Source organism: Vanessa cardui, chromosome 12 (genome assembly GCF_905220365.1).
Source record: "Vanessa cardui chromosome 12, ilVanCard2.1, whole genome shotgun sequence".
NCBI lineage: Eukaryota > Metazoa > Arthropoda > Insecta > Lepidoptera > Nymphalidae > Vanessa > Vanessa cardui.
Genome location: NC_061134.1, coordinates 9,481,745 through 9,553,833, shown reverse-complemented (window position 1 = coordinate 9,553,833; position 72,089 = coordinate 9,481,745). Strand labels below are relative to the sequence as shown.

The 72,089-nt window shown below is 32.1% G+C and overlaps 2 protein-coding genes across 2 annotated transcripts; both read left to right on the top strand.

The window, feature by feature from the left end:
* The first annotated feature begins 43,215 nt into the window (after window positions 1-43,215).
* On the top strand, window positions 43,216-63,590 carry LOC124534502 (serine-enriched protein). Its single transcript, XM_047110415.1, has 9 exons — window positions 43,216-43,303; window positions 44,197-44,390; window positions 47,400-47,535; window positions 47,991-48,029; window positions 48,690-48,807; window positions 60,037-60,194; window positions 60,620-60,751; window positions 61,351-61,533; window positions 63,352-63,590. Exons 1-9 carry the CDS (start codon window positions 43,265-43,267, stop codon window positions 63,514-63,516), a joined length of 1,164 nt encoding a protein of 387 aa, XP_046966371.1. The 5' UTR covers window positions 43,216-43,264; the 3' UTR covers window positions 63,517-63,590.
* Window positions 63,591-63,969: 379 nt separating this feature from the next.
* Window positions 63,970-64,368, top strand: LOC124534180 (leucine-rich repeat extensin-like protein 5). Its single transcript, XM_047109889.1, has one exon. It carries the CDS (start codon window positions 63,970-63,972, stop codon window positions 64,366-64,368), a length of 399 nt encoding a protein of 132 aa, XP_046965845.1.
* Window positions 64,369-72,089: the final 7,721 nt, after the last annotated feature.

The window sequence follows — 72,089 nt, the reverse complement described above, 5'->3', positions numbered from 1 at the left end:
TTCGTTGACTAACTGTTTTGGCAGCTCTTAAAGTAGAAATTCGGATTCTATTTGTTTCTAAACGTATTTCTTGTTGGTATGTTGTTTCCGTAGCTCTTTTGGATGACGCTACGCATATATTGTTGATATTCCGATCTTTTGTTTCTTCAATGGCATGGTGGTTTCTATTTATATAAATAAGTTGTTTTTTTTTTTGGTTATGTGTCTTACGTTTACATTTTATACTAAAGATTCATTGTTATTGGAGGTATGAGTATACTTACCAATTATGATTATTGTTTACTTTCTTATAATCAAAACAGCTAATCACTTCTTCCCATATATGTAATTTATAATAATTATCTCATTTTAAAATGACAATTATTATTGTTGTGATTATTTTATAATTATTGGCATATGACGGAAATTAAGTTAGTTGTTATGCTTTTTGAATAGATTTTCATTTTTTATTTCATATTTTTTAAGTATCGGTTGATCGGAATATAAATGTATCGTGATACACGTAAGGGCCATCTGTTGGTTATTTTTAATGATACGGATGAAATAATTACTTTCTCCATAAAACAATAGATTAACATACCTATTTTCATAATGATCGATCAAATAGTTTCTGAGTTTATCGATGACACACATGCAAACACATCCTTTTGGCTATCTATATATACTTTTGTATGTATAGATAGCCAATGATTTGCGCAAGTACATGTTTTTCCTGTATGCCAATTTTTATAATGATACAGACACACAAAAATTTCAAAAATGGTAAAAATTAAGTCAGTCAAAGAACACATGACGAATAACGACAAAAATAAGTGTACCGACAGATTCTAGAGATTTATATAATAGTATAGATTTAGTACTCACGTGCGATAGTTTTATTATTAGCGTATTTTATGTATAACTTTGGTGTTTCTATACCGATTTCTATGATTTTTTATGGAATAGTTAATACTGTTAACTTTTGTAATTTGGGATGATTGTTATAAACGTAGGAATAGACAAATATAATCAGAATGCTTCGAACTAATAAGCTATTGGGAGTGACACGTGTTATTGTGAGTCAACCATAAAAGATAGACATAGGCTGTCATGGGATATTTTTTGTATAATTTTAAGGAGAACATTTCCGTAATACATGATTTCTTTGTAGCTTTAACCATTAAGGCTAAACACGTGACGGAAGCTCAAGATATGGGGTAACTATCCCGTTTTTCAGACATTTCCCTTCAGTGCTCTGCTCCTATTGACTTTAGCGTGATGAAAAGTATACTATAACCAGCTCAGGAGTATGAAAAATAATTGTACCAAGTTTCGTTAAAATCCGTCGAGTAGTTTTTGTTTCTATAACGGTTATATGGACAGACAGACAGACAGACAAAAATTTTACTGATTGCATTTTTGCCATCAGTGTCGACCCCTGATCACCCCCTGATAGTTATTTTGTAAAAATATTTCATGTACAGAATTGACTTCCCTACAGATTTATTATAAGTATAGATTATTGTTTCGGACAATAAAATTTTTATAACGTTTATACAAGTCTAATTTGGTCATGTATATTTTTAGAAGTAGAAAAGCGTGTTAAGCTGAACTCTCACTTATGTTCTCACTTTTAATATCTGCACATGAACTGCATATGACAACACATACCCTAAAATGTTAAGTCTAAAATATTATTTAGTGACAGTATGTTTTATTTTTCTTAAAAGCGTCTTGCATATCTATGAGAGTAGTAAGAAATAAATTTTGGCTTGTTAAGAAAAGAGTTAAAGGCTAAGTAAGTTAGTATAGAACTTCGTCCTTTTTACAGTTAGCAACCTGGAAATTAATATTAAAGGTACTATTTTTGTAAGGTCGTAGGTATTTAAAACCGTGTTTCTTTTTCCATTAAGATTAGTAAAAGGGTATAAAAGCTTTTAAAGGGAGTGAAGTATTTTTGTATTTGGAAAATGTTTGGTTTCTTCTGTTTTTTTTTTTTACTTATTGAAAACTCATTCCGATCAATGGGTAGAAATGGCATGGAAAATTTAATTAGACTCCAAGCCAAAATTGAATAAAAATATATTAATGTTTTGGCATTGTTTAAATTCTGGGAACAAAAAAATCAATACTTTATCATTTAGAGAAAGATTTATATCTTCTTTTATGATTAAAATAAATAAATGTAATGTGAATTGTAATGACAAAACATAGTTCGGTAAGATGCACTTACTACCCATTAGTTTTGGGTAGAACACAAAAACATTTCAGGTCAAATACCAATAACAATGAATCGCGTGTATTTTTGGCCAGGCACAATTGAACTTGGTTAAGATATATTTCCGTTTATAAGAAAATTATTGAATTCGTGAAAGTTATTCTAGAAATGAGAACTGATGCTCATTATATCAAGATCGAACCTGTGACTATATCCAGAGGGAGATCAATTGAGCAATAATATTGTCAATTTGAACATGGCTTATAAAAATTTGGTTGTTTCATTGCATCGAGCTAATACCTATTATGTTTACGTGATAATACTCAATGATATTAACATCACACAACCAATTTTCCTGGAATACAAATTGAATCAATAAAGCTCTAGAAATAACAATGAGAATGAAATTACATTAAAGTATTAAACGTATGTCAAAACTAAAATTCATAATATAATTTATATTTTATAAGCCGACTTCTAAAATAACAATGCATAATAAGTACAAGTGTTAAATAATAACCGAAGAAAATATTATGGTTTGACATGAAAATAAAACTTTGTCCGCGCTCGTAAAGTCCGTAAAATAGAAAATTTGCATTAGACTTATCGATGATAAATATCTTTGAAATATGGCCAATAAAGTTTTGATCATAAGTCAAATGGTACACGTCGTTTTTCAATCGCGTCAGGGCGATCGATGGAATCACCGAAACAGTTAATTTATCATGTAACAACTGCGCCACGTTTAGCTTAAACCAATAAACTATCAGCAAAAATATTATGTTTAGCCGAGATAAACGTGCAAAAAATACATATATCTTAACACATAAGCAATGTTGATGGTTCAGTTTAATCCGATAAGCTTCAGTTGAGCTCAGTTTCACCGGATTTTGTTTTTATTTATATTCTGTATTATGTCGCTAAAAGAAAACATCGTTGGTTACCTCGTGTTGTATTTGTCCATTATTATCCAGGTAAAAAGCTTCTTAGCAAGAAAGATAAATAAGAAAGGAATTGAAGGGCACTTAAAGTCTATAAGATTAGTGATTTTAAATAACCAAATAACTTGATCAGAAACGTTTCGAACATCTGATAGTGAGTTGGCAATGCCAAGATTACAAATGAAGGATATTAAATGAAAGATTAGAAAAAGACAGTCTGGTCAATGGGCAGACAGGTCCCTGTTAATCGCTGACATTATAGTTATTAGTACTTTCAGAAATATTAACCAAACCTGACATAAATGCACCACTACCATTAAGAGCTGAGGTGTTAAGTCTTTTGTGTCTATAGTAGCTCATCTTTCGAACCAGAATAGCTACAAGAATAGAAAAGGTACAGTTTACACAAATGTACCATAAAGTAGTGTGTATAAATTGTTATATTTTGCTGACACATATTTTAGAGCATAACGATAAGCTGTCATTCGCACTAAATATTTACTGCTCTCCCTTTTCCTATAACAAAATACACATGTCAAAATAAATTGAATACATAATGTTATATTTTTAAAAAGAAAAATCAGAAGCAATAGGCCGTGATAGTAAAAAATAAATCTGATGCTAGAATATCTTCGACAAAAAACGAATGCCTTCGTAACATTGATTTATAAGTTTTGTTCATCGAAAATATAACTTTTCACATTCGGTAAGGAAATTGTATTTTGTAGGAATCTCGGAAGGCAATTGACTGCTTTATATTTTTTGGGTTTTTGGTCAAACGGTGATTCGTGTTGTCATTCATTTTGTTTCAAAACTGCATCGTTGTGATAGTTAGTTAACAAGGCTCGAGATATTAAGGTCTTGGGCTTATATGCACATTATCATCATTATCATCATCAGCCTATTGTCCATTGCGGAACATAGGCCTCCCCTAAAGCGCGCCAATTTGCTTAGTCCTTTGCTTCCCTCATCCAGCTTCTACCGACGATCCTGCGAATGTCATCGAACCAGCGGGGCGAAGGTCGCCCTACATTACGCTTACCGAGATGCGGTCTCCACTCTAGGACTCCTCCCCTCCAGCGTATGCACATTGCATATACCTATATATTTTATTTGGTTTTTCTGTAATGAAATTCTCAGTCTCAGTCTGAAGTAAGGAAGTTGGCAACGTTAACACTCCCATGGCTCGAATAAGATATAAAGTTCTTGTACCTGAACTAACTCCAGTCGCGTCGGATTGCCATCCTGCCGGGTTATATGAGTATGTTCACCTGTTTAGTGGTGCACTTGCATTTACTTCTAAACTTTGGAATTGTAAATTTAAGTTGAGAATTACTGCAGTATCTAGTATTTGACAGAAGACATTCATCTCAAGAATTTTTTCACGTATAACATAACACATTTAAACATAATAAAAACTGCACTTTTACTTGTATTTTAAAACACTCAAAATGTTTTTATTATGAAGAAAATAACCCCTCGGACTCGGACTTATTTAATAAAGGTAACAAATAAATATATGAAATTTTAGTAGGTTCCGATTAAATATTATATCTTTTTTTTTAGGTGCAAAAACTCTCTTACGAGTTTATCCCACGTGAAGAAGGGGTATGTGAGCCTCACCGGTGGTGCTGACAACGTCTAGTGCGCTAGCTCAACAAGATACGTAAATAATACGAAAACCAGCGATGGCTTGCTAATGCTACCGTAACAATTAATATGTATACCTAAGTCATTATTCAAAATGACTTATATAGTTAGTTATACATATAAAATGTTTAGTGAAATATAGCTGGAGGGTAAAAATGAAAAGGCCTTTTTATGTAGCCTGAATTTTGGTCACGTCGCGTTTGGGAATCATCAATTTCCTGGGTCACAAGTATTCCACTGTGTCATATATCTTTGAAATGTATATACATTTTATACCTATCTATTTTTTTGCCCAATATCACATACATTACTTTGATCCCAATGTAAGTAGCTAAAGCACTTGTGTTATTTAAAATCAAAAGTAACAACGGTACCACAAACCAACCAAGACAACATAGAAAAGTAATCGATACGGCCGGGAATCGAACCCGGAACTTCGGAGTGGTGTACCCAAGAAAACCGGTGCACACTACCGGACCACGGAGGAGGTCTAAATCGCCTGATTATATGCAGATGATTCTGGCTATACAGCTACATAATACTTTAAACAAGCAAGCAATTTTAGGGTGTTCCGAATACAAACATACGGAGAAAACTTAAAAAAAAAATCTTGGACTATATTATTTAGTAATTATTATTAAAGCGATTTAATAATTTTGATTTTGGATTATTTTTAGATTGACTTTGATTTAATTATAATATAAATAATACGACTGGTAAAGTGACCAATAGTTGTTTTTTTATATTTATGACAATGAACATATTTATTGCTATTTTTCTGTTATTCTAAAGTTAAAGTGTCACTTTATGTAACAAATGATAACAAACGTACCGTCCCTCTCCAGCGTTGCCTTACCAACTGGGTTATGCCTACATGATCAATGTCACAAAATATACTGAGCGGGCGTATATACGACAATATGATAATGTTTGCCCTGAGTTATTCGGCGAAAACAAATGTACAAATTCCTACAAACTACGACTAAATTAAAGGAAATAGGGAAAAGCAATACTAAAATAAAAAAGATCACAGTTAGACTTGCTACGGGAAGTCGTTATTAATGATATAATTAAAACTAGCGATTGTATTAAAGATATCAATTTCGGGATATTTACCATTTTGTTAGGTGGAGCTCGAAATTTCGACATTATCTACGAATGTCTTGTTTACGAGACTGAAGTTTGCGAAAATAAAAAACATGGTAAATATCCCGAAATTAATAACTTTAAGAATTAAAATAACCATGTTAATTTAAAATCTTTGCGATTGTAGTTAAATGTTAATACTTAAACATAATAATTAATTATTGATGTATATTTTATAACGTAAACTTAATTTGTGCCACAATATTGTTTGAAACGTAAACTGTATTAAACATTCATAGTAAACAAACATCGAGAGAGGGTAATTGTATTTTCATAATAATATAAGGAAATGAGTTGGAATTATATATTCAATAAAATTGTTTCTAGTTATTTGAATACGATTTTTTGCGATACTTTCATTTTCGAACAGTAATAGACATTTTCTTATTAAAACAATGATTACAAATAAAACATACGTGTATTTTTCAATAGTATCTAAAGTACTTTTATGTCGAATATCAGGCAAAAGTTACCATATAGGTAGACAGCCTGTCAAATGGGCCACCAAATGATAAGTGGTCACCACAGCCCATTAACATCGGAACTTTTAAAAATACTAACCATTCCTCACTACTAGGCCAAACTACCAAAGTTGTGAACTATGATGCTATGTCCCTTTTGCCTATACGAAAATCACGAAAAATATTCCTATAACTTAACCCATAAGTAAACTATTGATAAAATAGTTTTAAGTACTGGCAATAGTAATTTAATATTTTTCAAGCATGCGTTTGTAATGTGAGAATAAAAGGATCAAATGAAATCCTTCATAAGAATTACATTAAGTTCAGTGGATATGAGAAGCGCATGGTCATCCATACTAATGTTAGGTGGACCGAATACACTTGTCCCCTTCATATTATTATGCGCATCTAATATTTTTTTAAATGTATTCCTTGAGTTACGAATAATGGATAAACTTGTAATGTTTTTCTCAAACAAAAAAGTTTTTACTACGTAATTTGTTTAGGTGTGTTTCTGCCATTCGTCTCCCTAGTTTTGAGATACCTGTATTTATTAATCTTAAATTTTTAATCTGCCCATTATTGTTCGTAAAAAATATCTGTTTCAAAATAAAAAATAAAAAAAAGAATTGACATATTTTAAATATTAATCAAGTGTCACTAAAACGAAATTTATCAAATCTTGAACATAAAGTAAAATACAAAATAACTAAGCCAAAAATAGTTTCATGTAATAATATTTGTTACGCAGTCTATAAAGTATACTCTGTACTATAATTAATCTATATAAAAACCCTTCATATACAGATACCGTCTTAATACATTAAAATATGGCATACAATTTCTTACGCTAATGCGCAATTAATCTGTTTCTGACAGAAACAACAAATCATAGAGCGCTTCCCTTACGATGTCGCTTTTATTAATTACTGCTACACCAAACGGGGCTTCGAATACATAATTTTCCCTCGCAGTTCATAGTATATAATATACTAGTGGTCGTCCTCGGCAATGCCCGTGATTTAAAATAGGCTGTGATTGTCCTTGGGGTTGAAACCCACTTTATATCAAATTTTGTCGAATCTGTTTCAGTAATGACGAGAAAGAGTCAGAAAAAGAAGTATGGAAGGAGAAGATATGCTGCGTGGACCCCGAGTACAGTTATGATAAGGACAGAGGACGATGATGATGACGTATATACTTGTTTTGTCTAGGACTAGGGAGGGTCCTACTCATCAGATATTCTAACGCCAAACACCAATATTCATATACTGTTTCGGTTTAAGGGTAACTTCAGACACAAGGGTTATAAAATCTTAATTCCCAATGTTGAAGGCGCTGGCAATATAACAATGATTAATATTTTTACAGTCCATTATCAGGTGGACAAATTCCTCATCCGCCTATGATTGAAAAAAAATTAAAAAAGGAACATTATTTTTTTCAATAAAATTTTCAAATATAAATATTTTATTTCAATATCAGTATTCTGAATTTAAAAATCATTATCACATGTTAATAAATTGACATGATTTCGAAAGTAACCAGCGTTAAACACGAATATTAAAACGTCGATTATTTATCACATCTCAATAAATCGTAGCTCCGCTACTGTATGATAAATGACGTTTGATCCCTTTTCTGCCACAATCATTTGCTATGATAAATTGTAACAACGAAATATATATCGCATTAAGACACAACTCACTAGCAACCTCGATTTGCGTTCTGAATAAATTTTGACTCAACATGTATGTATGTAGTATGTATCTATGTAAAAAATAGTCAGCGGTATAATTTTTTTAGCAGTTTCTGCGGTACGAGGCGTTTAAGACCTCGTATGAAATCTCTCATAACATCGATAAGGGGCTTATAAGACCCCGTAATGTAGATATATGATGTAAGAAACTAAAACTCGATGTGTGTGGTCAAATATTATTTCTTCAGTGCGGTAAGTGGTCAAAAAGACCCCGTATTAAAGTAGGTACACCTTAGTATTCTTGTTTCAATTGGCAACATATAAATATATTTATTACGTTATTCGCCGGTTCTTCTCAGTAAAACGAAGCTTAGCTTAAAACATTACTTACATGTATATATGTGATACACATTTTACCCCCTCGCGGGGTCAATTAAAATAAGTCACTGTTCTTCCCTGGCACTTAAATTATTTTTGCACCAAATTTAAGTGGTGGAGAGGCTGTGGGATAATATGGATATGATGCATCAAAGGTCTATCCTGTGCAGTAGTTAGTCAGCTCGTAGCTCGTAGCTCGTGGCTTGGAGTAGTTCCCCTCCCCTGGGCTACTAAACCATTCCGTGAATTACCCCTACATGATATAACCTTGTCGTTCTAAACATCCATATTAAAAATGTTGTATAATGTAATTGTATAACTTTCATATTATCCCTCGTTACGCTGACATGACCCTTTACTTCGTTAATGACGACCTGTCTTGGGATTTTGTGGCGTATGGGGACACCGTGTGATACGGCTAAGTTAAATGGAAAAGTTATAAGCAGGCCCTTTAACCCTCTAGGCTGATACTTCACTACATATTGCTTTTGAAAGCCGCTCACTCGCTAAAACTTTTCCAGTAAAAGAATATGTGTACTACCAACTTTCAAAAGACATTCATCTCAAGAATTTTTTCACGTATAACATAACACATTTAAACATAATAAAAACTGCACTTTTACTTGTATTTTAAAACACTCAAAATGTTTTTATTATGAAGAAAATAACCCCTCGGACTCGGACTTATTTAATAAAGGTAACAAATAAATATATGAAATTTTAGTAGGTTCCGATTAAATATTATATCTTTTTTTTTAGGTGCAAAAACTCTCTTACGAGTTTATCCCACGTGAAGAAGGGGTATGTGAGCCTCACCGGTGGTGCTGACAACGTCTAGTGCGCTAGCTCAACAAGATACGTAAATAATACGAAAACCAGCGATGGCTTGCTAATGCTACCGTAACAATTAATATGTATACCTAAGTCATTATTCAAAATGACTTATATAGTTAGTTATACATATAAAATGTTTAGTGAAATATAGCTGGAGGGTAAAAATGAAAAGGCCTTTTTATGTAGCCTGAATTTTGGTCACGTCGCGTTTGGGAATCATCAATTTCCTGGGTCACAAGTATTCCACTGTGTCATATATCTTTGAAATGTATATACATTTTATACCTATCTATTTTTTTGCCCAATATCACATACATTACTTTGATCCCAATGTAAGTAGCTAAAGCACTTGTGTTATTTAAAATCAAAAGTAACAACGGTACCACAAACCAACCAAGACAACATAGAAAAGTAATCGATACGGCCGGGAATCGAACCCGGAACTTCGGAGTGGTGTACCCAAGAAAACCGGTGCACACTACCGGACCACGGAGGAGGTCTAAATCGCCTGATTATATGCAGATGATTCTGGCTATACAGCTACATAATACTTTAAACAAGCAAGCAATTTTAGGGTGTTCCGAATACAAACATACGGAGAAAACTTAAAAAAAAAATCTTGGACTATATTATTTAGTAATTATTATTAAAGCGATTTAATAATTTTGATTTTGGATTATTTTTAGATTGACTTTGATTTAATTATAATATAAATAATACGACTGGTAAAGTGACCAATAGTTGTTTTTTTATATTTATGACAATGAACATATTTATTGCTATTTTTCTGTTATTCTAAAGTTAAAGTGTCACTTTATGTAACAAATGATAACAAACGTACCGTCCCTCTCCAGCGTTGCCTTACCAACTGGGTTATGCCTACATGATCAATGTCACAAAATATACTGAGCGGGCGTATATACGATACCAACTTTCAAAAGCCAATAATAAATTATCTGTGTTATATATTGTGAATGAATGTGTATTTAAGCTAAAAATTGTGCAAGAATAAATTATGCACATTTATATTTGATTCAGAATTTTATCATTTATACCTTAGGTCAGTAAAAAGTTGAAAACAAAGAAAAATTGTGTAAGTGGGTACACCATCGTCATCTTTTTTCGTCTCCTCAACTCTTTCCAACCGCCTTGGATTGTGAGAGTGAGACGAATATATAGTGACCCTGTATATGCACACTACTTTTTGCACATCATCATCATCATCATCAGCCCGTTTTCGTCCATTGCTGGATATAGGCCTCTCCAAGCGCACGCCACTGTGGTCTTTCTCCGGCTACTCGCATCCAGCTCATGTCTGCCGCCTTGCGTATATCGTCACTCCACCGTGCCTGAGGACGTCCTACACTACTTTTGCACTATTTTATTAACATTTGGTGTAGCTGATTAGTCTCTCTTAATATCGGTTTCGGTTGCTGCTTTAATTCAGGACGAGATAATTTTAAATAATTAATTAGGAAAACTGTTGCACCTGATAATGAATGATATGAATACTGCCAATGAACCACAGAAAATGAGTACCTGAGTGATAGTGACAACAATACTGTCTCACTTACCTTCCATACTAGTAGAAAGCCAAAGTTATTATTTGTATGACTAATAAGTGGTATAAATTAAATGACCAATACAGTTTGGCTGTAAAGTCGCAACCATCAGCAAACCCCGTAATTTATAACAGGATAAGTTTTTAATTGATTCACTAAGCTTAAGCGTTATTAATTTGTAGTAATTATTAAGGATACTTTTTAAAAATTCTGATATAATTTAATATTGTGTTACAAATTAAACGACTTTAAATAAAATCCATTCTTAATTTTCCTATTTAAGTCCTCTAAAATATAGCCGCGATTTGTGTAAATATTATGAAGATTATTTTAAATGTTTATTGTTTCAGTATATTTAGTAATTAATATTTTATTAAGGTATTACTTTTATCAGTATATAACAAATATGCTATGGTTTCAACAAGCACAAATAAATTTAAAAAAAACATAATATATAGACTTTTTATTGGCATATGAAAAAAAAAAGATTTTAATTTTATATTATTATTACGTTACTTGACCTTTCCTTAGTTCAATATATTTTAGTTACAAGTCACTTTATTACGGAATAAAAAATAATTAACTTAAGACCTTATTCAAATATTGTTAAATAGTTGAATTTATAAATGCACGTTTCAACAATGTTTTTTTTTTTCGTATAGAATATATAATAATACAATCATCACTACCAGATATGACTAACCTCACCTCAAAATTGACATAAATAATAAGCCAGGATTGCCAGATGTATGATCTGATTTGATAAAAAATACAAATTCAAATATAGAATGCTGTCTTGGAATGTCAGAATGTGATATGATGATTTGATTAAAAAAATGGTATACGCATAAAAGTAGCGCATCACCGGGAATCAGTTACGTTCAGTCAATATTAAAGGAATAGCGAACGATATGAGTTCTTACAATAATATATAATATATGTGCACATTGTATTGTAATTTGACTATTTAACTAAAATTTAGTAACTTAATTAAGCCGAGATGGTGCAGTTGTTAGAAGGCATGTATCTTAACTTATGATAGTTGTGGGTTCAAACCCAGACAAACAATGTATTTTCATGTGCTTAATTGGTGTTTACAATTCATCTGGTGCTGGATGATGAATAAAAACATTGTAAGAAAACCTGCATGTGTCCTGTACCAATGAAATTCAGTCATATGTGTATCCACCAACACAGATGAGAGCAGCGGGGTGGAAACTTCAAACAATTTCCTCATAAGGACTTTGCCGTACAATAGGAAATTTTCGACTTTTTTCTTACAGAATACCTCAGCAGAATCTTATATGGTTGTATTTTTAGGATACGCTAGTTCATGCATTCTAGTATATAGGTACAATATACATTGTATATATTATAATATTCGTGTTATATATACTATATTGCTTCTCGCCTACTACATTGAGAATAAATTATAATATTGACACCAAAACAAGTTAATCAGATTCGTAATACGTCATATTGAACGAAGCGTAATTTATTGCGCAAAATTAATAAGCGGTATTTTGAGAGCACGTGAAATTGAGAACCATTTATTTTTCATACAATATACACATGTATAATCGAAATGGTTCAGTGGTTAGAAAGCGTGCATCTTAACCGAAGATTGCGTGTTCAATTTCAGTAAAGTATCTCTGAAATGAAGGTTCAGTACAGCCACGGTGCCCTTGCCCCAACAATCAAAAGAAAGAAGCGATACGAGCCCCTTGATTGATCCAGTATATTATTGTGTAAAAGGTAATTTGTAAAAAACATATTTGTTAAAGTATTCTCGTATTGTTTTTTGATAGATATACTGTAGGGTTTTATTGGCTGACACCGACTCCAAATATAATAATAATTATAACTACATGATATAATCGTTAATCGACTTTTAAGTAGTCTAATATTTTTCATTTCATTTAACTTAGGAAGACTCTAAAAAATATGTTGAATACGCAATTATTTTTATTACTTTTTCGTGCACATTCATTTGTTTTAAAATAGTGTTTTGTTTGAAGTCGGTTTTTCTTTTTGTTAAAATTTTTATTTATTTTTTGATTTTAAGTGAAGCTGATGTTGACTAACTAATTTTTTTTAATATGGATAGATTAAGCGTTCCGTTTATATGAGTCAGAAACTACTTCGAGGACAATTTCAAAGGAAACTTGCGTATAAAGCAAAAATAGACTTTCGAAAATGCGGATTTAATACGTTACGCGGCGTAAACTACAAGGATCCCTCGAAAGAGCTGTAATCGAACTCAGCAAAAAAACTTTGAAAAAAACCAACTATATTTCGTACATCATATGACATCACATCACATACACAAAATTTGATTAAAGATAGTAAGAAATTCTGCCCCATATCACACCCTAACTGCGAGCCGTATAGGAGTTCCGTCACTACATTGTATAAAACAAAGTCGCTTTCTCGGTCCCTATATCTTTAAATCTACGCAACGGAGTTTGATGCGGTTTTTTTTAAAAGATAGTGTGATTCAAGGGGAAGGTTTGTGTATATAATACATGAACAATATAGTAAAGAAACACTGATAATTTTAGAAGTTTGCGATGTGATGTCGTAAATAAACAAATTCTGTAGTATATTTAGTATCAGTATTGCACCCGTGCGAAGCCGGGGTGGGTAGCTAGTTGATTATAATATTCGACTATGATAATTACATAAACATAACCACATTACGGAAGGTGACTCAAATATCCAAATAACCTATAAATAAAAGATTCAACTGAGTATCGCTAACGTGCTCCTTAGAATTGTTCCGTTCCCTTCCGTTCCGTTACTTTGTCATGGATCCTGTGCTCAGAACCTTACCAAACTTTCACCAAATTACCGTTGAAGTATATATTTTATAATAAAAAAAGAATCATCACAATTGGTTAACGTGATTTTCAGTTATTCACCTATTTGTCGCGCATATACATAATGCAAATTTAAGACTTATGTCGTTTTCATATGGATACCATCATCGGAAAAAAATAAAAAAAAAATGGGACCCCACGGGAAGCACTACCTTTCAAACAAAAAAAAATTATCAAAATCGTGGACCGATTACCCAGTGGACCCAGTGGACCCAGTGAAAAGTTATGAGGTAACAAACATAAAAAAAAAAAAAATACAGACGAATTGATAACCTCCTCCTTTTGGAAGTCGGTTGAAAAAAGATTTAGTCATAAAACTAAATTAGAAGGAACGTCTCAAATCGAATTAAATTGGATAAAGGGTCCGTATCTATTCTTTTTCTCTTATTGTGACATTAGTCACGTATCAAGATCGGCCGAGCATGCAGCGTGACAGTGAAGTATGTATATTGTAACCTTAACTTTAGTACCAACGTTTTACGCTTCGCATATTTTCGTTGGAGTTACAGTGTGATTTTAATAACAAACTGTGCCTTATAATTAGGAACGCTCTGCTTCGTTCCCAAGTTCTGTGACTAATATTTAATAAGAAACGCAGATTTTTAATCCTGATAGGTGTTTTAACTTTGTATTAAGTTTATAAGTCAATATTTCATGTATAGAAAAATCAATCAAAATATACTGTATTCAAGTAGGCTTTCAAATCGTATTTTTGAAAATTATATTAACCTAAACTACCACCGGTTCGAAACGTAGATTCTATCAAGAAAAACGGGCAAGAAACTTATCAGTTAAAAGAAAGTTAAGTTAGCTAAATACAATTATACATATATAATATATCTTGCCTGAAAGTCAACAAAAGTATTAGCTCCACGTTTTTATTTGATTAATCGACGGTATTTTCATGAATATATTCAGTTAATCTCATCAATATTGTAATATTTACTAATATTAATGTTTGTCTTTGTGTTCCATCAAGTCTTCTATACTTCACTTCATTTGTTACACTAGTAATCAATCATATGTTCTGTCAAACTTATTTTATCGCTTATCAGCTTACTAGTAATATTAATCTTTCATCTTTACATAAAATAAAATTGGAGTGTCTGTTTGTAAGATTAAAATAACAACTTTTGGTACATATATCAATATAACATTTTTTATCATTTTTGTCAGTCTGTCTGTCTGTTTGTTCTGGCTAATTTTTGGAACGGCTGGACCAATTTTGACAGGTCTTTCACTGGCAGATAACTGACATAATAAGGAGTAACTTAGTCTACAAGAATATATTTACGTACGTATTATATAAAACCGTTTTTAAAAAGAGATGAAGATGAAGAAAACAAAATGGAAAATTTAAACAAAGTTTGTCTGGAGGTAGGCATAACACCAAGACATGTAGAATCACTTGACAAATAAACTAAAAACATAAAGATAAGATATTTATATGTATGTTTAAAGTATTTGATATTTGTAGTTCAAAGCTTTCGACAATTTGAATATTTTCTACTTAATAAATACGAGGTAGTTGAATATTTGTCCTTCATTATAAATGTTTCATGTAGATCCCTAATCCAGCCGTCCAAAGCCGGCAGGTAGTTTACCGTAACTCAATAATGGTTTTATATATCATATCAATAATTATTAATTCAATCATAAAACAAAACCCACCAAAACTCTTTTAAAATATTTCTTAGAAGATCCATTGTTCTATTTATTATAATCCTGGTTTTGTCTTAATTAAAAAAGAAATGTTAATTTTATGAAACACGAAAAACATTGGAACATTATATTATTATGGGATTAATAATACCTTCTCTCATTAAACAGAAATTATTTTTGTTTACGTTCACTGGAACCGAGACGCTGAAAATATAAAAAAATAATTTCGTTCCTTTCATTGGTATTTTTTAATTGAAATATCGAGGATAAATCTTATGTAAATCATAACTAATTTTAATATAATATTTTTCGTCGAGAACAAATTTGAGAGTGGTATTCTTAATTCAATATTACATAGATATTTTTTTATTTTAATTATTCGATTTCTTCTTTTATTTTAAAAATAGAACACCAGTGTTTATTTTTATGTATGAATATCATGTATCATGACAAAAACTAGATGTAGCATCGGCAAATTCATTAAAACCGATAACTGCCTAATTATCCAACCAATAAATAGCTCCCTATCGCGCCATTCGACGCTATTCATCGCAACAGATTCTCCTGAAATCAACGTGTCAAATTAAGGAATATATTAGGTCCTCTGATATAACAAGTTATTACAATTGCGTAAAAATCATACGCACATAAGAAATAAATATTGATCCGTTCTAAAAGCGCACTTAAGGTTTTACGAATTTTGCCGATGCTACATCTAAGTTGTGTCGTTATATAACTATTTCAGTGAAATTAGCCTTCAATCTTCAAAACCAACGAATGTTTCCACGAAACGTTGGTGTGTGTGTGGGTGACTGCGGGGATTATTCATTAAATCCGTGGATGGTTCTTCGAGTTTGTGGAAAACATTTAAAGGTTAGTTGTTGCGAATAAAATAAAGCAATATGATGAAATGTTATCTCTAAGTTCAAATTAACTATTTAATTTTTAAAGCTCATAAAATAATAAAAAGCTGAGATGGCCCAGTGGTTAGAACGCGTGCATCTTATATATAAATTCATCTCGTGCTCGGCGGTGAAGGAAAACATCGTGAGGAAACCTGCATGTGTCTTATTTCATCAAAATTCTGCCACATGTGGAAGCGTGGTGAAATATGTTTCAAACCCTTATCTTAATGGAAGAGGAGGCCTAATCCCAGCAGTGTGAAATTTACAGGCTGTTACTTTACTTTTTTTTATAAAATAATAAATGAGTAACGTATATTACTTTAATTCTAGATTTAGACTTAAAGTAATTGTTCTTCACTAATGTACTCAGTTATAAATCGGTGGAAAAGAGTAACTACTGAGTTACTGAGTGAACCGGTAGCTTTTCAATTTAAATCAACATTCTAATGTATGTAACATGACGATTCAAATGTGCTTTTATGAGCCTATTTGAATAAATACTCAATATAAGATTATATTAATGGAGGTGGGGTTTATATGTGTAGATTTAAATGTGTAGATTTAAATAAAGAATTTATGTTGGTTTTCAAAAAATAACTATAGTTTATACATACTTTAAGAAAATTAATGTACTTGTTATAATAAGCAATAAGTATTTAATTGTATTATTTTTTTATAATTGCACTACATGCAAAAGAAAGAATAACATTAGACAAAAATTTGTATAATAAGTTACATAAGGACATCTGTTTTTATGGATAATTTAATAAAACTACTAACACAACATTAAATAACCAATCGATACATATATTATTTATCTGCTTATTGTATATAATTATATCCTTTTACCGACCATACATGAATGTAGCTTTCTTCTGCCCTGCCCATTCAAAATCCACCGCCTTTTGTTTTTCTCGTGCCAGGCAGTACCAGCTCGCCACACCACGCCACGAGAGGAAGTGATGGGAGTCCCACAATACGGTGTCGATAACCGAATCAATTATAATTATAGTTATAAATGTTATTCCAATTAAAACGTATATAAAAATCATAGCCGTATAATAATATAAGTATATTTTAAAAAATCATGACAATACTCAATCTTGTTTATTTATAAGCTCTATTGTATATAATCACAATAATATATCATCATATCACAGCCTACAGAATAGGTTGAAAGCGTGCAAACTTGCTCTTATCGATATAAAGATCTCCAGGCAACCTGTGTAGCAGAAACAAAACGACAGAAAACAACTTTAGTTTAATTTTATTCATACATTACATATATATATGTTTGTAATATGGTTTATAATTCAAGTAACAACTGTTTATTGTTTTCTAATCTGTATAAATAAGAAATTTCCTTAACACATTCAATGCGGAGCTAGGTCTAATACACCTCGTATGTGTTTCCTCTGTTGTAGGAAATTGTTAATAAAATATATTTATATAACACCTATTGAAAACAGTGAGCTGAACGCGTGCATCTTAACCTATGATTGTGGGTTCAAACCCAGGCAAGCACCGCTGTATATATGCTTAATTTGTGTTTATAATTCATCCCGTGCTCGGCGGTGAAGGAAAACATCGTGAGGATACCCGCATGTGTCTAATTTCATCGAAATTCTGCCACATGTGCAATCCACCAACCCCCATTGGAACAGCGGGATGATAATGGGAGAGGAGGCCTTATCCCAGTGGAAAATTTACAGGCTGTTACTTTACTTTACTTTTATTGAAAACAGAATGCTGTGATGTACCTACCTACCTACATTTATAAAAAATAATACGGGTTCATTTTGACCACGTAAGTACCGCACTAAATAAATATAATTCGATCACATCACATCGAGTTATAGTTTCTTAAACGTTACGGGGTTTTATATAAAAAAAGAGTAACTTCTGAGTTTCTTGCCGGTTCTTCTCGGTAGAATCTACTTTCCGAACCGGTGGTAGCTTCACTTCATTGTTAATTGACGATTCAAAAGTGCTTGTAAAAGCCCACTTGAATAAAGTTTATTTTGATTTTGAATAAGCCACATATTGCAGGAATGGAAATAATAAAAAATAAATGATTCCACTACCAACATGTTATACGCGTAAAAGCAAAAAAAAAATACTGTTAAAAAAATCAAAAATTAAGTAACAAAGGGACTAAGCATAAAAACAAATAAAAAATTGTTACCAAATGCAAACACCGTCTGTTTTCGTACCCAAATCTGATTACGGAACGCAATTTTATTTTATCAAAACAAATTTACAGAATTCAGAATTTCACACCTTTTAACTTTACTGTGCCTGTGGGATTGGGTCACGTTTTATATTTACATTATTCATTTATTATTTAACATGTTATATACGTACATATATACGAGTATATACACTTTAACTTAAAATAGAATAATGTATTTTACCACCTAACAGCTATACGTAGTATATTGTGTCCAATTGGAAGGATGAGTGAGCCAGTGTATCTACAGACACAAGTGACGTAACTCACAAGTTCCTAAGTTTAGATTTTTTTTCTATCTTTTTTTTCTTTGGTATAGGTTGGCGCACGAGCATATGGGCCACCTGATGGTAAGTGATCACCACCATCCATAGACAATGAAGCTGTAAGAAATATTAACTATTCCTTACATCGTCACCATCGTCCTCGTTGTGCCACCAACACTGAGTACTGTTATTTGGCGGTAGAATAACTGATGAGTGTGTGGTACCTACCGAGACGGGCTTGCACAAAGCCCTACCACCAAGTTTAAAGATTATGGATGATATTTATGGATAATTGTTTATCTCTTTTAAATAAACATGAAAATTATTAAGTAAGTGATCACTGCTAGGCATAAGCGTCCTTTTATCTTAAAGTAACATTTTTAAAGTTAATGTCAAGCCTTACTTTAACTTATTTTTGTAGAATATTCTATGAGTGGGTGATACCTTCGCTGACGGGCGTATTATAACGCATATACGCCTGTATTTATATATTCTTTTAACGTATGAGCACGCGATAAAGGTCAAAGCTATTTATTATAATAATATACAAATTTCCAACAACAACTATTATCGAATAACATTACCTATTTACCTATTCAACGTTAAACTATACGCATAACTTAAAAACAAAGTTAATCATACAAATTTAATTGTATTTGTTCTTGCTGTTTTATTCTCATGGGAGACTAGATCTTTAAATTATTTGGGTAATATCGAGTATATTTCAAATTAGATACAAAATAATCTTATTTTAGATAGGTAATTTTAGTCTGACACGTTTTAATAATCTGCCGCTAAACAACAGTACGCAGTATTGTTGTGTTCCGGTTTGAAGGGTGAGCGAGCCAGTGTAGCTACAGGAACAAGGGACATAGCATCCAAGTTCCCAATGTTGGCAGCGCATTGACGATACAAGGAATAGTTAATATTTCTTTCAGCGTCATTGTCTATGGGTGATGATGACCACTTACCATGGCTCATATACTCGTCCGCCAACCTATTCCATAAAATGAAAAAAATAAAATAAAATATATCTACTAAGTAAATATTTATTATACTTAGTACTAGATGTGCATTCAACTTCGTGCGCGTCCATATTACATCGCTTATCGGTCTGTCGTCGTCAAAATCGGTTCAGACGTTCCAGAGACTAGATTAAACAGACAGACAGATAGACAAAAATTAAAAAAAATATAGATTTTGGTATACATACTGTGTATACGTACACATGTATTTAGTAAGCGAACGAGTAGGAGACTCACCTGATGGAAAGTGACTACCACCGCCCTTGGACATCTGCAACTCCAGGGGGCTTGCATGCGTTGCCGGCCTTTAAGGAAGGAGTACGCTTTTTTCTTGAAGGTTCCCATGTCGTATAGGTTATTTTTATATTACAAGCAGACACTCTAATTTTATTATATGTATATATGTTTAGAGCATTTACTATTACTTAGTAGCTGACGTCACTCGGAGTAGTTCATACACTTGCGGGTAAATTTATATAGTATGTTTCTTGCGACCACAAATACTTGTCTCATTGTTACCAAGTTCTGTAGTTGAAATGGTACTTTGTCACGTTTATAAAAAACTAACCATCGTTACTAATATTATACAGTTTGAGTTTATTAGTTTGAACTTGTTAATTAGAAATAGACTGATTGAAAAAGTATCGCGAAAGAAGTTATTTGCTTTGTATAAGGGCTTTATGGAATACCGTTCATGTAATATGTTCCAATCAGCAACAAATTTCCTTTAAAGCCTTTAAATGTCCCATTGTTGGGCTAAGGCCTCCTCTTCTTTTGTGGAGAGGATTTGGAACATATTCCACGACGCTTTTCCAATTCGGGTTGGTGGAATACACATGTGGCAGAATTTCTACAAAATTAGACACGTGTGACATGCACGTTTTCTCACGATGTTTTCCTTCACCGCCGAGCACGAGATGAATTATAAACACAAATTAAGCACACGAATATCCAACCGCAAGCATCGGTTAAGATGCACGCATTCTAACCACTGGGCCATATCGGTTCTCATTCTGAGCAGCATCACTTAGTATCGTTGTGCTCGGTTTTAAAGGTAAATGAACTCTTATAACTAGAGGTACGAGGCACATAACATCGTAACTCACCAGAGATATGATCAATATTTCTTATAATATTGATATCAATGGGTAGTAGTGATTACTTATCTCAATGCCCATAGCGGTCTGCCTACCAATAATATCAAAAAGTAATTATGCTAATATAACACATGCTTCAAATCAATAGTACAGTCGTACCTATACTATCTGTGTAGATGTTAATTCATTATCATTAATATCATCATTACATAGTATAAAACAAAGTCACTTACCGCTGTCTGTCCCTATGTATGCTTAAATCTTTAAAATTACGCAACGGATTTTGATGCGGTTTTTTTTTTAAATAGAGTGATTCAAGAGGAAGGTTTTTGTATGTAATAAATGGACATAATAGTAAAAGTGAATAAAGAGTATTTATTATTTATAGTAAAAGAACACTGATTGGTGTCGTGAATAAACAAATTCTGTAGTATATTTAATATCAGTATTGCACCCGTGCAAAGCCGGGGCTGGTGGCTAGTATAAGTATATATAGATCTTTGCCGTCAAGGTCACAAAGTAACCTTAATATGGTGTGCACAAGATGTTTGTTCAGCTTACGTGTTTTAAATTCTTCTCTTGTATTTCTTTCGAGATAAGCTGAAATTTTCGCCTCTAGAAATACTTTTATTCAATTCCGGCGAAGTTTGAACGCGCTAGTCCGAATTTCTAAAGATATTTTGACGTGTTATTTTTACAGCTTTGTAACGCTTTGCAACATACACAATGTAACAAGATGCTACTTAGTTATGAGAATATTTATTAAAGTTCTTGGTTTGTCCGGGGATTGAGATGATTTTATATACCTTTCATAATATTCTGTTAAGATATACACTGCATCAAAATAAAAAGGCATTTGTCTGATTATTTTTAAACTTTAAATGTGCAACTTAAACGCAAAAATATTTAAGACATAATTTTAAAGCTTCTAAAATAATCAGTGTTTCTCTATGATATTGTACATGTATTATACATATGAACTTTCCTCTTGAATTGATCTATCTATTGAAAAAACTGCATCAAAATCTTTTGTGAAATTTTAAAGATCTAAGCATACATATGGAGAGTCAGCGGTAAGCGGCTTTGTTTTTTAATATGTAATGTTTAACTACTAGTAAATCCGGGGTGATGGGGTCTATGATATAAAAATATATTACTGTCTTTAGTCTAGTCCGTTTTAATTTGATTTTGTTTAAGTATTATTGGCACCACCGTGAACATTTCGAGCACGGTTCTATAACTAAACTACTACTGTAGAGGGCGTGGCTAGCAGATTGCATTGAGATTGCTGCGAATGGAAGGTTTTTGTATATAATACACGGACAATATAATAAAGAAGCACTGATAATTTAGGTGTTTCTAATGAGATCTTCTAAATGAACTAATTGTGGGGAATAATTCAGTATTAGTATTGCAGCCGTACTGTTATCACGAGAAATAAATCGAGTCTTTTTAAAAAAAGAATATTTTATTAGCACAAATAGATTTGAACTTAATAATTATTGGATAGCAAACTCAGCAAGTGTTTATGGTTTCGTGACCAAAATCGAATTGCCTTTTTGTTAATAGAATATAATTGTTTAGAAATTTAAAGATGCATAATACTATCATTGCTAGGATGTAACAGTACGAAGCCGGGTGGGTCGTTAGATCGGATTATAAGTACGATCAGTGCTTAAACAAGTTTCATATACCAAATAGGTATCCATCGAATTATACCGCTGCACTGACCACTTGAAAACGTTCTCACTGGTAGCTCTCGTCGTTTTCGTTTGCCTGATAAATTTTTATGGTTACCGCTCTACTCATTAAAGTCGTTGCGTTAACTTATAGCCTGTTACTTTACTTACCATCACTTTTATTTCGAAAAAGCATTGAATTTTTTTAGGCTGACCTGAAACACCGCAGATTCGTAGATCAAGGTTTTTAAGCGACTTCAAAAAAACGTATATATATTTTTTTTATGTTTGTTCGCCGATTACTTCGCCATTTATGAACCGATTTTGATGATAAAAATATTTTATAAACACAAGACAGGGCAGATGATAAGTTATTAGGTTTTTCTATAGATAAACTGGCAGCTAAAGAAATTTGGAAGTTTGGGTTTGAACCCGAAATCATCGATTAAGATGCACGCGTACTAACCACTGGGCCATCTCAGCTTATATTATACGAAAGGTGTTAAAAAGACTGTTTTTCTTTTATAAGATACTCAGTTATTCAAATCTTCAATAGGATTGGATTATTACTGTAGTAGTAATATTAATAATGTTATAATCAAAATAACGTTATTAAGATAGACACGCTCTACAAATAAGCTTATATAGTGTGAACATTTAAGCATTCCGTCTTAAGCTACTAATCTACAAATGGTATTAATCGGTACACAAATGTACGCAAATACACGAATATAGAAATAATATCTAATTGTTTTTATGAGATCACAAAATATATTTACTTGTTTTTATTTTTAACTCATTAGTACTATCTTAAAACAATGTATTAAGACATGATTCTATCATAAAAAAAACCTTCTATATACTTTCTGAGAATCATTCTCTTAAAATGCAGATGAGTGGTTCTTTCTAATTAGTCAAATATGGAATTTAAAAAATCAAATTTTGACTATACATTATGTATTTTCCTATTGACAAAGCACCACATTTTGACGTACCTACTTCTCATATGTGAAATATGAGTACTTATAAAATACTGTTAGTATTATGTAAGTATAATTAATACCTTAAAACACTCAGAAATTAAGAAGCAGCTACCTGTCGATTATCTCATTAATCATTCTTTTCATAGTATAAAACTAAGTCGCTTACCGTTGTCTGTCCCTATATATGCTTAGATCTTTAAAATTACGCAACAGATTTTGATGTGTTTTTAACAGATTGAGAGGAAGTTTATAGTATATACCTAATACATGCATAATATAGTAAAGAAACAAAAGAATCTGTAGTATATTTAGTATTAGCATTGCGAAGTTGGGGAGGGTGGCCAGTGCGATATAAATGATTCATTAATTCAATGTAACTAACAGTTAAAACTATAATAAACTTTAAAATGAAACATTTGAATCCTAGCAAAATAAATAACATCGTAATGACAGATATATATTTTATTCTATTTAATGATGACCTTTTTCATAAAAAAATATCATCAACATTACGAACGTGTATTAAATTTAAAAAAAAAACCTACACATTCGCTAGCATGGACGTTTATAAAATATTCAAATAACCAAAGTAACACGAGTAGTTCTGTCCTGGATATCTGCCTCACCGAGATACGTTTAAGTGCAAATATAAAACATGTTTTAGCCTCGCAATAAAGTTTTACGATGATCCGAAACACGCATTTTTATATTTTCGAGGTAACATAAAAATCTTATTTGACCCTCTCATTCGTTACGTAAGTAACGTTTAGGAATATATTTAACATAAACTTATAGTTTTACGAAACAATATATATTATTTCGTTGTAAATACTTGACCCTTTTAGACGTACGACAGTGACGCGTTTAATAGAAAAGTTAGTGCCGATGGGTCAGTGATTAGAACGAATAAATGATAAACAAAAGTTTCAGGTTCAAATCCCACTTATTTTTTGTATTTTTATAATGAAGGTTATCTATCGCGCGCTTCAATCTTAATAGTAGTTTGACTAGTATGAATGTTTTTCGCATAACTAAACACCAACCCGCATTGGAGCAGTGTGGTGAAATAAGCTCCAAGCCTTCTACTTATAGGGAGGGGAAGCATCAGTAGGATATTTGCAAAATGTTGTACATGTAAAAATATAACATATACTTGTAATAGCTTGCTAATAATACTTAGGTATTACAATTCGGTATTAGGTATACAATTTATTCTAATGCAGGCTAGCCTAGTCTTCATACCAAACATTTTAAAGATCTTTTATAGTAATAACTGACAGCATAACTTAGCTGGCCCTGAAATAAAGTACACGTTAATACATTAACGCGTGCCCTCATGAATAATATTTTCAGTCCAAAGTCTGTCTTGAGAAAACCGTTTCATTTTGAGGAGTTTTCGTAATTACACATGTCTCTCAGTTTTATTCATTATTTTACGATACGACTTAAACGCCAAAGATTATAATTGGTATTGTATATGCGTTCAATTTTATATCTATACTGCATATCTTCTATTTACACTTGAAAAACTGAAAAATTTACACTTAAAACTGACATACGCTGTTTCAATGCAGGTTTGCTATAAATATTACGTGAATATCGTACTTATTACTGATGTTTTAAGATCGTTTTCCGCGGTGAGATTCGAGTTTGTCTAATAGAATAGCTTTATTTTACTCATTTAATAAGGCAAGTTCTATGTGGCATATATGCTTAAAATCGATGGTTTGTATACTGGTTATACATAAAAAACCTTTCTGTCAGGGAAAATATAATTCCCACGGGAGAAGTCAAAAAAACTATATCATACTTGACAAATATGGCAAACGTTCCATTATTCAAATGTAAAACAGAGACGGTTATATTTTTAATACTTTCTTCTCATAATGTATAGCATATAAAACATTCGTCACGTCTTTGCTATCTCTGTCTGTCACGTGGTTGATAGGATAATGGGGAAGCGCTCCGGAATTTTAAGTGACCCTTCACTTTATTACGGAAGATGAAAAAATACGTATGTTATATAATTTATGCTGTCAATTAATTTTGGTATGGGAAAAGGTATAATTATTGTTTCCGTAATAGGTTTTCAGGGGTTCGAAAAATGTGGAGGCTATTTCGAAATGATTTTAAACTATGTACTATACTTATCAGGGAACATCGGTAGCTTATTCTGAAGGTCGTTGGAATGTACGCAACGATCGTACGACATGTTTCTCTAACATTTCCATAATCGTAATCCTTTAAAATCAACATTATATTCATATATTTAACGTAAGTCTGATATCCGTGACTATAAATCAATTTTAAATACCTAAATCTTAATATGACATCCTGTATCGTAAAAAAATAGTCAGTGCAAATCCTTCTATACCGGTAAATAGATCATTTTTTTATGGTATAGGTTGGCGGACCATCACCCATACACAAAGAAGCGGTAAGAAATATTAACAATTACTTACATCGTCAATGTGCCACCAACCTTGGAAACTAAGATGTTATGTCCCTTGTGCCTGTAGTTACACTGGCTGAGTACGGGTGGTACCTGCTCAGACGGGCTTGCACAAAGCTCTGCCACCAAGTAAATTATGATAATAATTATAAAAAAAAAAATAGAAGGCTGTCAACTTAAAACATTTTTTATGAACTTTCTTTTACTTGGTTGTGGGAAGACTTACTATGAGTGAGATTAAGAGTGAGTAAGCCAGTGCAATTACGGGCATAACAGATATTATTTAGTTTCCAACGTCTGTGATAATATACCTACTCTATAAGATTGTTTTTCTGTAGAGTAGGTAGGGGGCGATATAATAAATGGGCCACCTGATGGACATCAGCGCTGTAACAAATATTAAACATTACTTAAGTCACCAATGCGCCTCCTACCTTAGGAACTAAGTAATATATCTTATGCTCGTAATTAAACTGGTACATACATATTCTTACATTAGTAAAAAAATTATAGTGGTCATAAATGAATATATTTTTTTCTTTAAATCTATTAATATATTCTGGTAATCTGATAGATAATAAGTCTCAATATTTCACATTTACTCACACGCCTAAGTACATCATGGACAAATGCACGCACACATAGGTAAAATTATGTCATTTTTTATGTATCCTTAAATGTTAGTTCATATTCATACATCATATAAAACAACGTCACCGCTCTTTACGCTTAGATCATTAAGCTACACAACAGATTTGAATGCGTTTTTCATCAAAAAACAGAGTACTCCGTGACGAAGATTTATTTGTATAATATATGTAGGTATATTACAGGAAAGAAAAGCCGATAATTTCTAATTTCCTAGCTGGAATAAACCAGTAATTTTTCTTCTTATTTTTGTTCTTAAATCTAATATATGTATGCCCTTATTAAATACTCTTGTAAAGCTGTTTATTAATCATTGAACGTTGTTCTAGATGCCACGAGTAAGAGTGTAGGAATTAAGTAAAAAGCAATTGGTATTTCCACGATGAAATCAAGGGAACGCTCAACGACGCCCTCATCGCATATCGGGGATTTAAACAAAGTGCCATAATCGTGCAATTTTGCAGTTTAATGGCACTCAATACGTGCGCTGCGACGGAACTAGCTGAGATAATGGCTGTATGAAGTGATATTGCTCACGCTGTTGCTGAATAAATAAGTTTGATACTTTAATATATTAGAAAGTACCTAATTAAACTATGATTTACACTGATCATGAATTGATTGACAAAAGGGCTTATGTTGTTTTATTGCATTTACGCAGTGCTACGTTTTGTTTATGAGGTTTGAAGTATCAGTGAGGCGTAAGTCATGAACTACCGTGGATTTTGAAACTTAAAGCTACGTAACGCATAGCATTACTTTTCCAATAGTAAATAGTTGGTACTTTTTGAAAAGACAGAAATATAATGAAATTACGATAAGTAAATGAGAGGTATCTGTGGATATCTCTCAAATTCATCTTGATATCATATAATTGTAATTGTTTTGTCCCAAATTTACGACTAATTCAAATTCATCATCAATTTGTCAAAGTCCTATACTATAATAAAACTCCTATCAAATATGCATGACCATTTTCTTGATGGTAGGGTTTTGATCATCATCAATCATCTTAACCGATGATTGCGATGATTAAGATCACGCAAGCACCACTGCCACACGTTAATCCACCAACACGCATTTGAGCAGCGTGGTGGAATATGCCTCTAATCTGCTCCTTAGAGAAAGAGAGGCCTCAACCCAGCAGTGGGAAATTAGCAGGCTGTTACTATAAAAAGTATATTTATATACAGAATTGCTACACACACCAACTTGTCAATATGTAAAGAAGCGATATACAATCTTATTTTAATTTTAGTTGTACTTTTTAACTGACATAAATTTCTACAAAAGGAAGCTAAAATGGGAATAAAAACTATACAAACTTATCTGTGCCGGTTAAGTGAGTATAAATATTAAATATGATCCTATTATTTAAAAAATAAACCCACAGCCTCCATTACTTTCGCGATTCAACCAGTTAAAAGCGTATTCATAAATTCAGAAAGCGTTGAATTCAGTCGACTTCAGTTCCACACCTGAAGAAAGGCTGAATATTCTTACTCCATCTATGTCTTGGCACTAAATGTATTTTGTAATAAATGTGAACGTGGTATGCGTTTGTTGTGTTACATGTAAAGTATTAAATACGACATTTTTATATAATTCTATTTATAATTAATTTCTTCTGTGAGATGTCAACGTTTTCCATTGTTCGTTAAAACTGCAATCCGATACTACCTGAGATAACCAGGTATAGATTTATTAGCGAAGTGCTTTCCGATGCAAGGAAGTGTAACATTGCTAGCTTCCTAACTTCAGATTTAAAACTTAACGCTTTATTGGTTCGATTCGGAATTTGAACTCAATCCCTCAAAACATTAATTTATAAATTAGATTATATTTTAGACTTATAATTAATTTTCTTATGTTAAGTGAAATCTTAAATACAATGTACAAAAACAATAAGTACAATATGTAAAATGCACTGGTAACTGTGAGCCCGTGGATGCTGTAAATGAAATAAAAAAATACATATAAATTAGACACTACATAAACAACGTACTATGTAATTCGTTCTATTTTATAGTCCCTTTAATACAAATATATTGAATCTTGAATCAAAAAATCACTTTAATCGTCGCTTTCAAGTAGTGTTGTAACGTGACTACGTAAAATGTAGTGAGACCTCTTTCATAAATTACAACCAGTGTAAAAATCACAAATCTTTGCATGTAACAACAATCAACTATACTACTAATATACCATGCAACTAACATGTTACATTCTTTGAGTAATACTAAATCGGTCAAACTTTAAACCAAAACACAGTAATACTTCAAAATACAGAACTACACAATACTATAAATTAAACAATTAACAACAAATAAATGAAAAAAAAAAAACAAAAGAAAAGTAGTCGAAACTAATTCAGTTCGGAATTTTAAAGTTTTGACCTATTTCTCTACAGCACTACAGCATGTTTTTGGTTAGAACAATAGGTGTCGTTGCGGGTCTAAATGCAGGCCATTAAGAGGGAAATAATTTCTGAGTCCTGGCCCGAGTTGCAAGCATTGTTGTTAGAACTGATTAATTATATTCATGTATGTAAGCTATTTGCATTTGCTATGTAAGTGAGATTCTCTCGCTGGATTAGGTTTCACATATGAATATTCAGTTGTGAAAAATTGTATTACAGTACAGATCTCACTCAAATATTTCGAATTTAGAAAACTACAATTAATTTTCTGAGCTTTATTACTATAATAAATACGTATTATTTGCTATTGATGTTTTTGTTTTTTTTTTTATTTGATATTATGAAAAAGAAGGTTTTATTATAGCATTTAAAAGTTCGAAATTCGTTTTAATTTTCATGTCACAAATCTATTATACATTATTTTTTAGAAAAACTTTGATTAAATAAGTAACGGTAAATTATAATTGATATATCCCACATAAACGAATACAAAATGATATCCAATATCACGAAATACCTCCGTCACCAATAACCTAAAGTTATAATTAAATAAAACATTTTCATATAGTTAAGCGGTGGTAATATTAATGTTTAAATATGCACAGAATTATTAATAAACCAATTTATATTATTATGTGTTCGTTCATTTGTTTTCTTTTTAATTTAAACAACATTTTAGTGGTAAGAAATAATTGATCACAAAAGGTTAACCTTTGTGGTGTGTGTTAAACACATATGTACCTAGTAATTAATACGTACAGTCTTACGATATACCTATATCCTTTTTTATAACGAGCTAGTTGCCACCTGCTAATGGTGCGGGGGAACTAACTAATGTTTCAGTCAGTCGTGTGGAAAAACTAATAATTAGTATATGATTTCAAACAATATGCATTATTTTTAATAATCATCTAACTACCACCCGATGCTTTGCTCGCCTTTTAGGGGCTGGTCATGACGTAAAGTATAAAAAAGTAACCTATCTTAAAGTAGACTTTAGGAGTTCAAGCTTCGTCATCATCAACAGCCTTTTTTCGTCCACTGCTGGACATAGACCTCTCCAATAGCACGCCACTGTGATCGATCTTCGGCTACTCGCATCCAGCTCCTGCCAGCCGCCTTGCGTGAATCGTCACTCCACCGTGCCGAAGGACATCCTACAATACGTTTACCGAGACGCGGTCTCTACTTTAGAACACGTTTTACCCAACGGGTCAATTTTGCCACAAATATGCCCAGCCCACTGCCACTTCAGCTTACTAATCTGGTGGGCTATGTCGACGACTTTGGTTCTCTGACGGATCGCTTCATATCTGATGCGATCTAGAAGAGAAACGCCGAGCATTTTCCATTACACACTGAGCGACTGTAAGCTGATGGACCAGCCTTGCCATGAGTGTCCACCTTTCGGCTCCGTATGTCGTGACGGGTAGGACACACTGGTTCAAGTTTTCAAAGGAGTTCATGCTTCGTACCAAATTTCATCCAATAAAGTTAATTGGTTTTACCGAGTAGAAGTAACATACATACATAATTACTTGTGCATTTATATTATCAGTAGAGATTATAGTAAGATAGGAATTCAATAACACAAGAACACTGTCAGTGTTCGGCCACATCACAAAGGCTTTCGAAATCGTCAATCTAGATTACGAGTGTTGGTAATTAATCTTATTTTGGCCGATAATCCGTCTCTCAGGAGCACAGGCGTCGTTACGTATTCACCGCCAACCCGGATTTATCTTCGAGCATATAGAGTACGGCTATAATTATACAACGTGGAAATATATTAAGAAAACAATGTTACTTTCATTAGAAAATACATAAAGTACATATTATTGCCTAAAATTGATATTAAGAAGAAGAAGCAAAATATTGATCATGCAGTTATTTTTTTTTTATGATATAGGTTGGTGGACGAGCATTTGGGCCTCTTGATGGTAAGTGGTCACCATCACCCATAGACAATGAAGCTGTAAGAAATATTATCTATTCCTTACATCGTCAATGTGCCACCAACCTTGGGAACTAAGATGTTATGTCCCTTGTGCCTGTAGTTACATTGGCTCACTTACCCTTCAAACCGGAACACAACAATACTGAGTACTGTTATTTGGCGGTAGAATAACTGGTAGTACCTACCCAGACGGGCTTGCACAAATCCCTACCACCAAGTTTTAAACTAGTAATAATATTGTCTATATTTTATGTGTACGTCAATTTTAATGATGATCGGTAGTGTAGTTAATATGTCACTTGTCCATTTATGATATCTGTTAAAAAATGCATAAAAACGTATATTAACAACATGTTGTTATATTAATATATTTGATTTGATGAGAATCCTGAAGCTAATTCTACCGCGTTGCTTAAATGCGAATTTTTAGGTAAATTATTTAAATTCAAAAAACACGTGTCATATAAAATTCTAACTATAGTCTATTCGCGTTAAGAATACAGTGAGTTGTCATTGTTCACCGGCACCTTTGACCAATCAAATCTTTTCAAATTACAAAGTCAAGTTCACATTGAACAGGTAAAGACATAAGTTCGAACGTGATGGTTGTGGATTTAATTAATTATTAACTGATATTTTTATAATTTAAAAAGACATAAGTTCGAACGTGATGGTTGTGGATTCAATTAATTATTAACTGATATTATTATAATTTAAATTAAATTATTATTATTATTAACTGATATTAAAAAAATGAATACCAAACCACTTTGTAAAAATAAAAGTGCGAGAAATGCTGCCACCACGTCTTACAAGAAGAAATTGCCATGTGGGATTTAGATAATATTATGGAACACGCTGCAGAAAATTATTTTATTATAAACACTAACGACGACAGTAATAGAGTAAGTAATAGTGATTACATTCGCGCGCGGGCGCTGGTTATAGTGAGACGCGCGTACTGTTTTATTGAATACCGGCTTTAAATTGTTCCGCTCGATTGTATTGAAGCGTTATCTCGCCTAGTTATGTTGTTTACAAATGGCTAGCAACGTTAATGAAGTTGAGCGATTGAGTGAAAACGAAATTGTGGAATGTACGATGGTAGATTACAGTGAGATAATGAAGGATAGCGAAAATGTGAGAATGTGCGACATGGAAGAATTAGTAGACACGATATCAGACAATGAAAACTTGAATAATATAATAAGACCCAACAAAAGAGATAGACGTACAGATCAGGATGAGCTATGGCTAACCGTTACAAGACGGGGAAAAGTGGCTCGTACGAATGATTCGAATAGAATCTCGAACTACAACTTTGAAATTAGTATTACCTCAGTAGAAAAAATACCTAAACAGTTTAAGTTGGCGAAAATGTTGAAATCAGAAAATATTAAAGACATTACGAGGGTCAAATATATAAATGCGTTTAAAGCAGTAGTGCAGTTTAATAACGAAATAAGTGCGGATAAATTATGAGAATCCACTTTTTTTAAAGAAAACGGGTTCAAATGCCAAAAAACATTTGAAATTAGTCAATCTTTTGGAGTCATCAAGGACATTGATTTAGAAATTACCGAAGAGGAAATATTAGAGAGTTTAAAATGTGACATGGAGATAACAGGAGTTAAAAGATTGAAACATAGAAATAATGCTACAGGTCAATGGGAACCATCGGAGGCCGTGCGAATATGTTTTAAGGGAACTTCATTACCAGCAAAGGTTTATATCTTTGATACGGTTGCTAATGTCAACCCATACATTTACCCAGTTACACAGTATTCTAGATGCTGGAGATATGGACACACAATCAAAATGTGTCCATCAAATAAATGTATTTGTCCTAAGTGTGGTGGTTCTCATGCTAATTGTGATACGACAGAATTTAAGTGCAATAACTGCCGTGGTAAACATATGACATTGGCTCGTATATGCCCGATTTATATTAAAGAGAAACGCATTCGAGATATTATGGCAGAATTCAACTGTACCTATAAAAGAGCTTTAACTATATATGTCCCTCCAGAGCCAAGATATAATGATTCACAACCTTCTATGACAATTAGAAATAACGATAATAATGTACATAATAATCAAGATAGTGTTGAGCCCTGTTTTAAACAGAGCGAAGGGACGTATGCTCAAGTATTAAAGAAAACTTGTAGTAAAAAAAAACCCCAAGAGAAGAAACGCATAAAGAAGTCTAGGAAAGAAAAGAAAACAAATTCGGGAAATAATTTAGGCGGAAATTTAGATACAATTCATGAATCAGGACCAGAAAGTGAATACGAGAACAATTATATAAAGAACACAGAAATAAAAAACACTTGTTTTGAACAGAAGATTACGTGGCAATTAATTTTTAAACAACTCAGAGATAAATTATGGGATAAACAGTTAACCTTAGACAAAAAAAATAGAAGCATGCATTAAAATAATACTTAATTCATTATGTTACTTTGCAAAACACTACTTAATAGAATTGCCTTTCTTTGCATATATTAAACCATGGATAGTGGCAGAAACGAACACTTAACAATAAATATTTTTCAATGGAATTGCCAAAGTTTGACAAATAAGTTAACATCATTTGAGCACCTCTTAAAAATAGAAAAAGTTCATATTGCTGCATTAACAGAGACATGGCTAAATGAAGATTCTAATGTGAGGGTTAGCGGCTATAATATTTTCCGTAAGGATAGGGGTGATGGTTATGGTGGTGTGGCTATATTGACTAAAAATTCTATTAAAGCTCAAATACAAGACACAAGAAGCAACAACAGTAACATTGAAGTCTTACATATTAAGGTGTTTAACTGCGAGGTAATAGAAAATATAGTTTCAATATATTGCCCCCCCTCTGTTAGAACATGCCAACAAGACTGGGATTTCCTTTTCTCACTATTTACTACAAAAACCCTTTTACTTGGAGACTTGAATGGTCACCACACTACCTGGTCAAATAGAAATTACGCTAGAGGCAATCAAATATTTGCATCCTTGTTAAGTCTGAACCTTATTACCTTGAATGACAACAGCCCAACTCGTATCCAATTAGTAAACGGAAGACTTCGTCAGTCTTCCCCGGATATCTCGATAGTCACTTCTGATGTTGCAATAAAGTATGATTGGACCACATTGAATGAAATGTTAGGGAGTTACCACATAATTATAAAAATATCAACTAGTTCTGTACTTCAAACGTCTTATGTAAAAAAGAGAAACTTTAAGAAGGCCGACTGGAATTCATATACCAAGTTCCTTGAAGATAGATTCGCAAATTTCGTATTGCCCGACAGCTTTCAAAACGCTTATGACGGTTTTGTTGAGGAAATTAACAGAGCTGCAGATAAATATATACCCTCTATAAAAATTTGTCAGAGCCCCGGTGTAGTATTCGTTCCGAAATATTATTGGAATATCAACCTGTCAAGAGCAGTAGCTGAACGTCGATTAGCCTTAGGAAATTTTAGGCGTAATCCCACACCAAATAATTTGACGGTTCTTCAAGAAAAAGTAAATGCAGCTCAAAGAATCAGTCGGCATGCTAAAAGTGAAGGATGGTATAAATTTTGTTCGTCAATAGACCACGTTACTACTACAAATGAGATGTGGAGGAAGATGAAATGGATGAAAGGGTACAAAAGCCAAAAAGGGTATGTAAATAAGAAACAAGCGTATGAGCTTTTATGTAGTATAAGTCCTGATTATGTTATACCTGAACAACCTTTATTTACAACTTTTAATGTAAAACTGGAATCACCTATTTTATTACATGAAATTGAAAAATGTACAAAGGCTTCTGACACAGCTCCAGAATGTGATAACATATCGTTTTCCATGATTGAAAATTTGCCTCTTAATGGTAAACGTATTTTGACCCTCCTATGTATAGGAGTTACGTTTATAAGCATTAAATTTTTCAAAAGTAACAGCAAGTAGCGGTTTTTTCTTATGTCTCCAGTAGTTATTATTGAGAAGAATAACTAGTTCATTTAATACTTCATTAGTTTTATTGCACTGAAAGGATTTGATTTTAAGAATATATTTTGCAGCCAAGAATTGTCTTCGAATAAATAAAGGTTGTAAACAGAGTTCTGATTCCATCACATGTATAGGAGTTGACTTTACAAATCCACCTATAACACGCATAGATTGGTTTTGAATTTTATCAAGCTTATTTAGATGTGACTTACGGCTATTGTCGTAGAGGAAGCTTGCATAATCTAGTCTGCTTCGAATAACAGATATGTAAAGGCGTCTAAGGTGCTTGGGATGTATGCCCCAACCGGGTCCAGATAATACTTTAAAGATGTTCAGAAACTTATTTATAACTTATTGCTAACATTATTAACATGTTTACCCCATCTTAAGGCACGATCCAGCCACAATCCCAAGTATTGAACATTATCTACTAATTCTAAATTAATACCATCAATTTTTAGGTCAGTGTAATTTCTTACAGATTTAGGCTTTCTAGTGAATAAACATACTTTACTCTTGAGTGGTGATACTTCCAAACCTATATCTAATAGTAATTTAGTAATAACATTTAGTGCCCGCTGTATATCTGACACAGCTTTGCTAACGTCTTTACACGTAACAAAAATAACAAAATCCTCTGCGTATTGAGATATACATTTATCGTTGTTAAAACTCTTACAAATATTAATAGTAGCGACATTAAATATATTAATGACTTAATTTCGATTTTTTACGTTAATGTGTACTTTTTAAATTCATTACACTTAGTCTTTGAAACAAAATTTAATTTGTTGAAATTTTAACACAAATATACATACACCTTTACCCTTCTTTTAAAAATATTTGATTGGTCAAACAATGACAACTTACTGCATTCTTAACGCGAACAGACTATAGTGATTGTGTGTTACCAAGCTTAAGATGAATGATGCAAAAAAGTAATTAATAAATTATTAATTTAATTATTACACGCTAAAATGAGAACTCGCAATCTTCGCTACCTACGTGTTTGTCCAATAATAATATTTACTTTTTAAAAAAGAACAAGTTCTTTATTCAAATATACAAATAAAAGGATTGTCTTATTGAATGAATGCTCCCCTATAATACGGGCTTCGTTCACAAATCAAACAACTCATCAGGCAGTCTAAACATAAGTTCTTCCGTTGAAATCAAAGATGGTACAGAGGCACGAGATTTTGGGAGCGGAGTTTCTCGTTGAATTTATTATTAATGTACTTCAACTACTTATGTTTGTTTAAGAAACCTCGTTGATATGCAGATAGCAAGGTTCAAGGCTGATACCCAAAGTCTAGCAAGGGCAAACATCATTGGGTAATTTTGTAGTAAAATTTGCGCTCGGTGTTTAAAATATGATAGAGTTTGGACATTTGTGTTTTAGAAATAACATGAACACATTACTCTTTTAAGTGAACTCTTTCTTATCCTTTTAATTTGCTGTCAAATCGGATAATAAAGAGTGAAAGTATAAAAAAGGAATTTATTTTTACCTACGTACACTCAAATTGACTATAGTATGTCTCGTAAAAATTATATTTAATTTAGAAAATTAATTTAACGAAATAATGAAGTTCAAAGTAAAGCCCTTGTCTGATTACTTTTAAACTTTATTCTATAAAATTAATAACACGTGAAGCAATAGCTTTCTACTTATTTATGAACATTATTAGTTTTTAGGGAGAATTTGTGTGCAGAAGGAATGAAGGAAGCTAATACTTTTAATAAAATATGTATTAGAAATACAGTTGATATACTGACAATCACTGTCGCGTCATGCCAAAGAATGAAATGAAAGATGAAATACAATTAATTTTATTATATGATTTTTTTATCGTACAATCGAGCCTTATTTTTTCTACACATTTTTCAAACCAATGCATTTAATATTTATTAGATGCATTAATCGGAGTAAGTCCTAATTATTACACACATAATTTTCTCATTTTACTAATATGTAAGTATAAAATTCAAGAATATATTTAGAAAATAGATCGATCCATCTTTTATAAAGAATCAGTAATCGCTTTATAATATGTCAAAAGAAGTGTTCAATTAAGCGTGAAATGGGGTCGCGTCATGTCAGCCGGTGAGGCGTTCCGAACCCGGAGTCTATAGGATTAATAACTGCCAAATAGATCTCTTATAATGACATGAAAATATCCGAGTTGATATCGAATGGATTTATTGATATCAAGGAGTACTTAGATAGATTTCGATTGGGATTCGTGATCGAAAATGTTTATTTTTCTTTATTTCTTATTATAAGGCCAACAATATATTTTTATCGCCATTCCTTGGTGGTAGGGCTTTGTGCCCTACTAAGTCAGTTTGGGTAGTCACCCCTCTCATCAAATATTCTACCGCGAAGCAATACTTAGTATAGTATAGTTTTTTATTCCTGTAAAGCTGCAAACACATCAACACAAGCGCGTTATTACAGGCAATTTAATAAAATTAAATATTACGGTCACAAATTAAATTTAACGTCACGACTAAAATAGTTGTGTTGCTTAATTATAATAGTCTTACATACTTTTATTTTTAAGGAATGAAAAAAGAGCAGCGAAAGCGTCGATATTTTTTCATCATCAATGTATGACGCCCAATGTTAAGACCAGGTGCATCTTGACTGTGGGACTTCTTCTCCTTAATGGCGAGTTCAAAAGCAGGCCAGCTCCATAGAATTTTCACGTCTACGTCATGCTTGGCGGGAAAACATATCATAAGGAAACCTGCTTATGTCTAATTTCAATGAAATTCTGCCACATATGCAGCCACAGTATTGGAAAGCGTAGTCGAATAAACTCCAAGTCTTTATTTTCCTTGCTCACAGGGTCGTTAGCCCAGTGGGAGTAGTTTTTTCCTTGAAGCTTCTCAAATCACACAGGGAAAAGACAGAATCTTCGAATACTCAATATCAAACCAACTCTTTGCTCTTCTTTTTTGTATAACATTATATAGTATTAATTACATTAATTTCAATTCCGACATAACATGGAGCATGATGAAAAAAGTACATTAAGTAAAAATATTACAACAATTATATTACAATTCAATTTACTTGAGCTCTGTCCTATTAAACGTTTCAAGAAATTGTACGCTACTATAAATACTTACTATGATGACGTAAAAATATAATGCTAATCGTACTCATGTATATCAAAGTCATGGCCTACATTACACCACTAATCGTATGGGATTCCGTAGATGCCTTTAATTAATAGCCCACGTGTCCCTGCCTGATCTTCTGAGACGATGGTATTACGTCAAAGGACTTTGTCTTATAAATTACTAGTCAAAATTAATGAATACATTAGGACTATTACGTACATAAAGATATTTATTATTCATTCAAATTCGCTTATATAATTATAGAGATATTTTGCTTACGAAGTGAAATATTATTATTAGGTACATAGTATAAAACAAAGTCACCGCTGTATGTCCCTTTGTATTTTTAAAATAAGGAAACTAATTTTAATGCGGGTTTTTAATAGATATAGTGATTCAAGAGGAAGGTTTTTGTACGTAATACGAATTTACAATGACAGTATAGTAAAGAAACAAAAAAACATCTATAGTATATTAAGTATCAGCATTGCAAAGCCAGGGCGGGTCGCTAGTTAATTTTAATATATAGCATATATTTTATAGATGTAATCACATTATTATAATAATAAAACAATAATAGAAAATTACGATTAATAATATCTATTATTTAGATATATTCTTATTGTCGAGAGTATTTCGTATTTTCTAATTCAACTCGTTCTGAAATATATGAAGCTCAAACCAAGTTTTCAAGTTTCTATACACTGCCATCTATTGAAAAATTGCTGTACTACATTCGAAGGAATACTTGGGGTAATATTCTATGAAAATAAAATGTTAATAAATGCATAGTTCTCGAGTTAATAGATAGATGGCATTTATTATGGAAATATATTACATAATTTAAAGCAAAAAGTCTTTATAAACTAATGTTCGGAAGAATTAAAAGTTTATAACGGGTTAAATTTTATAACGCTTTAAAACGGCAACTACCTTTGAAATTTTTTGTTTAATAAGTTTTCAAAATTTGCAACACAACAAATTAAATGCATTATTATTTTTCTGGTATAAAATAAATTTTAGCAATAGTAATTAAATATTTTTGTTTGTAATATTATTCTTTAGAAAAATATATATGAACGTATTATTGGATAAAATTAAAATTGCAATATAACTTAAAAACTTTGCATATGTACGCAATAAAAAATTGTAAATCTATTTAATTATTAAATATCCTACTTTGATAGTCCTATGCAAATATCAATGCTATTCATAATTCCACGCAGTTATATTCAACCCAGGTGATTCTGAATCAAATACATTTCCCTGCCTCATTCATGAAAATTGCCTTCACCCATTGAACCACGCGACCTCATGTCGCCTTGTCATATCGATGGCGTCTTCGCGCATGCGCGGTACGCATGCGTTCCGCCATTTCTGTATACAATGTCGAGTTTAATCGCATAGATAGAATCTGTCAAGCCTTAATAATAAGCTTCTGTTGTTTTAGATGAATTAAATTGCATTTAATGAATAGTAATATTTAGCTAGAACAGTGTAATAAATACAATCCGTTTCTTGAAATATAACTTTATTTTTTTCTTAATAAGAAAAAAAAAGTTTTTTTATCGTCAATGAAGTATTCTATTAGGGTGTGAAATCTGTGTGACTAGAGAAGATTTAAGAGGCTAATATCAACAGGTAGGTCTTTGTGTTTACTTTTAGTTAGAAAAAAAAGGTTCGAAAGCAATTGGTTAACGTGGGAGTTACTCCAGACGGTACGCGTGGGTGGAGTATTTTAACATCGTAGACAGTGCATCAATAAATAAAGAAGTTGGAGGGAGATTATTACAGTACTAGGTCATGGCCACGACAAGGCATATCTAAATTTGTTAGCACTTTTTTTTAATCGGCAAAATATATAAATTCAGTATGCTGCATAATATTTGAAAAATTTTTACGACTTCAAATAACTGCTAGTGTTGCATTATTAACTACATTAAAATTGTGCTTATTTTTTTTTTATAACAAATCGTTTGTATTTTACAAATATAAGTAATAAAAGTATGTAAATTATATTTGAAACAAACAATTGATATGCAAGCACTTCATCACAAAAGCAAACGTAGACTTTTATATTCATTAAGGGTTGTTCACACAAAATCGATATTGGCAATTAAGTCTTGCTTTTGGGTCGGTGCTCCTGTCCTACATACGACGGTGGAAATTAACTGTATGTGCCGTTCACTGTTCTCGATACTATCAGAAAATTGAATCCTTGTTCATATAACTGTGAATATTAACAGAATGTTGGATAGAATATTGTTTTTCGATATCATATTGGACCAACTTGAATTATGAAATAAATCACGGTTCAAAATATAATAAATTAATCTCTATGTTTTGTGTCTAATTAAATATATATGATACGATATCGCATCAAAACAAAGTTCGATATCAATTAAATTGATTCGTACCAATGCAAAAATAATTAACATGAAATAATATTTGTACAGACGATTTATTCTTCTTTAGAACAGTATTATTATAAGTTTTAAATCAATGAATGCGTTATACGTATACGAACTTATAATATCGAATAACTTTAAATATTTAAATTAATTAGAGTTTCCGAAGACTCGACCGTAATTCATTGGTAATAAAATGTTAATTAATTTTTTAAGCTTTATTTCTTTATACATATATTCGAGACATACGAAATATAATAAAATATCTTTAGCTTGTTGAAACCTGGTCGAATTCGGAATAATTGGCAATACAGATAAAAAAAGAAACGTCAGTTACATATGGAAATGTCAAAAATTGTTTTTTTTTTTTTTTAGCTAAAGACAAATTTGGCAGTATACCTTTGACCGTTGCCAATATTTTTTTTATTTCATTCATATAATTCGTTTGTAGCAGATAATATATGAAAACCTGCCGTGAGCACAATATTGTACATAACTTTGTATATTATATACGAAGACAATATTCATATGTAATTAGAAGATACAATACACGCAATATATTTTAATAGTAGGTACGATAACTTAATAATCTGCTACTATATAATATACCTAATTCAATGAATGAATTTATTCATTGAATTATTTTCGATATAATGGGACCAAAATATTTTAAGAAAGTTTTTGTAATTAAAATAAAATTGTTCATTTTGCATAAAAATATAGTTTCGGTTGTTTTTATATAAAGACGTATATTCGTTATAATTAAATTAGAAATGTTTTCAAAAGAATGTTGGAAATTGCAAGTTTATTTTTAAATTCGAAGTTTTATGCGAAGTTAGTTGTTTCGCAAAGAGCTCGAAAAAGTTTTTTTTTTTTTGTGTAGCGATCTTTAATTAAGTTTGTTGGAGAAAAGTTATAATTAAGGCATTCGTTATTATTTATGTCAAGATTTAGAACGAAAGATAATTAACAGATACTTTATATTTTGTCATGAAGCCGATGTCGTAATAACTATATGACCTATTAAAATGAATTAGGTAACGTTAAATGAACTTAGAATTCATTTAACTTTAAAACATAATTAACAATTTAACAACATTTAATTTAAATTGTAGGTATTCTGTTAGAATCAATTCGAAACATTGCTTTGAGTACGGTAGTGGCATGTAGGCGATTTTTACATCAATAATCATAACATTTTAAGGACATAAGACTGTAAATAGCGTGGCATATGTCGGCTTTCAAAATTATACGAGTTAGACGCGAAGTGAGTTCTTACAGAATACCACTAAACAGACATATTTTTTAATAATAGTTGAGCCATAGACGCGAAATTATAATGACGATCCAAGACTCAGATACAGACAAGCACCATTATGCTTAGTTGTCCTTAATGTATGTTTCAATTTACATTGATGTGAATTAAATTCTATCGGGGAGTTTGACTTTTACACTAAAGCCAATAATTATAGACGGTTAAAGTAAAGTAAAATAGTAAAGTAACAGCCTGTAAATTACCCACAGTTGGGCTAAGGCCTTCTCTTCCATTAAGGAAAGGGATTGAAACATATTCTACCACACTATTCCAATGCGGGTTGGTGGAATGCACATGTGGCAGAATTTCGATGAAATTAGACACGTGCAATTCCTCACGATGTTTTCCTTCACCGCCGAGTACGAGATGATTTATAAACACAAATTAAGCACATGTATCTAGTGGTACTTACCTGGGTTTGAACCCGAAATAATCGATTAAGATGCACGCTTTCTAACCACTGGGCCATCTCAGCTCATAGACGGTTACTTAATTTGAAAATTACACTGTTGACGCTAGAAATAAGAAAAATAAGTATACAATGAAGTGTGCTACTTTCTTCGCCATATCATTGAGTATTCCAGACTAGTCATCAAACTTCCCACGATAAAGAGGAAATTAAAGTGGAAACCTTTTATTATTCCCCAAGTCACGTGACCCACATGTTTAAAACAAATTGTGTATAAAAGAGATATAAGAAAAGTAGACGTAGAAAATGGCTACATCAAGAAACATTCGAAAATTTTTTCGTAATTTTCCACACATAGTTAAGCCTAAAATAGCATACATAATTATGGCAGTGCATTATCCTTAAAATTTATTAATTCGAGAAAATCGTTATAGTTTTTAAAGCAAAGCCTCCCTTTATCTTGGAGATGACATTTCATGAGGTAGGATCATGTCATGAAAAGAGTATATAGGTTTTAAGGGTCGTGTGTTATAAAATAGTCACCCTGCTGTAGTCACCCAGTATAATAATATTACAAAATTTATATTACATTACATTTTTGTCTTTATTCTAAGACTTTGGAAGTAATTCAATCAAATTAAAAAAAAGTTGGAATAACATTTTCAAATTATATATGCATACAAAGTATTCTAAAATTAAATTAAATGAAACTGCAATATATCCTTTTATATTTAAAGTTTGATAAATAAATCTCAAACTTCAATATATACAAATGCACAAAAAAGGCAAAATCGCTTGGGCCAAACATTATTTCATTTTCACTACGGCGACAGGAATTTCCTTCATTTCCCACTGTCAGTCGCTGTCTGAACTCCGCATTGAGAGGTCGTGTCTGAGAAACTGCTATTGAATATATTAATTTTTTATATAGTTCTTTAAAATGGATTTGACTATAACAAGACACTTTAGCTTGGACGAAGTAAGTTAATGAGTTTTTTTGTAGCTGGTGACTAAAATTTTCAACTGAATCTGTAGTTCTATTGCCTGAAAAATAATTTTGAAAAAAACTTTTTTTTATTAGTTATTTTATAAAAAAATATTTCGATTTCTATGAGATATTTTGCTTAGTTACTTACGTTCTATATAATACATATAGATAAATATACAAAAAAAATATTATGTAATTTCTTTCGCCGGTTTTTTTTTGGTTCTAAGTGTTTATTGGTAGTAGTGGATTTTTAATAATCAATATTAATTCATATTGTCTAATTTCATGTCATCTTATTCTGATTTTTTATTTGACTTTTAAATGAATAATCAAATTATTCTTCAGTGTAAAATCATTATAAACACTTCCTTAAAATTCTGTTAAAATAGCTTCAAGTTAATGGATATATATTTTTTTTATTTTAATTTAATCGCAATTAAAATTACATCATCAGCAAGCATAACTTTGAAACTTATTTTTTTAACTACAGTTGAAAATTAAAATTTTTAGAAAACAATAATATTTAAATAATGATTTCAACATAGATGAAATAGTTCCGATAAATGATGAATTTCTAACTCGAAGGGTTGGGTCAAAGCGAGATCCAATTATAGTAGCCAATTATTCGTTTGGCAATTTATCGAGCAGTCGCTAAATTTCATTGCTTTAAATAAATTAAAATTATATTTAATATGAAATATACATATTTCCTTTGACATAAAACCAAATGCAGTTAAATGCACTGCGGTTTTGTCACATTTCTCTTTCAAGCGTTAATTGTGTTTTAAATGTTCGTTTAATCATTTTTTTTTTTAATTTTATGGGTTACGGAGTTTACGCTAAATTAACTCGTACCTACTAATGATTTTGAAATTTGCTTTTAGTCGTCAATGCGAAGCGGAGCGCTAGTTGCAATGGAGGCGGAGCCCGACCTCAGTACCTTCGAGAACAAGTCAGGACTTGCTGAGGATATGAAGTTCCTTGCGTCAATGCCTGAACTCTGTGACGTCACGTTTCTCGTAGGCGACACGAGGGAACCGGTATGCGCTGTCAAAGCGGTACTGGCAGCTAGAAGTAGGTAAGAATAATAATAAAATAATCAAATTTTCCTCATTGTTTCTAAATTAGGCTAAATGTCAGTTTAGCAAGTCAGGTCTATAATAGGCGTACGTTTTTTTCATTGCCTATATTAAGAGCGGCTTTTTTTAATTGCAATGCAATATGAGATAGTTTAGTTGATTAAAAACATGAATCTTGACAACAATTACAGTTGTAGCGTCCATTACCAGAAAGTTACCATTTTTTAAATATTAGTGTTTCATTCATCTCGTGCTCTGTAGTGCTGGAATGTATTGTGAAGAAATATGCACCTATAGATGAAATTCTGGCCTTTGTTTTACTGAATAGTCTCATATTATGATGGCAAAAGCCCTAATAATTTAAGGGTTTTTAACCAGCAGTGTAGTTAGTATATAAACAGTACTTCACTTAAGAAAGAAAAAAATAAGTAACAGTTACTGTCAGATCTATTTAAATTCGAAAATCAAAAAGAAAAAGAATTATGCTAATATACATCTTGTGATATCGTATTTCATATCTGTTAGGTTAGCAGTTTTAAATACGACTTAAAAATCTACCTCATTTTTTTCATTCAAAGCTCGTGAAATTTCAGATTCGTCGAAAAGTATTTTTATGTGACCTTTTATATCAACGTAAAATAAAAATGGTCTTTCTTTTATCTGCCATTCGCTTCGACTTTATGAAACATAGCGAGACTTAAAAGGGCTTATAGATATAACTAGAACCTTTTAACACGTGTACTTAGGCGCTTTTTGTTCGAGTGTCTAAAGATGTCATCGAAGGTTAAGTGGGACTTACTCGTAAAACTAAGCCATAGTCGATGGGAAGGGAATGCTTTTGTAAAAAGTATACTTCTCTAGAGATATACTTCTACGTTAGGTATATAAGTCGTCACATTCGATAAATATTATATTTTGAGTAATTTCTTTATACAGATGATAGTTTCTTTTGGGCAATATATTTTTTTAGCAAAGAAAATAAATTATCAGCCTGTAAACTTCCCACTGCTGGGATAAGGCCTCCTCTTTCATTAAGGAGAGGGTTTGGAACATATTCCACCACGCTGTTCCAATGCGGGTTGGTGGAATGCACATGTGGCAGAATTTCGATGAAATTAGACACATGCAGGTTTCCTCACGATGTTTTCCTTCACCGCCGAGCACGAGATGAATTATAAACACAAATTAAGCCCATATATGTAGTGGTGCTAGCCTGGGATTGAACCCGCAATCATCGGTTAAGATGCACGCGTTCTAACCACTGGGCCATCTCAGCTCTGGCATATTTTTTAATAATTTCTTATAGCGTCTTACCACGGATTATTGGGAGTGTTAAGGTTATTTTAACAAAAAATCTATACACGAAAGTAGCATTCGGAACGACCGATTAATACATTTCTCGTAAGGTATCAATACTTTGGTGCATTTCCGGGAAAATAGGTTACCTGAAGGTTGAGATATCTGCGCTGTAAGCAATATTAAAATTCCTCATATCGCTTATATCCCACCAACTTTGGGAGTTGAAACATTATTTCCCTTCTGCCTGTACACCGTTCACAATGTAACACATCAATAATAAGTATTGCTCTTTTTTGGTAGAATATAATATGACGTCCTACCACGAAGTAACTTAAAAGTGTTTTTTATGCAATAAATACGCGGCCGGCGAATTAGCCACCTGATGGTAAGTGGTCACTACCGCCAATAAACATAACGCTGTACAAAATAATAACTATTCTTTACATTACAACAATCCGCCACCAACCTTGCTAGCTAAGATGTCTTGTTCCTTGTGCCTGTAGCTCGCTCCTCCTTCAAACCGGGATACAACAATATTAAGTATTGCTGTTTATCGGTAGAATATCTGATGAGTGGGTGGTACCTACCCCGATAGGCTTGAACAAAACTCTGAAATAAAAGTTGTAACGTTCAAAACACGGACTGCCCGATCCTTTAATGTTATTATTCAATAAGAATCCATGAAATTAATAATATGCAAATTTTTACCATCGACGAAATTGATACAAACCCGGCGCTTGCTTTAATATTAAATGTCAATTAAAATGTATGCTTTCCCGTAATTGGGTTTCAGATTCACTTCAGTCGAATAGTTCTTAAGCATGTTTATATTTGAATACATAATAATATACAGTTCTTACTTTGATTTTTAGGGTTCCGTAGTCTACTAGGAATTCTTATAGTTTCGTCATGCCGTCCGTCTGTCTGTCTTGGCTCGTTCTCCTCTGTTTCTGCACCGATTGCCACGAAAGTTGGTGGAGAGATGTACACTGATAATCCAAAAATTGTTTTTTAAAATTATCGAAAAATAATTATTTTTTACCCCCCCTCCCATACAGCGAAAAGTTAATTCGAAAAAAAATCGACTTACCCCATCGTTAAAAAGGTATCTTACGACCTATGAGTGTATTTGATACTTAAGTTCAACGACCAGACGTTCGACTTTAATTCGTCCGAGATAGGTTTCGTATTTCTTAAACAGTCAATTTAATATATTATTATAAGAGTTTATATTTATATGTATATACTTAACAATTACAGTTTTTTTGAAGTATTGTTTTGGTTTTTTAAACCAACACCAAGCAGGATATATTAATTTAAATAATTGTATTTAATTAACATGACTTTGTATTTTTTAAATGTTAAAAAAGAGTAACTACTGTGTGTCTTGCCGGTTCTTCTCGGTAGAATCTGCTTTCCGAACCGGTGCTAGCTTCACTTAATTGTAAAATAACGATTCAAAAGTGCTTGTAAAAGCCTACTTGAATAAAGTTTATTTTGATTTGATTGATTTGATTTAAACAAATCTCCACTGTTTTATTGGTGGGTTGTAGTGCGTGCCTCTAGTGTATTTTATTGGATTTATTCGACTCGCCTGCTTCACACATATGCAATTTCTATATCGACCCGGCTAAGCTGGTAATTTTAATCGAAGACATGTTATTGATCTTACACGTTTAATGGGAATAATCGAAACGTAAAAATTACAGAGTGTTTCAAAAAATGCTTTATCAAGCACCAAGTCCTCAAAGGAAGAAGGAACCGGCGCCGAGGGAAAACAAACTACGATTGTTCTTGAAACGATCATCCGAGCCTCTCTTGAACCTCCAAAATGCTGCCCAGCAGGTACTGTTATATATTCATCATAATATTCATTAAATCAAATCATTAGACTAGAAATGTTATATCAACTAAACGTAATATAATCGTACGACCAACCCAAAGTATTATGTTATTTGGAAAATCATTCAGAAGATTTAATGACTATAATTTATATAAAGCAATAATTTCAATAGTAATAATTTGTATAGGATTTAATTATATGTATTGATATAAGTGAATTTGATTATGGATAAATAACAATAAAGAGCTACGTTAGAATATTATCGACTGGGATTCTAGGTGAAAGCTGACTTATATTACTTTTTGTAAAAAATATATTGGAGGAACGTAAAATTTAAAATTCGAATTAAGAGTATTTTTTTAATGTCTATTCAAAAAAGTTTTTAATAAGGATTTAATTGTCTCGTTTAAAGAATTAAAATTTATAACGAATTATATTTTTACCATGTTTACTCCAGAGATCGACTTTCGCGCAGCAATTGGCTCCAATACAAGAGGTAAATCAAAATTGACGGTGTGGTAGGAGATTTGTATTAAAATGGGTTGAAATATTTCATGTTAATTCACTTTTTACTAAACACAATTGAAAGTAGTTTATAAGTTACTTCAATATTGTACAGATTGGATTTCTTTGGATTTCATATTGATACTGTTATATTGCATGTTGTACTTTTTCTTTTCAAACTCAAATATGACGGGACGTTTTATTATTTGAAATTGTATTGTTAATTTTAAGGGTTTTATTTATTTCTTATTTACGTGTCAGATCATATTTCATCTCTTATACTTACGCACATGTTTAGCACCAAAGCATGTTCTAACTGTGCTTAATTATTTAGGCACAGGATTTTTTTCAAATATATTTAATGCTTCTTACAATAAATGAATTATTATGAAACATTTTTCCTTATTTTGCAGTTCAATCTTATAGAACTATTTCATTGATATCTTTTAATAACACATAATATATGTTACAATTAGGTTCATTTATCAATTTCATTGAAATTTTATCAATTCCTTATTTGGAACACTATATATATAATTTATTGTTATTCACAAGGCTGTAAAATGATTACTGCCTGCATTTATGTTACGTGATTTTGATATGCTAATATGTCATATATCACACAGTTATCAAAGGTTATTTTCCCGTGCAGCCTTCATCGCAGCAGCATCAGACGTTGATCATTGAAGAATTCGAACCGGATGTATTTCGTCAGCTGATTGAATACATCCACACCGGCTGTGTCACTTTACAACCAAGAACGCTTTTGGGTAAGTAGAATTTGATACAGTATTAATTTAATTCATAGATGGTAAAACAATTGGTAGATAGAACGCTCGGAACATTCAAGCAAAGTAACAACAAAACAACAACAGCCTATAAGTTTCCCACAGCTGGGCTAAGGCTTTGAGGAGAAGGTTTTTGAAAATTTCCACTACGCTGTGCCAATGCGGGTTAGTGTAGCAGAATTTTTATGAAATGAGACACATTCAGGTTTCCTACGAAATTAAGCACATGAATATTCTGTACCAATCAAATTAAACACAGGCAGTAAATACACAAATTCTGAATTGGAAGTTGCAAATTTATTTGAAATATTTTTTGATAACATACCTAATAAAATAACATCTCATTTAAAATCATCTACATTAGATACAGCTAGATTATTAAATAAAAATGTTTCTAAATGCTTTATTGACTTTTCTTTTGAAACAGTTTCTGCAATAGATGTTATAAAAGTATTTAAAACACTAAATATTAAAAAAACTAACGACGTATAGGGCATTTCGGTAAAATTCATAAATAACATCATACATATTGCTCCGTATATAGCAGTAATTTTTAACAAGAGTTTGGACACGGGTTCATTTCCTAACTTGTTAAAATGTAGTTAAGTCTTACCACTTTTTAAGAAATAGAAGCGATCCCAGTAATTACAGGCCTATTTCAATACTCCCATCTTTAAGTAAAATTTTTGAAAAAAATATTTTTAATCAACTTCTTATCTATTTTGGTACAAATACAATTTTTCATAGTGAGCAATTTGGTTTTACAAGAGGTCGATCAACAACTGATGCGGGAATTGCGCTTCTTAAGCATATTTACGATGCTTGGGAGAAATCACAGAATGCTATTTGAGTATTCTGTGATTTATCTAAAGCATTTGATTGTGTAGAACACGAGACGCTTCTTTATAAGCTCAAATATTACGACGTTAAAGGGCTCTTGATCTCATTGCTTAATACTTAAGTCGAAGAATCCAGCAAGTTTTAATTAATGGAATAAAGTCTACTGGATCTACGTTAAAAATGGGTATTCCACAGGGTTCAATTTTGGGTCCCTTTCTATGTCTAGTATATATAAATGACCTTCCTTTTTTTGTTATATTTTTGTTATATAAAGGTATTTGTGATATAGTATTGTTTGCTGGCGATACTTCACTGATTTTTAAGGTTGACAGGAAAAAAACTGACTATGTCGATGTGAACGGTGCATTATCACAGATACAAGATTGGTTTAAAGTAAATAATTTGGTTTTGAATACTCAAAAAACAAAATGTGTAGTTTTAACCCTACCCAATGTTAGAAAGCAAAATTATAATATATCTATAAGCGGTGGCCCGCTTGATGTAGCCGATACTACGGTGTTCTTGGGAATAGAATTGGATTCAAGACTTCAGTGTAGTGCCCATTTGTCGTCCCTAACAGGAAGACTCAGCTCCGCAGCATACGCGGTCAGAAAAGTTAGACAACTAACTGATATAGATACCACTCATTTAGTTTATTTTGGTTATTTTCACAGTGTTATGTCATATGGCATATTACTTTAAGGTAACGCTGCATATATTGAATCTGTCTTTATTTTACAAAAGAGAGCAATCCGGTTTATTTATAATCTTGGAGTTTCCGACTCCGCAAAGTCAATAAATCTTTCTTGGGGCATGGTAAGCATTTCTATAATAAAATTCCGCAGACATTTTTAACTTTGCCGTCTCGTAAATTCAAATCGTTTATAAAAAATACATTGGTAAAAAAGGCGTATTATTCGATACAAGATTTTGTAGATGATAAAAAAGCGTGGAATTAATTACCTATTGACTTCCAGGCAGGATATATTAATTTAAATAACATATATAATTTAAATAAAATTGTATTAGCTAACATGACTGTATTTTTTTAAATGTCGAAAAAGAGTAACTACTGAATTTCTTGCCGGTTCTTCTCGGTAGAATCTACTTTCCGAACCGGTGGTAGCTTCACTTAATTGTTAAATGACGATGTAAAAGTGCTTGTAAAAGCCCACTTGAATAAAGTATATTTTGATTTTGATTTTTGTGGTGCTTGCATGAGTTCTACGTTCTGTTTTTGGGCCATCTTGGCTCTCAAGTGAAGTAAAGAAAGTGAAAAAAATGAAAAGCGAATTTCCCGGTTGAACGAAATTATGCGTCTTCTTATTAAGAAGTCAGTAATTCATAATAATCAGAGTGACTTCACTTTTGGCGTATCGTAGAAAAAGCGCCTTCCATCTTTTTTTTTATAATCTGAATTTTAATCGTTTCAATATTTACTCAGGGCTGGATCAGCTTAAATAAACTTCAATCTCAAAATCAATTTGGGAAATCAAATAAGCGAAATCAATAGCTTTCAGTTATTATACATTTTTTTCCGTAAGCAGACATAGTTGTTTTAAGTATTTCCAATAGCCATAAGGTAATCGTTTATTAAAAAACTAAAGCGCTTGAAGCCGCTTTGACAGAAAAAAATCTTTTTGATAAATCTGTTTTGTTTGAATTTATTACTGTAACTTGAATTCGACCATATTTTTTACTTTCATAATAATAAAGACGCGTATTATTCATACATAACAACACAAGTCTGTAAATTTCCCACTGCTGAGCTACGGACTCCTCTGTCTTTGATGAGAAGGTTTGGAACAAACGTGGTGGAAACCACGCTGTTCCTATGCGCTTTGGTGAAATACATATGTGTATTTATTATGGCAGAATGTCTATGAAATTAGACACATGCAGATTTCCTTCACCGCCGATCACGAGTTGAATTATAAACACAAATTAAACACATGAAAAATTAATACATAGTTGTATTGAATTTCAAAACATAAATCAAATATATGTAATAAATTGCAATACAAAACCGAATTGAGATTAAAATTTCACGCACTTCAAAGTAAATGAAATTTGGGAGAGAAATGAAGAAATGGATCTCAAGACTCAATTTCCGATTTAACGGCGAAGGGTGCGATTTTATTGCCAGTATTCTAGTTTTATAGCGGGAACAAAATGAAATTTCTTTCCTAACCTTTCAATTAAGACGTCTTATGGAACTGTGAGTACTACTTCAGAAATAGGAAAATGATTTCATCAAAGTTTATTATTGGAAAAATTGTCGTTTTATTGCATTATTAATTGATTTTCTTAACCGGGAAATATTACTTGGAAATTTATCGATTTGATTTAAATATAAGATGTTACTGACATGCATCTGTTTTGTATTAAACAATATAATTAAATATATTTCTTGTATATTTAATGGTATTATTAAATTAAGTTTTGTTAGTCCAGTGAAAAAAAAAACGTTTAAGTTAGCGGAATATAGCACATAGCGCAGTTAAACTCGAGCAAGTATTATTAGGTATTGTTGTACTAGCTAAATCTTTTGAATATAATTTTGATGTAAATTTATATACATTAAATTAAATTATTCCATAGCGTAGTATTTAAAGAATCAATATCAATAACACTTTCTTTTTTTAATCAGAACCGAAAGTTAGAAATATTTACTTATATGTTCTGGATTCAGGCAGATTTCAAATCCAGTGTTCGGTTTTTCTGACGAAAAGTTCTCAGTATCGGCCCGGTTTTTAGGGATTTTGGAAGTCTATATATTCCCATGGCTTGGAAAGCGCCAGCACACTATGCTGGTCTCCTTTGAGATTGGCCGCGGAGATTGAAATCGGTTGGGAAACACGGTCATCTTACTTATGCTGTTTTAGCGCGTATATAAAGTTTATATTTCATTCAAAATTGTACTTTAACTCTTTAAGTTACAGTCCAAAGTATTATTGTAGAAATAAATATACCAATATAATACTAAAATTGGTGAATATAATAATTTTATCAATAAACAAGTTAGACTAGTATTGGATTAGAGATTATATTAGGTATACCTAAGTAAGTTAAGACGGCACTTAACTAGATTAAAGGTTTGCTACGAACTAACTCAATCGATTATCGGATAATGTTGCTTCGCATCACACTTTGATGTTAGGATGATGGAGTAAATCTTCTTATACGTCTTACATAATGATGTTTTTTTTTTTTGTTAAAGGCATAAAACGTACTTTTAATCAACATAGCTAATTGTTATTCTGGAAAAATTGGAGATGAATAACAAAATAAAAAGTACGTATTCATATTGATGTTATAAATATAATAGAGGATATTGTTCCAAAACTATTCGTTTTAATTATAATATTTTAAATTTCAAAGAATCTTTCCATATATAAGCGAATATGAATGGTACAAATAATGTTAACATATACTACTAAACTAAAATACGCAACTAATTATGGAATAAGCAAGTAAGGTTAAAGGTACTTTAGTAGTGTACGTATATCAGAGTTTATTAATCGCACAATATGAATTTATGATTTTATGTCATCTTCAAGCTTTGTATTTGTATACAAAGCTTTTTGTTTGTCTGGCAGAACTTATGTTAGATGTGCGAAAACATAAACAGTATACGAATCCTCTCTATACAAATACTTGTCTTTCGCAAGAGTTGAATTTACAATGTTTGGCGGATATGTAAACAGAAACTACATCTAACTATGCAGTATCTACAATCTGCATCATTGAAATGTACTGAAATTAAGTTTAAAAAATTACTAAATATTTCTATTAATTTTATCATTTAACAAATTTTCAATGAAAGCAAAATAATTTTTCTTTAACGAATATCGGAACGGCGAATACTATCAAAGAATCTTTGCAAAATAATTAACAGCTTTCATTGAACTTTTAAGCTCCGGGCTGCTTTTGGCAAGAAATTGACAGTGAAATAATTACGACAAAATGAATACTTTACATAAAAAAAAAAGAACGAAACCATTTATCACTTTTTACTCCCTTATTTGACAACCATTTTTTTTTGTTTGACAGCTCTAATCGACCATCTTTGCTTATCAATAAAATAACTTAGAAATGACAGTAGATTTTTTATCAATTAAATAACTTGGTCAAGTCAGTACAAAAATGAAATTTTCAAACATGCAAGTTTTTCTTCAATCTTCAATAATGACAGTGACGTAAAAACAAAAATGATCATGAAATAAATGAAGTTTGTCATTGTTGAAACTACATAATTAGCCTATTTCGAAATTCAGTCCGAAATTCGGTCCGAATGTACTTTTCATCAGATGTATTATATGTAGTATGTAGAGTATATCTTTCCATGTGTTATATCTACACGAGCAAGGCATTTTATTATAAGAATATATCAGCATTTTAATGTTAAAGAAATATGCATAGCATAATCCTCTTTGCTGTCGCTCGTGAGATTAGATTCGAAATATCACTCGGCACTTGCAAGTTCTCTCAAGATTGTATGTAATTCATGCACGAAATAAATACGTGGAAATAGCAGTTCAAATGGCTGCTCGGATTTGAGATTTCTATAATCTTCTGGAATAGGGAGAGTTCAGTTTTAGTATACAGTGTGTTCTACTTGGGATCGTTCTCCTAAGATCTATGAATCTATTAGAGCTGTCTATATGAACAATGTCATAAGGCATTATGTCTTACAAAAAGACTTTTGTAATTTACTCAACCAACAATTAGGTCTTTAATAATGTTCATTGGCAGTATAGATTTTTTTCGTTTGACATACTTTACTTGTTTTCCGGAATGATCTGGAATAAGTTAGTACAAGAATAAAATCCTTTATCATCGTTACGTTGTTTGCATTTCCAACATTAACCTATCACTTTCGAAGTTCTTGCTACTACTAATACTTAATAAATATAATTATGATGATTACGCTGGATTTAATGAAGAGAGCTGACATGGTCCTGTGGTGAGAACGTGTTCATCTAAATCCGATGACTTCGGGTTCAAACCCAGGCAAACACCACTATACATATGTACTTAATTTGTGTTTATAATTAATCTCATGAAGGAAAACATACACAACACAACGTGAGAAAACCTGCATGTTTCTAATTTCATCGAATTCACATGTGCATTCTATCAACCCGCATTGGAACAGCGTGGTGAAATATGTTTCAAACCCTTTCCTTAGTGGGTGAGGAGGCCTCAGTCCAGCTGTGGGTTATTTACAGGCTGTTACTGAACTTTTACTGTACGCTGGATTTATTATAGTGTATAAGACGTGCAAATCTAGGTACTATTTCTATTCTCATACACTGATAATTCCACGAGACAGCATATCCGATACAATTGACAATAGTTTTGAAATAGAAGCAATGGACTTGCTTTCCGAGACAAGTGACAGCATAACTTCTAGACTTCGAGTCGCTGAGTATTTTCTGACCCAATTTTCTGACTTTTTATCAGCTCGGCGTTTGATACTCATTTGATACTCATCGTCATTAAACCAACGAGGCAGAAATATAATATGGCTATAATTAAAATATAGCCTTCTTAATTAACTGTCCATTCATTATAATTAATACCCTTGATCATAACCGTATACTATTTATTTCGTTACGATGAGATAATGCTTTATTGCAATTTCGTGGGTTTATTATAGCGATATCGTATTACGATAAGATTATATGATACGATTTTATTAACTCAATTCGGAATATATATTTATTATTTTTATTTTATGCTTTTTAACTAACTGAATGATCTAACTTGACATGTGTATAAGATTTCCACACTTTTTCAACCGACTTCATAAAGGAGAGGTTATCAATTCATCTGTGTTTTTTTGTTTAGTTAGTTCTTCTTTTTTCCAAATATAATAATAACTATAACTACGTTATATAATCGTAAACCGACTTTTAAGTAGTCTTATATTTTGCATTTCATTTTACTTAAGAGGACTCTATAAATATTTTGAATACGAAATTATTTTTATTACTTTTTAGTGCAAATTATTTTTTAAAATAGAGTTTTATTTAAAGTCGGTTTTTCTTTTTGTTATTTTTTTTATTTATCTCTATTATGTCTATTACCCAGATGACTTCTATATAAACTTTGAAACTGTATTTTCTCTGTATTAGACCAAAAATATGTCTATAGATTAAAACAACGTCCAAAACTTTGTGAAAGTAGAAAAATATCTCTGAGAAGATTAATTTACTTAAAGAATTCACAATAAATTAGAATATTTTACGATCGTATCGAAACTTTAATGAAAGAATTTCCATACTTTAGTCTTTGTTATTTAAAGTGGAAATACTCATCTCTTTATAACAGTGGATTTTTGAAAGAATTTATAAATAATAACTCGATAATGAATAAAAATAATGAAACAGCTTTATTTATTCCAAGAACATAAATTGTAACCAACAAATTTAGTAACTTAAAGTAAATTGAACTATTTTTTTTTGTGGACCTCCTCAGGGTAAAAGCCTTCTCCAAAGAATTCCATTTGGTTCTGTTTTTGGAAGAGGTCATCCAGTCATTTCCTGCGTAGGTCACAATCTTGTCCTGCCGCCGAGCGAACTGGCGACCTCTCCTCTTAGCGCCAGACGGTTCTTTCCATTTCGTGATGTTGATAGTCCAACGACTGTCATCATCTCGCCACACAAAACAATCCCATTAATAACTCAATACAATCCCATTTTTTATTTTCACAATCATGATTCAGTAATTCTTTCTATAAATTTTTAAAAAAGTTACTGAGTCTTATCTATTAAATAGCATTTTGTATAGGCTTAAAATAATCTGCTTTTCTTGCTAAGTCTACACTTATTAGTCTTGTGTTTTAAAAGGATGTCTCAATTATGGAAATTTTCTTGCTACGTAGTTATTATACTAATTGCGCTTAGTCTGTTGAAATAAATTGTTCACTGAATAAGCGTGAGGGATGTAAATTATATGATTCGTTTCATTTATTTGATATAATATGATATGTTTACAATTAAAAACCTAGATGTAGGTATATAAATAAAATAGCCGTTATTGCTGCTTCTTTTTTTTACAATACTTGGTACATGCCTACTTCTGATTTACACTATACCTAAACTATATATTAATATAAAATAAATATACATTGTTTTTCTAATTTACATTAAAGTGATCGGCAACTGGTAGCTTTTGTTGAGCAGCTTGTCTGTCGACAAAGGCCCCCTCTAAAGATTTCCAGCTAAACCTGTCTCTTGCTAATCATATTGGACCAGCTATTTTCCGCAAGTCATCTTCCCATCTTTTGTTTTGTCTGCCTCTGCTTCTTTTTCCATTCTGGATACCATTCTGTTACTAACCTATTCCATTTTTCTATCTTTTTTTCTCGACATATGTCCCGTCCAACGCCATTTAAGCTGCCTGTAGGCTAGATGTAGGTATATAGTAATATATATAAAAATTAATAACTTTCTTTCTCTCTTTCTTCTAAGGTATCTTGGAAGAGTAATATATAGATAAGGTCAAGTCGGATACATCTTTCTTGAATGTTACTCATATATGTGTTTACTGGTGTACAATAAAGAGTCATTTGATTTAATGTTTCCTTCATAATTGTTGGTAACTATTTAGGTTTAATTTTTGGCCCGATCAATTTTCCTTTACAGTGTTATCTTGGAAAGCACACGTTGTTGTTAGTTCTTTGTTTGAATTGGCCTGATCAATATTCCTCTAGAGTGATACTTCCGAAAATACACAGAGTTGTTCTTTGTTTGAATTATATTCAATTGTATGGGATGGATAGTGTTAAATGCACGCGCAAATATGTGTGCAGACTTTTTGCACAATATCAAATGATGTTGATCTCTATTTATAACTGTTTAAAATCATATGTCAATTTAGCGAATTTATAATTGTATGTTTTTTGCTAAAATATTTCTTTTAATATTTGTTAGATAATTTGAAACTGTTTAAGGCGCTTTTGTTAAAGAGCTCCACGTAATTGTCAAAATATACTAGTAAAAAAGTATAACTTTGTATAAAGTTTTTAGTAGACTCACTTGACATCGTATAGTTTTGAACAAAGACTTTCATGTCATAATATAATGCATTTATAATATAACGTTTCATGTGCAGAACGAAAGGCTTTCCTTTATGCATTCTCCTGCTTTTAATTACTTTAGAGTATAACTTGATTAGTCGCAGGCAACAGACAGCCGGCCCTAAGTGCTCTGTACGTATTTTCCAACTTTGTATTTCTCGGTTGAGATTTTTATTTAATTTTCATTTTAATTCTGTAAAGCCTTGTCACTGTCGATTCGTTAAAATCGGATTTTAATCAAGTTGCCTGTAAAACGAGATTGAAACGAGATCTTCTTTTACTTTATATTTTTATTTACAAGTACTTTTTTATGTAATAGCCGTTAATAAAAGTAATCATTACATAGTATAAAACAAAGTCGCTTACCGCTGTCCCTATGTATGTTTAGATCATTAAAATTACGCAACGGATTTTGATGCAGGTTTTTTTTTAATAGATAGAGTGATTCGAGCGGAAGGTTTTTGTACATAATACATGGATAATATAGTTAAAACACTGATAATTTTAGTGTCTAATGTGATGTCGTAAATAATCAAATTCTGTAGTATTTTTAGTATCAGTATTGCATCCGTGCGAAGCTGCGGCGGGTCGCTAGTAATCAATAACATTCTTATTTTTTGTGTACCCAGCTTTATACAAATGAGTCAAAACCGTTTTGTGGTCAATTGCCAGTTCTTCAGCTACATCGTAACTACTAATATGCCGATCATGCTCCACTTTTTCAAAAATGGCATCAATTTTGTCGACCAGAGCGAGATGCATCTTTGATATCAAAATTTCCGGCTTGAAAACGCTTAAACCAAACTTGCGCTACTCTCACAGATACTGTATGGATCATCAGGTCCATAAACATCAAAAATTTTTTTCGCGGCTTGAGTTGCATTTTTACCTTTTTTATAGTATAATTTTAAAATGTATCGATTTATATATGTACATACAATACGAATTATAGGGATGATAAAAATCATGGAAAGATCAAATCAAATCAATTTTATTCAAGTTAACTGCACAATGAAGCGTTTCTGAATCGTCGATATTTAAATACCTACTCCTTGATCCTCGTTGATTTCCCAATGGGATATGTTATATTGATTGTGTATATTTCGTTTGGGAAAAAGAGATTTATTTGCCAGTTTGTCACGGTAGAATATTCCTTCTTTCCTTAATATTCAATTTAATCGTGGAATATATCAATTAAGCCTGTTTGTATTATTTTTATTGTAATTACAGGCATGGGTATGTAAATATAGGCATAAGAGACGTATTTCGTAGTTCTCAAGGTCGTTTTGTGCATTGGCGATTTAAGGGTTGGTTTATATTTTTATTACGTCAATGCGTATTGACGCAGATTACCCGTCTTAATATTACTTATTCAATAATCGATAAATCTATTTAAGTTTTAATTTTAATTCGTTTAATTATGATTAAGTCGGTAATGAGACGGGCAGTTATTTACTATGGGGAATATTTGTAAAATAAATATTTTTTTTATATTGTTAATTTTTGTTTATGTTTTCTTCACACAGTAACTTTATATTTTATTCAGAAAAACGTATATTTTAAATCTTACTTACAATTTTTCCGACCGACGATTTTTAAGAAGAAAACGTGATAACATAATTATATTCTCGTATGTATATACGTTTTCTTAATAATTCTAAATAAATTTAGTTTTTAATTAATATGATTATTATTTGAGATCAGCGCAGAATACTTACATCTTCCATTCATATTATTTCCTCAGGAAATATTTTTGATATTTTCAGACGTATTATAGGGTTGGCATCTAAGTGATCGCCGATTTTGTGGATAGGTGGAGCTTCTTTTGTTTTGTGAAAGTTGTCAAAGCACCAAGCAAGCAAGCAAGTTATATTTTTTTCTAATTGTTTAGACTTCTCACTTTAATTTAGTAAAAATATATATCGATTAGTGCCTTAGTTTTGTTTTTATTCCAATTAAAAATTAGAAGAACAGGACATGCACTTCAAACATATTTTATTGTATTATACGTACGCCTCGAAATGAAGCCTTGGAAGAAAGGCAGTGTCAAAATTGGATTACCAGATTTCGTTCTGGTGATTTTTCATCGAAAAATGCTCAACGATTTGGCCGCCGAGTCGATGATACCCATATCAGGGCCGTTACCGATTCAGATCATCATAGCACATGTGATATTGAGCAGAAGCTCAATGTATCGCACACATGCATTAAGAATGTTTGGATAATTACTAATTGTCTATCTTTCTTATTATTCGTCACTATCATTTCTTATTTTTACGTTTTAGGTGTAATGAACGCTGCTGACTACTATGGGCTGGACGAACTAAGACGAGCTTGCGCTGGTTTCGTTCAATGCTGCATCACCGTGGATACCGTTTGCGCCTTGTTAGCCTCCGCAGAGAGATACATTCAATACAAATGTACGAAATCCTTGGTTCAGAAGGTAAGGCGTAAATGATATTTATAATTTTCTTCCTTACCTAATTCATTCAGTCGTAATTTCTAGAAAGTAAATAAATTTTTCCTCGTATTATTAATTTCGATTTCACTATTTATGTTCTATTAATATTAATATAGTGTTTAGTTGGTTTATTATACTATTAGCTTGCTTTAGTCAAGCAAAATTTATACTGTAATTATAGCCTAAAAAACCTACAATCCAATTTTACCCCCTCGAGGGGTGAATTAAAAAAAGTAGTCTATGTCTTTCTGGGATATCTTATCTTACAGATGGTTAATTAAATTCAATAAATTCAGCACTTAAAACGTCAATAGGTAACAGATAGAGTTACTTTCGTGTTAATAATATTATAGAGATATTATATACTTTGGAAGTGAAAAATACCTAATATTCATGATTGTTTTTAGGTTCTGGAGTTCGTAGATGAACACGGTAACGATGTTCTAAATTTGGGCTCATTCACTCTGCTGCCGCAGCATGTCGTCAGGTTAATATTAGCAAGAGATGAGCTCCGAGCAGACGAATTTACCAAATTCCAGGTAAGAATGAAAACTAATAATATATCATCATCATTACATTACATTACATACATTACATTATTAAAACAAAATTGATAAGCGACTAATGTCTGTCCCTATGTATGCTTTAAATTAAAACGGTTTTTCTCAATAGATAGAGTGACTCGAGAGGAACTTTTTTTTGTAAATAATACGTGGTCAATATAGCTATACTATATACTATATTTAGTATCAGCATTGCACTCGTGCGAAGCCGGGTCTGGTCGCTAGTTATTTTATATTTAATTTGTTTAAATATTCATAAAAAATAACACTCTGTTAATATTCTACTGTTACTCTTAGTCCTTCTCCCCGCTTCAGTATAGATTTCGATCATACTTAACCACACTATTCCAATAAGATTACATGTAGCTAAATTGCATGGGACACTTACGATATTTCGCTCCTCAGCTCTGTACGAGACGAGTAAAAACTATGCTAGCTTTGCTATAAGCTTAATCTACAACCTTTAAGATTCTTCTTCAATATTTTATTGTTATTATGTAGTTAGATATTAAATGCAAAATATAAACTGCACTGTATCTGTTATATGTAGATTTTTTAATATATTGTTCTTTTAGGCGGCTTTAATGTGGAGCAAGAAATACTGTGATACAAATCAGAACATGAATTTAAAGGATGTGATTGGTAATTTCCTGGAATACATCCAGTTTCATAAGATTCCAGCGAACGTATTGATGAGGGAAGTTCATCCACTCGGTCTGGTGCCGTATTCCATCATCATGAATGCTTTGGCTTATCAGGTTCGTAACGTTATAGTTCTTTGTATTATTAATAAAGCAGGATAGCTAGATAATCTCATAATGGAAGTGATTAAAAGTAATCCAATAATGGATTCGAAGTATGAAAAGCTATCCATGCAAAGTTCTTCATTGAGTAAGAACTATTTAGTGTTCTTCGCAGAATATCACAAAATTTATTCGTCTTGATTTATTTACTCTAGACTATTGAAATTGTTTTAAAATTCCTAAAATGAATACTAGAATATTATTACTTTTATGACTACTCCAAGTGTTGTTCACACCTATAAAGATGTATCACCTCGAATGTCACCCATATTAAATATTTTATTTTTTATAATAGACCGGGAGATGATAATGACAAAATATTTGGTCATTTGTTCCAGTATGGCGGTTCTTCATGGGTCTAATTACGTAAAGGCAAAAAGGAAAATGATGATCATACCGCTCGCACCGGCGGCCCAATCGCGTGGGCTTTAATCGAACGTGTCGGAAAAATAACGAGTGTCGAACGATTTGTTCCACAAAAATGCTTGTATTTTCAGATAGTCGAAAAAAAAAACGCAGTAGGCGGTAGCGTAATGCCATACTTCTCGGGTGTGGCCTACCGCCCGCCATACCGACGCGACTACATTAATTTTAATAGAACAATTGAACCATTTGTACCATTCTAATTTTTGGATAGCTAATTATCGTCGAGTTGCCATTCACGAAAATCACCTTGCCATACTTTTCCGACAGTTCCCAGTGGGCGCCATACCACTGCAAGGAGTAATTTTTTTTTTGGCCGAACAATTTGTACCACCATGAAACTTTTTTTAACACTTCCCTGTACGATCATAAATAGAAGTCTGATAATGCCATACCTGTGGGAGGCGGCTAATGTGAACAATATTTTTTCAAAATCCTAAGATTTTATTCGTAATTCGAACGATTTGTACCAGTATTGCATTTGAATTCTTGGAAAGTATATGGCAAAATGTGACGGTTTTTATTTTTCCCATACTTCTAGTAGGGGGGAAAAGTGCTACCATACTTGAAATACTTATTTATTTAACACCTTCTTAAAATACGACTGTAAAACACGTAAAATTATTTTTTACATCATAGCATCATTATATTCTCGTCATCGTTCGAATTACGAATAAAATCTTAGGATTTTGAAAAAATATTGTTCACATTAGCCGCCTCCCACAGGTATGGCATTATCAGACTTCTATTTATGATCGTACAGGGAAGTGTTAAAAAAAGTTTCATGGTGGTACAAATTGTTCGGCCAAAAAAAAAAATTACTCCTTTGCAGTGGTATGGCGGCCACTGGGAACTGTCGGAAAAGTATGGCAAGGTGATTTTCGTGAATGGCAATTCGACGATAATTAGCTATCCAAAAATTAGCCTGGTACAAATGGTTGAATTGTTCTATTAAAATTAATGTATTCGCGTCGGTATGGCGGGCTGTAAGCCACACCCGAGAAGTATGGCATTACGCTACCGCCTACTTTGTTTTTTTTCGACTATTTGAAAATACAAGCATTTTTGTGGAAAAAATCGTTCGACACTCGTTATTTTTCCGACACGTTCGATTAAAGCCCACGCGATTGGGCCGCCGGTGCGAGCGGTATGATCATCATTTTCCTTTTTGCCTTTACGTAATTAGACCCATGAAGAACCGCCATACTGGTACAAATTACCAAATATTTTGTCATTATCATCTCCCGGTCTATAAGTGTTTAGTGATAAGTCGATGGTGTAAATTTTTACAATAAACAATAAATAAATGAAATAAGGTATAGTGGAGTGCTGAAAACACTAATGTTGCAGGCAGACCCGGCCAGCGTAGATCCAGGCAAGCTATCCCCGGCGCGAATCCGGCGCGCCGGCCGCTCCATGTCGGTGCAGTCCTCGCTCGACCCCTACGGCTCCAACACCACGCTGTCCTCGACCGGATCGAGCGATGGGCCGTCATCTGACTCTCGGCACAACTAACGCGAGGGGAACGTCCCCCGTCCCGCGCCTGATCCCGTCCCCGGACCCTCCAACGCACCCACCGCACCTCTACCAGATAAGCCTCCCGAGAAACTTGGACTCTTTTCCTCGATAAAGCGTGCTGCGAGCAAAAAGTTCGGTGACCGTCGTTCTCCGACTCCTAAAACGCGAGAACCACGGTCGAAGTCGGATTCTATAAAGCATGCAGCTCTGACGAGACAGATTTCTGAGACGGTGGCAGCGTCGGGAGATCCAACATTCGAACGTTGTACGCCTAGGAAACGTGACAGTGAAACAGAATTTCCAGTCAGGAAGTCGGCTTCGGAAATATCTGAAAGTTTCCCGTTTGTTAGAAGAGCTCTCGCTGAAATCGAAAACGGACTTAATTATTTCAGGAGATCTATAACTTCGGATGCGACTGAGCCCAAAATAACAGTGCAAAAAGCTGATCAAATGAACACAACAGTAGTAGTTGTGCCGGCAGCTGAAGACGATCGTCCAGCATCACCACCACCAATGACTTTAAAAGAAAGGCGTGGCTCCAGAGGTTCACCCTGTGCTAATCTCCCACCTCTCATGATACCATCGATGACACCGGAACCATCTCCTGGCCGTTTGTCACCGAGTCGGATTTCACCACAGCGACCAAAGGAACCAGCTTCAGCACCGGCAATAGGCAATCCGCCGAGGAGAACCCGGACGCGATCTGAAATGCCTCCAGATCCACCGCCGCGTTCGCCCGAGACTCCTCGCCCAGCATCCGTGTCTCCGAAGCATACGTTCGCTTTCAAGATTGTCTTAAAAAAAGTAGAAAGTACGCCAAATACATCGTTCGATCGACCGGAACAATGAGAGTACCTCCTCTAAGCGCGCCGCCGTTCGGTGGTGGAGTACTCGAGGTTATAACGCGCTTTTCTCCTTTCTCTAGTAAAAGCTAGCATAGATTAGCTAGGCACGGACAGAATATCCGTGAATAAATAATTTCTAAAATCTAGATGGCTGTTGAAATCGACTTTCTATTCTTATGAAATTAAGGGGCGGGCCCTTTTGTATATTGATGTTCTAGATGGAATGATGGAATGTGTTAATCGTAATCAATGTCTTTATTTCGTAATTAATACTTCTGAATATAGAGTTAATTTGAAATTTTCTAGTGGTTCACGCTCAATAATTTGAATTTGGAATCATATCATGAAATTCATAATTGAGTTAAGCTTTTTTAGAATTGAATAATAGAGAGATTCTCTATTACTTTAAATGGTTGGTGTTGTTAGGGATAAGGTTTTTTTTTCTATTCTATATAATGGTAAAATATATTGATTGACATGTATTAAATGTGCCTGTTCTCACTGTTTCATATCTAATCCCATCACAAGACTTGCCCTGACACTAAATCTTCTTAGTATTAAAATGTAATTTTATACAATCATTAACTAATCATTAATTGGTATCAAGTGTATTTTTGATGTTATACAAGTGTCTGATGTTGAAATATTTTTATAAGCTGTATATAAATGAATGTTTGAACTTCTAATATAGTAATAAATAAGTGGTCATCTAAACTGTACTAAATTTTATGAATATTTTATAAATTTCATTGGATTCCACGACATTATTGTAATATGTTATGTGTAAAATTTTTATCCATGTTATCTATAAAGACGTTTGACACAATATTTTGTGTTAGTGCCATTTAGATAGGAACAAAGGTATGCTTAGTTTTAAGTAGTTATCACAATTTTATTTATGACTTACTTATCGCTTTTTTAAATTATATGATTATAAAATCATAAGTTTTAATGTTAAGTAATCTTTCAGGCATTTTTTTAAGCTATACTTTATACGCACTGCCTACATAAGTGGATATAGTTTTTTTGTAACTAAAACGAAAATAACTATAAGCGCTCGCGTTTAAGGTGTTGGTTGTTATGTGTCAGACAAAAAGTAGACTTATGTCCCCTTTCTTGGAGTTCAAATTTGCTTCATACCAAATTTCATCAAATTCGTTTCATTGGTTTGGTCGTTAAAGATCGACAGACAGACAGTTACTGTGACATTTACAATATTAATATAGATGACAAAGGAAGCTTTTATTTAAATATACGTTTAAGGAGGAGAGATCATGGTTATTCTAGATACAGAAATTTAAACCAGTTCCACTAAAGTGGTTGTGCTGAAATCCGTTTACAATCTGATCTTAAACTGATTTACAATATTTGAAACACTGATTAAATTTAGATTAAGTTATTCGACTTTAATCAAAATTGTGATTGGTCGATGACGCGATAGGGATTAATGAGCATTTACTATTCAATTAGATTTGTAAAACTGACTTTTCTTAATGTTTCAGTAAAACTCACAAGTTTTACTGAAACATTAAGAAAAGTCGTTTTATTTTTCACTTCAGATTTTACAGATGTACGCTTTTGTGTTGATATTTGAATCAATCATACTAAATTGTTTATAATTACCGTCCACCATATCCTCTATACTAAAAAAATACATAACCAAATAATTAGCTGTTTTTTAGTGTTGATATTTGTGATAGCTCCGTTCTATTGTTATATCTTGTCACTTAGATTTGCTATTCTCAGCGATTAAATGGTTATTTTATGATATTGAGAACCAAATGTCCATATACCATTTTATATAAATAGACTTAATACCTTGATAAACTGAGACCATTGCGTATAATGAATTAACTTGTTATTTATTATAATATAAACTTTTATATATTTTGCGCCTTTTTGCTCAAGACGTTATAATAGTCCAATTAAATCGCCCCGAGCACTTTCTAAAAATGTAGATTATATATTATGCATAATGTCTGTAATTAAATTAATTGATGTATTGTTGTTCTTGACTGGACTATTTTAAAATATTCATTGTACCGAAAAATTGTTTTTTCTAACTTTATTATGTAAATAAAGCAATGGAAATGATATGGCCTTTTAATATTATACATATTTTTTTCAATTATCAATTATATTTTTCGCGACAGTCAATAGTTTTGTGTCGCAAAAATAAAAAATAATATCATTAATTTCCTTATTGTCATTTAATAATATTATCAATATTTATGCATTAAAATATAGTAAAAGGAAGGTAATAGTCTGTAAATATCCCACTGCTGATGAGACATTCTTCTAATTAAACAATAGCGTAAATGAAATGACTATATTTTTTATATTTTAATAGTACATACCTACATAAAATTCAAAATAATGATTGTATAATCACCGCATGTAGACCGATTGAAAAAGTATTGATGGAGTGAAAAATGAACCGACCTTGTTAGCGGAGGTAGAACGAAAGAGGAAAGTTGCTATCCATAAATTAGGCTATTTTGTTGGTCTAGAAGATTGTAGGGATGTAAGGGGGTGCAAACTACACCTTAGTGCCCCAAGCCAGCCTCACCTGCCCGTGGTGCATTCTGCCGACCGGCAAACGAGGCTCTGGCGACTGACTGAGGTATAACCATCAACAAAATAGGCTTAGCTAAATACCACAGATCGATGACTGGCAGTAGCATCACCGGTGCGAAAAGCTACGTCCTGTGATCGCCAACCCGCCTGCCCAGCCTGGCGATTATGGGCAATATCCTCCATCTACAGCACAGTCCAAGCCATGGCCCCCAGTTCCCGGCGGGGAAAGACCACGGTGGCGTGCATTTTGAGAGGCTTATGTCCAGCAGTGACAAAAAAGGGCTGATGATGATGATAAGATTGTAGATATTAGGAGTTCGAATCTCACAAGCACTTTATTGAATTTTTCTGTCAAGCATTGTTCAGTAACTAATACCAGCCAGTGGAGATAATTTAATAAGTTTGAGATTTAAGATTATTTTCTCATTGGATCAGGAGACAAATGGGAAGAGAATGTAAACCTATATTTGTGGTGACTCTTCATATAGATATATTAATAATCCATAACTAAGCTTTGAGATTAGCTGTCGTGATAATATTAAGAACATAAGTATCGACAATAAAATCAAATAATGTCTAAAATATATTTAAATACTTTTGCAGATCACTTTGATCTCACCCTTCAAGCGATATGGTTAAAAGCATATTTTATGTCATAACATAATATTGGTGTTATAGAAAGTGCACTATCATATAAGGCTATCCAGGCAACTATCACTCATAACGCCAGTAAAACAATAAATCAATATTGTAACCACGACACAACACAACTTTCCACTCTACGCCATTTTGAATTTGACGCCATTTTGTAATGTGACAATGTGTTCAATACATTCTCAATAACTTTGTCAATTTTGAATATCGAATTGATCGTATTGATAAGTTTTTTTAAAACTTATCAATACAATTATGTCGATTATATCTTAAGTGTGAAATGAAAATATTAATTCGAATATAAAGCTTAGAAAAGTTGTCACGTGATCTGTGTATTTTTTCTTAATAATTGTAAATCTTAAATGGCTTTATTATCATATCGAAATTATATAGAATATTGCTCCGCCTGAAAATAGTATTTTGAAAAATGCATTAAGCCTTAATGATTAACTATAGATAAATGTAAATACTTTGTATCTACTCTATTTTATTGGTAAAAAAAAAACTATATTCACATTTAAATTATGTCATTTTTTAAATATCATAAGAAGAGATGTAGTATAATATTCTCTGTATTTTTTATTTGCAATACATTTTTTACGTCACTGCAAATATATGCACGTATTTCAAACACATAAAACTCCATAAATAATATTTTTAGATGGGTACATAAATCTTTCTGACAAGCTTCTGTACTGGCAAATAAATATTTTAACATTCACTAGAAAAAAGGAAAAACGTATAAACAAATTCTCTTTTTGACAATAAATTTTATGTAAGTCACACGTTCACTAATTATTATTATTAAAGATTATTAATTTATTTTTTATCAAATTTATTGCATGAGGATAAATTATTGAAAATATAGAAAAAGTCTGGGAAATCGTTCTTTGATGTGCGTGTATTACCTTTGCTGATGGTGAATTGTTTTTTTTTCTATTTGTATGTATATTATATACAAGATTTTTGAGTATAGATATGTCCACTATAATTCAATCAGCTTATATAAATATAAGGTTTACTTATGATACTGCCTACTTTTAATATTGGCCAGTATAAATCTTTGATTCCAATTACAATTCTAGAATTCCAAATTCAAATAGCATTTCGCGTTATTTTCGAATAAGCGTTCCATCGAGGTCCCAACATTATATCGACGGCTTGTAAAGCCAGCCTTGTGATAACGCCAATTAATGCAGTGTGGGTGTTGGTTGATTCCATTTATGAAATTTTAATTCGACGCCGTCTTATGTCTGACCAGAGATAGGTCATGAAATATAAAAAGAAAAATTTTAAGTTTGATAAGGCGGTAAAAAGTATTTCTCTTCATTGTTATATAATAAGCTAAAGTAATTTTGTTAATTAATTGTATTAATAACGTTCTTCTTGATTCAAATTAAGCAAAGAATATATAAAGAGATACAGTAATGAATATTAAAGTATTCTGCCGAGAGCGAGTTCAAATTACCGCCAATGTTTTCTTTTTTTTATAATGTTGCCAACTTCAAAAACCGTAGCGACAACAGTAACAATAGACGCTACTGTAAATCTTAAAATTTCACCCTCATATGTACTCTCCATAACTATTACAGTTATGTACGTTAAGATTACAAATTACATTTTATAGCTAACCAATCATCATCAATATAAAAAAGAAGTGTGTAAGTACTAAGGGTAAAGAAGTAGATGGATTGCTCTGACCTCTTTAATCTTAGAAGGCCAATTTAACAAGATCGACATCAAACGAATTGACATATCGGACAGTATCCTGTAATAACCTCCACGATGTTTTGAGAACTTATCTAGCTTACAAACAAACATAAAAATTATGACTCCAAATATAAATTTATATAAACCGTGTTAGACATTGTGTATCGAATTCATTGAGTCCAACCACCAAAATGCTCTCTTGACTCTTTGGACCAAAAAATTAAAAATATTTCTTGTAAAAGAAAAAGTGAAAAAATAGATTAAATTTCAGTATTCTTCTTCTAAACATAATATGACAAACGGAAGGTATATAAACAATAAATAAAAATTCATTTGACATATTTTTGTTAATACTTTCACTAAATAAATTTCAAATATTAATCCAGTACAAATCAAAATGTTCAATATAAAGTTAATAGATTTTTTTATTCTAAATTCAATTTAGGTAATGTGTTACTAAACTTTTTTTTCGTTTGTTTATGGAAATCAATCCAATAATTAACCAAATCTTAGCTAAATATCATATGCTTTGTAAATATCTAAATCAATAGCATTATAAAGAATGACTTTTAATTCAGTAATTCTTCATTATTCCTTATTCAATCAGGGTATGACAAATATCCAATTATATTAGTTAGGTTTAAGGCTATGTACGTAAAGGACCGTTATAGCGTATAGTTTTACACACTTTGTTTTTAGTTACATTCCACTTCTTCGAAAATGCCAGCATTCACATTTGAGGAAAAGCTTTTTTTGAATGTTATCCACGACACTGCTACTAAGGCGGATTGGTTGCCATGCAGAATCTTATCCTGACCATTGCGGGTTTCTTCGCGATGTTTTTCTTTAACGCTAAGTACGAAATAAACACATGAATTCAGTGGTATTTCATCTCAGAATCGTCGGTTGTGATTCAAGTCTTGTAACCATTGGGACATCCCGGCTCTTGATCTCTGTCTTTGCTACTGACTTTGCGACCTGCAAGCCCCACGGCGTTGCAAATGTCTGTGGGCGGTGGTATTCACTTTCCTTCTTCTTGTTTGCTACATATGACGTAAAAAAACCTTTTTTCATATATAAGATATTGAATCAAAGTATATATTGAGGCTTGTTTTAGGATTAAGTGCTTGCTTGTCTGTTAAATTGACCCATCCATTACCAAGACAATATGTTTGGGCAATATCCGCGAACGTCACTCCTATAGCAAAAGGCATCGACAGCGTTCAAACACAGTATATAAAGAACTACGGAGAAAAATATCAGACCATTAGTGTCTAAAAATATATTATAGTTACATAATAAAGAGGAAAGTTATATCTGTTTGTAGCGAGATGACCCAGTTGTTAGAACTCGTGCATCTTAACCGATGATTGCGGGTTCAAATCCAGGCAACCACCACTGAATATTCATGTGCTTAATTTGTGTTTATAATTCAACTCGTTCTCGGTGGTGAAAGAAAACATCGTGAGGAAACCTGCATGTGCCAAATTTCATAGAAATTGTGCCACATGTGTATTCCACCGACCCGCATTGGAACAGCGTGGTGGAATATCTTCCAAACCGTTTCCTCAAAGGCAGAGGAGGCCTTAGCCCAGCGGTGGGCAATTTAAGGGCTGTTGTTGTTGTTGCTGTTATATCTTTGTTAAAAATTATGAGAGTTGGACATATTTTTAATTTATTTTACTCCTATGTTGCAATGAAACAATTTATGCCTGTTTGCCAAACAATTTATTTGGTTCGCCTGATCTACAGAACTCGACTGAGCATATGCTGTGATCATAAACTTATCACGGCATATCCAACGTCGATTGTACGACTTTTCTTCGTCTACATCCATTATACCTTTATTGTATTTATATTTTCGTATTTATATTATATCAACATTGTTGCGAAGACTTTTCGCAACATAATTCCGCGAACGTTGTTCGAGGAACATTAATTTTATGAAATGTTTGTAGTAAGGTTGTTGTTGTTGACAATTTAAATCCAGCGTCGCGAATAAAAATTTTATGTTTCTTAAATTTAATCGCTTCGCTTATGAAAGGTATTAGTATATATTTTTAGTGGTTGACAGAACTTCTGAGCTATGAAAATATAGGCTTGTGCCATAACGATATAAGTTAGCTTTATATGTATTCAGATATAGATATTTTTTGTATTGAATTTCTTATCGATTCTTCTTGGTGGATATAGTATTAGAATCTACATTTAGAATTGATGTTAGCTTTATTAAGTAATATTTAATCCTGCTAAATAAGCACTTAAAAAAAACAGGTGGTAAGAAATATTGAGTTCCATAACAGATGGTATATCTTCGTTCACCCATTGGCTATGGTATGCTTAAAAAAAGTACTAACTTAACGTTGAAGAGTTGCCTTAATTACTTTCAATTTTACTTCAGACACCCTTGACACGAGTAAATCTCTTTTCATGTCAACAGCGTTATTATGTTTTAAACGTTACATTTTAAAAGGTTACGTGAAAGTTCCTAAATTTTTGTGACTTAATTTTTATTGCTCCTTAAAAAATTTCACTCAAAAAAAGCTGATGAAAACCTCCTTACTGATTACAGTTATCTCGGCCATTCTAAAGAGAGCTGAGCGTAGGATATAGAAAAGGCTATTCTTTCACTCTAATTATTCAATAGAACTGCAAAACGGACACGATTGATTATAATTCAGACTCAGAACCGACGTATTTAGGTTTCAGGAACAATGTTTAAAATATAAATCTGCTACGGATGTCTTCACAGTATATAAACATTAGACAACATCACATACATAT

Excerpts from the sequence above, each read along its gene's own strand:
- LOC124534180 (XM_047109889.1), top strand. The coding sequence starts at position 63,970 with ATGAACACAACAGTAGTAGTTGTGCCGGCAGCTGAAGACGATCGTCCA.
- LOC124534502 (XM_047110415.1), top strand. The coding sequence starts at position 43,265 with ATGGATTTGACTATAACAAGACACTTTAGCTTGGACGAA. Across the intron at positions 47,536-47,990 it reads TCCAAAATGCTGCCCAGCAG|AGATCGACTTTCGCGCAGCA; the intron begins GTACTGTTATAT and ends TGTTTACTCCAG. Across the intron at positions 60,752-61,350 it reads ACGAATTTACCAAATTCCAG|GCGGCTTTAATGTGGAGCAA; the intron begins GTAAGAATGAAA and ends TTGTTCTTTTAG.